Here is a 70,328-nt window from a genome sequence, read left to right on the forward strand (position 1 = left end):
AGTTTGAATATGTGTCTGTATCTGTGCAGAACCGCCTCCTTCAGTCAAATCCCCTGTGGATTTCACAGCAAAGTAACAATTTTCCTGCCTGTCAGAGGCTCACTTGATATCTGGAGCACAACAACTGAGGCCAGAGACAAGCGTGCTTTTAAATGTCTCATGGGAGAAACGTACTGCACCAATGAGGCACTGGCTTCACACAGCCCTTCACTAGTTACCTGTCAGGATATGAATAAAGAATGATGATTTTTTATTATCTCCTCCATAGCATGTGATCACTTCAGGAACGATCAGTAATAAATGATGAAATAATGAAATTTACTATATATGCCTCTTCTTATGCACTTCTTGTATTTCTTTACATTATATTTCTTTGACTGTATTATAAGACAAAATCTATTGTATAGTTTAGCCACTTTGGTCACAGTCACACCAATTCATAGTTGTTATGCTAATGTATATGTAAAAAGGATTAATTGAGGCAAAAATGTCACATATGGCATGTTAAGCGACACTAAACATTGCCATCTAAAAATATGGAACCCAACATAGAAACTACAGCATGACACAGCAGATTGTTCCTGATAATGTTCAACACTGACAAATACGCCACCCGGGATCCCCGTCTACACATAATGTTACTGTGATGATCCGGGGTATGGGTGTTCGTGAATAATAGAGAACGTGAGAATTAGAGAGAGACTCGTGTGTGTGTGAAATGAATGAGGGTGTTATTTTTAGACAAGTGTTCATCTGGGCCACTCTCGCTCTCTCTCTCTCTCTCTCACTCCCTCATAGCCTGTCCTCGTAGCTATACTCTTGTGCTCTCACCAGTGCGTGGTGTGGGATGTAGAACTGGGAAGTGAAAAGCAGATTTACTATGCAAGAATATGGACAAATAAGAAAAAGAAAACACACAATAGTGACATCATCACTGCAGAAAATGTCCATCTTAACAAGTCACTCAGGCTCATGCTGAGTCTTAAACAGTCATAGCTCCTGATGGGTAAACTACTGCAGAAAGTATTTGAACAAACAGTCAGGATGGTGATTCAGTCCAGTAAGAATGACATTGAACTTTCTCATCCAAAGTGATTAACACTATAAACAAAAAAAAATGTAAAATTTCCAACTATTACATATATTTACTATGTGGTGATTTAATATTTCCCAGAGATGAAGAAAGTTGAATTTTTCCTGGGACACTTTTTCAGTCAAACATCACCTTTTGTTTTACTTTAGACAAAGCAGAATCAGTCATTTTGTCAGGCACATGGGAGCCTCCATAATGCAGACATCTGTCACTTAAATGCAAGCCAATGATTGAATAGTCCTGGGGCAGAAAGAGAGAATAGGTGGGGGAAGTGATGAATGTGTGTGTGTGTGTGTGTGTGTGTGTGTGTGTGTGTGTGTGTGTGTGTGTGTGTGTGTCTGTCACAGTGAAAGGGAGTGCAAGATCCAGACATCTGTTATCCTATTCAGAGAAAATGGATCATCATTATTGCCCAAAGCAGGCTGTTTGGCCCTGCTACATCTTGTCTGGCAATTAAACTGTGATTACAATAGCCTTATTTCTGAACGGATCAAGACATAGTGTTGTAAGAGCCTGTTGTGACAGAAGCAAATGTATTGCACAGAGGTATGAGCCTAAGAGCTGTGGTTACTGAAGTCTAGAAGCCAAAATCCCTGCCATAAAACTTTTAGAGCAGAGCAAATCCACAGGACTTCCTGCAAACTTACTTGTTATTTTACTCACACAGGGATGATGCATACAACATCAGTCCACCTTCTTTGCGGGGTGTATCTTCTGAACCACTTCAGATACTCTGTGTGTGTGTGTGTGTGTGTGTGTGTGTGTGTGTGTGTGTGTGTGTGTGTGTGTGTGTGTGTGTGTGTGTGTGTGTGTGTGTTATGAGCTACTGGAGAAGGGCCAAAAATTTTAAACTCGAAATGACTGGTCAGATGGTTCTGGCCCTGTGCAATATAATGCAATCAAAGATGCCTTGACTTTATGAAGAGCCCAGTAGAATCGGGGCCAGTTTCCAAACAGAATAAATGATCCTCAGTAACTAGTTCCAATGGAAACACACGCACGCACACACACACACACACACACACACACACACACACATGAACCTGTTTTCACACCAAATCCTTTCTAATTTCACATTTCCATTTCCTGACAACAGACACAGATTCAAACAAATTCTGGGAGAAATTAGTTAGCAGGCAGAACTCCAAATGAAATGTATTTATCCCCTGACAACATTAAGCGCTGTGAGGCCTATTCTTCCCTCTCCAGACACTAAATTGTTTGACAAATGTTTTTGGGGCATTTGTGGGAGAATTTTGTGCTCCAGCTGCTTCAGTTTGGGGCTGTGTGTGCGAGGGAGAAAGATGGCGCTGGCCAAGCAACAATAATACTGGAGCTACCAACCTTTTCAATGTTTTGAAGCAGAGCCATGCAGCTTTCAAGCAAGAACCTCTGTGACCACACTGCATATTTCACTGAAATCCAAGCCACAAAAGGATGAGTCATTTCTGATGATTGAACCAAAGTCAAATAATTGTCCAAATATGAGCAAATAACATGCCACATTTCAGCCTTTTAATGTGTGCTTGATTTGAGTTTGTCAAATATCTGAATAGCCTCTTACGGTGTGTTAAAACAAAGACAAGCAGGAAGTCTAGCACAGGGCCATGCATTATTGTAAACTTTAGATGGGGACGAAAGCTACTGTAAGTAACTGTACTTCCTCTATGAGCTGAAAATCTCTTGACAAATATGCTGCACTTTCTCTGGTTCAACGACAGCTGTTGAATAATGGTCATTAGACATGGTCTCAGCCATATTGTCTTCCTGGCATGAAGTGCATGGGCATGCATGTGCCAATGGTAAGAACTGCTTATTATAAAGTATTGGAACAGTCCCATTCTCTGTAGTGTTCAATTCAAGTCCAAATACTCAAGGTCAGTTCAAATGGCTGAATACAAGGTGAGCTTAAAGTAGCAATGGCTACATCCAATCACTGTTGAGAGAGAGAGAGTTAGAGAGAGAGAGAGTTAGAGTTAGAGTTAGAGTTAGAGAGAGAGAGAGAGAGAGAGAGAGCGTTAGAGAAAGAGAGAGAGAGTTAGAGAGAGAGAGAGGACAGAGTGCATCCTGTCTTCTTCCAATGAGAGCAGCCTGCTGCGCGCAGCTTCGTTTCCGTGCAGCCCCGTCCCTCCCTCCCTGGCGATGATGTAATGTCATGAATATTGAAACAGGTTGCTTGGTGGTCGGGAGGCGCTAGAGTCAGCATCCCTTCTGCCTCCCCATCACCACCACCCTTCAGCATCCGACAAAAACAGCCAGCAAAGGTAAGAAATTCATTTGAAGCTTTCCAGGTGATAATCCATTTTTCCTTAGCACACAGGCGTTTGTTTTCAGTTAATGTGACAAGTGTAACCGGTGCGAAGGACAAACGAGAGACTGTGGTCCACATTCTGTTCTCTACTGTCAGGCCTACAAGGTGGGTTGATTTACTGTTGCTGCTTCTTGTTGTTTATATGTAGCCAGAAAACACTCCGGGCAGTAAAGGAGTCCACACTGAGCTGTTTCCTTGTTTAGTCTAATTTAAAATTCTCCATTGAATCAGCACAGAGTGAGAGAGTGTGGCTGTCGATTCTCCGCGATTCAAACCAAAGAGACAAAAGAGAGAATAAATAAACTGTGCCACCTGTGCAGTAGGTCAAAGAAATGTTTTGCCCGTCGCTTCGGACACTTTTATGGATGCAACCTGCCTCCATCCACAATGAGTCATCGGGCTTGTTGGAAATGAGGAGTTAGATGATGGCTGACAGGAAGCGGCTCTCTCACTACTCTTATAATCCTGGAAGTGGCTCATCTAGTATCAAGAGACTGGATCATCCTTTGTCTCTACTGGGCAGGTGGAAGATCAGATCAGAGGCCACTCAGAACCTGCTCACTGTCAACGGTACAAGCAGCGCGGTTTAATTGGCTGGCTGCTGCTTCAGGTTATACAGCCACCGACATTGGCTTCTCTCCCTCTCTCTCTCTCTCTCCCTCTCGCTCTCTCTCTCTCTCTCTCTCTCTCTCTAGTCCATTGCCCTCTGGGCAGCGCACATGACACTAATGTGGATTGTCTAATTGCCCGAGCTGCAGCTGATCTCAAACACATCTCATCAAACAGGTTCTGGATGGCCGACTGCATAATCACGTAGCCCTACCTGTCTGTGGGTGCTTTCCACTCCCACTAGCCTAATTACCCAAAAAGCTCCATGTAAAATGCGCGACGCCTCCTGGAGTCCATGTTTTATGGATAACCAGCCCATTCCCCATCTGTTTTCAGTAGGCTATATTCCAAGTGACAAACTTGGACTTTTTGGATGATAACCTTTTATTATTGTGAGATCATACCCATCTCTTATAGGCTTTAGGTTTGAAAAAGCAATTGTTTTCAAACTACAGGGACACTGGTGAAGGGTATGGATGTTGCTGAGGATGAGCTGATCCTTTGACACCATGATGAACCCATCCTCTGCCGACTCGTCTCGGCAGCCAGACAATAGCAGCCGAAAGCAGCAGCGGTCGTCGTCTCCGGCTGGGCTCAAAGACAGCGGATCTAAAGCTACACAGAAGGGCAGCAACTCGTCAAAGCTCATCACGTCAAAGCAGGGAGGAGGTGGTGGAGGAGGAGGGGGAGGGAGAAGCAGCCGAGGTCACTCTCCCGTTTCCACAGGCAGGGAGCGGCAGGCCGGAGGCGCTCCTGCCACCAAAGGCGCGGCTGCTGTCCAGGCTACTGGTGCTGAAAACCCAACCCAAAGCAGGCCCGCGGCGGCGGCGACACCAGAAGACACGCCCCGCCTTGCCGCCGATGCCCCCTCACCCTCCAGAGCAGATCCTAACCGCGTCGTCTCCGACCAGCCCTGCGCATCCAAATCCCCCAAACTGAGGAGCAAAAATCCGAGAGGAGGGGAGGCCGTTGCGGCGACGAGCGGCAACAAGAAGAGCTCCAAAGGCACAGTAGGCTGCGGGCCTGGTTTCTGGAAGGAGGGATGCTTGCAATCCGAGCTCATACAGTTTCACTTGAATAAGAGTTTGGGGAAGAAAGGGACAAAGATGCAGGCGAAATCAGCGTCTCCGCCCGCCTCAGAGCCGGAGCTGTCCCCCGAGCCCGACAGTCCACAGCCGGCTCCACAGCCAGACCAGAGACTGCAGGACGAGATAGAGAAGCTGGAGGATGAAAACGAGGATCTTAAGGTAAGCAGGTTACATATTACAAGTCTGACCAATTCAATTTCCTTATAGACTAATTAGAGCTTGCATATGTGAGCGTGCGCAATAGTCGCACCTGTTGTATTTGCATACATGCTGCACAATGACTGCTGCACATAGCTTCAGGTTTTGTTTCGAACAGGGTGTTTTTAAAAGGCTCTGACCAATTTCCCCACGGTGGGATTTAATTATTTTCATTATCCTCCGTGTTTTGTTAGACTGAAATCGAGGAGATGCGGGCAGAGATGGATGAGATGCGGGACACCTTCTATGAGGAGGACGCCTGCCAGCTGCAGGACATGCGCAGAGAGCTGGAGAGAGCCAACAAGAACTGCCGGATCCTCCAATACCGACTTAAGAAGGCCGAGAGGAAGAGGCTCCGGTTCACAGAAAGTGGCCAGGTGGATGGGGAGCTGCTCAGAAGTCTGGAGCAAGACCTGAAGGTAAGTCTGCGGAAGGCTGGGCATCATTCTGTTGTATTCTATATTCATGATAAATAACAACTTCTATCTCTCCTTCTGTCTGCGTCCCTCTCCCAGGTGGCCAAGGATGTGTCTGTGCGTCTGCACCATGAGCTGGAGAATGTGGAGGAGAAGAGGACAAAGACAGAGGAGGAGAATGAGAAGCTGAGGCAGCAGCTGATAGAAGTGGAGGTCACCAAGCAGGCCCTGCAGAACGAGCTGGAGAAAGCCAAAGAGGTGAGGGGTGGTGGTGTGCACTGGTTTGTGTCACCTCTCCGTGCCTGGGTGCTTGGATAGTGTAAATAGTTGTCTGAACCATTGCAAATGTTAGGTTTCTTTCTAAACTGTGTTTTTGAAAGCTACTGTGTTATTGTAGATGATTTTTTGTGTGAGTTAAAATTGAATACAGCATATATACAGTCCGGTTGGAAAATCGTATTAGTTTAAAAGAGAAAATATTTCCCAAAGCCATAAATAATGCTGGTTAATCAGTGTCCACTACACCAGCAGAGTCAGTGAAGCGGCTCCCACCGTCCCGCCGCACAGTAACATAACAGATTTATGACTTATGATTTGTGAGTTGCTCAGTCTTACACACAAACAATAATCTACAAATACTAGTTTTGTGGGTGTTTTTTTTACTCACACTCAGAGCACCATGATCTGAGTTTGAACATTTTACCAGAAATGTTCTTGAGGGTGACATCAAGCGGTCCTGTTTTTCCATTACTGAGCCTTGAGTGTTCCATAAATCTGGATGATATCACTGGCTTCAGTGAGAAAACAGTGAGCTGCTGCTGCTGCTGATGTAACCACTGTTTTCCTGCAGCTCTCACTGAAGAGAAAAGGAAGTAAGGATGGACAGAAAGCAGAGAGAAAGACTCCACAGACCCCAGTCGAGGTGAGTCAGCATTTACCTTATTAGATTATAAAACTATTAGCTACAACAGAGATGGTTAATAATAAAAGTTGTTCTCCAATGCACTTTCCAAATTAAAAACAACATGGAATATGCAGAATGAAACATCAAAGAGTCATAATTTGAAGTGAGTGAAGGTAATATTAAAGAAAAACATGACCATCAGGTCATTACAATATATGACGAGGCAATTAAACATTTCTCAGTAATGTCAATTTTTAAACTACATTGTTAGTGTTGTCCATGTTCTTTTCAGCAAATAAATAAACTCTCTTCACTGTTTATAGGAAGAAAATGATGATCTGAAATGCCAACTAGCCTTCATCAAGGAGGAAGCCATCTTGATGAGGAAGAAGATGGCAAAGATCGACAAGGAAAAGGACCGACTGGAGCAGGAGCTGCAGAAGTACCGCTCCTTCTACGGGGACGTGGACAGCCCTCTGCCTAAAGGTGAGGCTGGGGGGCCTCCAACCACTCGCGAATCAGAGCTGAAGCTCCGCTTGCGCCTGGTGGAGGAGGAGGCGAATATCCTGGGGAGGAAGATTGTGGAGCTGGAGGTGGAGAACAGGGGACTGAAGGCAGAGCTGGACGACATGAGGGAGGACAGGTACTGTGAATTCAATCATCAGATTCTTGATGGTTAAAACAGTTTTTGTTTGAAATGTAGTCACAGTTGTTTTGGAAAGGAAAAGCATTTGGGAGAATAAAATCTGTCATTTGTGACAAGGAAAAAAGAAAAGAGGGGGCAAAAAAACTAAACTTGACTGTCATCAATGCGTTTCACCCTCCTCGTCTAGTATGGCGGCAGCAGGAGTGGACGGCTCTGGCACTGGAGGTCAACAGTGCAGGGAGCAGGGCGAGGCCCTGTCAGAGCTGAGGCAGCAGCTTCAGCTGGTGGAAGATGAGGCAGAACTTCTTCGCAGGAATTTAGCAGATGTGGAAGAAGAGAACAAAAAGGTAGGTCGTTTAGTTGCACTCAAAAAAGGCCGGATTTCCTCAACAGGCCCATTGCATTGGTGTCAATATCCAAAGACAAAACAACTGCACATACATTAATTGCTTCATTAAATATGATTGTACAGGAATAGTTTACTTTAGTTTCTCCATCTGGGACTGCTATCTAGCTTTCTGGCTTTCTGATATTATTAGGCAGCACAATGCTGCTGTAATTTCAGTGACGTAAGATGTCATTTTTAGGTGTCTCCTCTTTTCTGTGAATCTTTTGCTATTGTTAGTATCATCAATGACTTTCAGGCCTTTTATGAAAACGAGCTGTTATCTAAGCCTCACACAAGTGTGTGAACTAAACATGCACACAATACCAAACAAAGATGGGAATAACATTCAGTTTTTTTCTTAAGGTGACAAATGAACTCAATAAACTGAAGTACAAGGCTGGATCCCATGAAGCTGGATCGAGACATGGAGGAGGTTGGTTTGTTTTTCATTTTCCACTGTCTTTCAATGTGCCATCGTTGCAGGAGATGGTACAACTGCACTGCAGAACAAGGAGTATCTTCTTCTCTTCTCTTTCAGCTTAATATATCAGTTTCATTAAGCCTCCAGGATCTGCACATTAAAGTCTCATTTACAGAAGTGTTCCACTTTTCATTGTTACCTTGTTTCAACCCCAGGAGGAGCTGACCCCGCTAAAGTGGAGGCCCTCCAGGAGGAGCTGAAAGCAGCGCGTCTGCAGATCAATGAACTGAGCGGCAAAGTCATGCAGCTCCAGTACGAGAACCGAGTGCTGCTCTCCAACATGCAGCGCTATGACCTGGCCTCCCACCTGGGCATCCGTGGCAGCCCGCGGGACAGTGACGCAGAGAGCGACGGAGGACGGGACGATGACACCCCCTCGGCCTCAGCTTCCTCCCCTCGCCTCCTCCCGCCCCACCGCAAGCGCGAGGGCCCTATTGGAGGGGAAAGTGACTCAGATGAGGTGAGGAACATCCGCTGCCTCACCCCGACACGCTCCCTTTACTCACCTGTGGACAGCCGTTTTTTAGCCAGAAGCCTGAAGGACCGACAGCAGATGATAGACATCCGCATAGAGGCGGAGAGGCTGGGTCGGACCATCGACAGGCTCATCGCTGACACCAGCACTATCATCGCTGAGGCCCGAGTATACGTCACCAACGGAGAGCTGTTTGCCAGGCTGGATGAGGATGAAGAAGGTGGCAGGTAATAAAGAAATCAAAAACAGCCCACCCTTCTTCGTAACTACAGTTATTTCAAGTGATCAGTTGTAGTGCAGTGGACTGTCACTGTTTTGAGAAAACAGTTTGCATGATTTTTGGAATTATTAAATCATTAATTCAGACCAAACATTCTCTATCTGTGCTCACCAGGATCAGAGAGCATGAGCTGCTGTATCGCATCAACGCCCAGATGAAAGCCTTCAGGAAGGAGCTGCAGACCTTCATAGACCGGCTGGATGTCCCCAAGCAGGAGGATAAACAGGCAGAGGAGCCGCTGTCTGTAAGCTGATGCAAAAATATACAAATGGATTCTCCACACTTCAATGACTGATGATTAGTGATTTTTGTCTTGTCTAATATACGCTTATCTAACTTATCAATCTGCCTCTCACTTCCTCTTACCCCCTTTTTCATTATGTCATCCATCAAGATGTTTCAGCCCATTATTTTGCTGATCCTCATTCTTGTTCTGTTTTCCTCACTCTCTTATGCCACCATCTTTAAATTGGTATTCCTTTTCACCCTGTTCTTTGTTCTGTGAAGCACACACCCAGTATCATATTATGTTTTTCGTTATTTTTTATTTTTCTTATTTTTTGACTTATTCATTAATTTCAGTACTGTTATGTTGAACACATCACATGTCACAAGGTCACTCAAGGTACAGGACATTATCATTTTCCACATATGACCCAAGCCACACATGTACTCAGATGCTTTCAGCGTTTACTGGAGAGGGAACACCGTGCAGCGACAGTGGAGTATTAGGTGAGTATGTCGTTAAATTGGATGTGAGTACTGAGCTCTTTGCAGACAATCTAAGTTCTAAATGCTACAGTCTCAAAGGCCCTACACACCCAGATAGGTGTTTTCACTTAGTGTGCTAAATTAGAGGCTTCTCAGGACTGTGTAGGTGTGTACCGACTGTGCTTGATTGACATCTGTCTCACTTTCCTGTTAGTTTATACTATTTTCACTCTTACTAGTGATTAGTTCAGTCCAGTTTCAATCTGCCCAATCTGATGTCTAATGAGCCACAATAACTGAAAACACCTGTGTGAGTGGGAAGGGCCTTTAAGTAGATTTAAAAATGTTACCATTGCAAGTGCTAAGAATCTGTAATATTGCTAACAGGTACAAATATCTAGTTAAAAAGCAGGTATTTGTGGCTTGTGCACCATATTCTTGTTTATTTATCAGGTGACGTTTTGAATGGCCAAAGGTCAAAATATTTACCCACTCAACCATTAACCTACTTTGTATTTATGAGGTTTTCACATGACAGCAGCAGTAAACAGGTCTGTGTGCATTGTAAATACTGTTTGTGTCATGACTGTTAGGGCAATGTACACACACTTAATAATAACACTGATACCCATACACACGGTCTGATATTGCAGGCATAGGGCCTATTTCTCTTGCAAGTTCTTCTTAGGCAATTAAACTGTCTGAGCCATGATAAGATGTCAGCATGTCAAATCATCCAGATGTCCATGGGAAATATGATAGGAGCAATGGCATTTTACCCACATTTGGATTTTGGTTGTGTGACATTCAGAAGTGTGTAACATTGCCCTTGGGTGGGTCTTAAACTCAAGCCACAAATGTGCTGATGTTGGATCAGTTCAATAACCCAACGGATCTGACCACCAGGATGGAGGCGGAACCGGTCCACTTCTTTCATCCCACCGGTGGGATGTTTTACGTCACATATTAGGGCCAGCTGTGGATAGTGAGAGAGTCAGAGAGAGAGAGAGAAAGAAAAAGAGGGGTTTTATTCCCGTTAATGAATGCATCATTTCAGCTGTAGGCTGTCGCTCTCCAGTTGTTTTTAACTAAGCCAATGCATTCCGATCCAGACTACATTTCAGCTACTTTGCTGGTGCAAATGTGGGCTCTTGTGGCTGTTTTTGAAGGAGGACATTGATTGCAACATTCAGGATCATAAGAAGAGGTAAGGGTCTGTTATTCAGCCCAGTGGCACGTGCTTGGTAGTTTTCTGCGCTCGAGCTGAACATTTTTACTCAAACTGACACTAGAAAACCGCGAACATAACAAGTTTAGTGTAGAAAGCGAACTCGTGCGTGACTGTTCCTTAGCCTATACTTACGAATTACTGATGTTAGACAGGCTACTGTACAGGCTGAGTGGCAACGTGTTATCATCTCAAATCAAGATGAATAAAATCCCACCCCTCTTCCTTTCCTCGTGACAGTCATTCCCATCCCGTGCTATGATCCATTGCTATGATAGCAGATGAGAAATGGCAGAAGGCTGGAAAAAGTCCTGCCACGGATGAGAAAAGATTAAATGTACACACACTCGCTTTTATTACTGGCAAGGTAAGACAACTACTGTTTATTTTTGCAAGACCATTACTGCGCCCAGGTCGTAATAAGTGGTTTGTTGTCTCTAAAATGAGTGACTGTTTGCACACAGCTGTTTTTGACTATAAGTTTACCACGGCGTGGATGTGCTAATTGATTTGTTGCCATGGATACAGCGCAAGGTGGTATCTTGCCACGTAATTAGGGCAACCCGGTGTTGATTAATGGATGTTGGTCCGCAGCCTTTCCGCTTCAGCTTTCTGGCTTTAGGAAAATAAACTCATGGTTACTAGGGGGGTAAAAATACTCCGCTGCTCTTACATCAGTGCGCTCCGTGATATTTTTGGGATCTTCTCCCATTCGCGTCGGAGTGGTTACTGGGTGTCTGTCTTCGCCAGCTCTGGATTGTCGCCTACGACGACTCTGTGCAGGGCAGGGACACGACACAGTGCGTCCTGGGGTTTGGATGCAAACATGTAAAAGGAAAGCAGCGCACGGGTGGAGCAGTGAGGAGGACAGCATGGGGGACTTTGGCACGAGGAACGACTTCTTGACCTTGTCTCTGTGAAGATATGGAAGGGACCAAAGCAGCGTCCTGTCCCGTCTCCTGTATGAGCACTGCGGTGACCGCCGTCCTGAGTGCTGCTGTGTGGCCGACAGGTGATTCGGCCGGGTTTGGATAATTGGCGCTTTCATTAGCCCATGCCACCGGCCACCAACTGAAAATCAGTTTGAACTAAAAGTATGCTGATCTGTGTCAAAAATTAATTCAGGTTATGCAGAAATGGATACATACAAAACAGCTTGGTCCACCATTTTCTAAAATTTTTAGCTGATAAAATTGTTTTTGTTATGATTTATTTTGATGCCCTCGAGAAATGTGGAGTGCGTTTATGAACGGCTCGGGGCTGCATGGTGGGGGCGGTGCTGGCGGGGGATACGTCCCGTCTCAGGGATGGGAGTTTGTGCCGTGCTCCAGGATGGATAGGGCAGATAGAGGTAGGGGCAAAACCCGCAGTCCGCTGAGAAGGATCTCCTCTCCGCCCACCGTCTTCAGTCAAATCTACGAGTCCCAGTTCGGTGCTTCACCGGGTGGAGGAGAAGGTGAACCAGGGACACAGCTTGAGATCCTAAGGGGACAAATGTGGCCGGGTCCCGAAGCCCAGCCGCAGCAGCAAACACATCACACACGGCTTAAAAAGAAATTTGAGGATTTGAAAAAGCGACACGTACAGGACAAGGAAGAGTGGATGCGTGAGAAGGAGTCATTGTTGAGAGAAGTGGCTGACATACAAGTAATTGGAACTATTTACCACCCCTGTGAAAGCTATATATATAGATTTGTGTGGGGCACGAGTTCGTCCATGGTTCTCAAAGCATGTAGCCTAATCTTTTTTTCTGTACTAATTATGTTGGTATATGGGAAACTGGAGTTTGTCAATCGCACTCAATAATAATAATAATAGCACGACATTAATCAGTGCTTTAAATGAAAAATTTGTTAATTTGATACTCAAGCACCAATTTTATTCCTTCTTAGTTCATCAGTGATTGTTTTAGTTACATAGTTGGAAGTGCAATGCTATAGCCTAACTTCTGTTTGGGAAAGCAGACACAATTCATCTGGCTTATTTGGCTGACAAGACTGCTGGCAACTGTGTTTCCATGCAGGGAGGGGAGAACAGGAGGATTCTGCTGGACCTGAAGACGGTTTTGGAGGAAGTGCAGGCAGAGGTGAAGAGAGAGGAGGAGAAGAGGAGTGAGCTCCAGCTGCAGTACACCAGAGACAGATGTGCCTGGGAACTGGAGAAGGCTGAGCTCAAATGCAGGATTGCACAGGTAGGTGAGGGATGACAACAAAGGATGTTTGGGGCTTTAGGTAGGGTTTGTTTGTGTGTGAGTTAGTAGAGCAATGTATGCATTACTTTATATATAGTTCTTCGTGTGTGCAGGTGCATGCTCAGTATGAGCTCAGTTATCCAACAACAAAGAGAAATCTAACTACTGTACTGCACATAAAGGATGTTTCATTTTAATAGTTTCTCTATAGCTTATATCACATTTGTATATTTTCTCATGTCTTTGTATATCTGGCTTACAGTTTGGTGTAAATTGGGCATACCACGTTTGCCACCCACATGGCAGGGTGATAAGTCAACCTGGCATCCATCCAACTCAAGCCTCAGCTTAGACAAAAGATTTGCACCGAGGAGACAAACTCAGTTATCCCCGCTCAGCCAGACATAGACACCCAGTTTGGCTTTTAACAGCTTTCTCTCAACAGATGAAACGTTAACCTATTTTTTACCATGGGCAGCTACTGTGAAGTGTTTCTTGAAATGGGGAGAAAATACAAGGTTAAGTGTGCATACCAGTGCCATGCTGTATCAGGCATTGCACAGATCACTTGAAGCACCGTGCATAGTTATTCTTCAAAGCAATGTGGCTTTTAGGGATTTAGCTTTTTTTTTTCTGGTTATATCAGAGGATGGATTTATTTGGTTGGCCTAGACTAGAAAAGTCTAATCAGACTTGTTCACTGTTGAGTTTAAAAAAAGAGAAAAGTTTTGATTCTGTGAACTTTGTTCAGAGTTGGCGTTGTCTGTGCGCTGACTCTAGTTTTTCTGTGATGTTGTGGTGACAGTATCTTTATTTGCCAGTTGAACCTCATATGATTCCTATCACAGACTTAAAACTGATTGGTCACGCATTCACTCATCGCACACAGCTCTCGCTTCTAGCTACTAAAAAAAATCAATGACTGAAGTGATGAAGCTCAAGAATTCCACAACATGGTGCTGGAAATGAACAAGGTGGTGCAATGATGCTGAAAAGCAGTTGGACAAGACTACTGATGACACAGAAATGCAACACAGTAACATGGCGTTACCAGATCACACACTTGTACAATACTGTAGACGACCATAATATAATTCCCTCTGTGTGAGTAGATGGCACAATGTTACTGTTCAGCTCTTCTCTTTTTGTCCTGCTGGCTCTGTGCCTTCTCACAGTGTGGTTGACGGAGAGTCTTATAAAAGCAGACGTTTACTGTTCTGCTTTGTGTTTTGAAAAGCCCAGTGAAGCAGTGGGAGACAAGGCTTGATGTACTGCAGGAGGTTATACCATGATGCCACATACACACACACACTGATGAATGCCAAGATGCTGATGTACATGTGAGACATCTGTGTTAGAGACAGTCGAGTTTGGAGAATCATGGAGATCAGGATGCTTTGTTTGGGACAGGAGAGGTGTCTCAATGTCTCTTTTTTTATATACATTGGGGTCCAAAAGTCTGATCCCATGTGTGTCCCATTCCCTTCCATGGGAAAGTGGTCTCAAACTCATGGAAGTCTATCTTTGTCTACGTGTGTGTGAATATTCAAAATGTACAGTAATTTTGAATGGAGCGCGTAGACAGTTTATATTAATTTAGCAAAATGACTTGGAGTAAAGCCACAGTGGGTGGGGTTAGCTCCATTGTAAAAGTTGTTTTGTCCTGATGCCACATCCTGCCATAGTTTATACTTCTGGGTACATGTTTACCAAGTGCTAATCTGAGGCTACTCATGAGGTTCAAAATACATCAAGTCAAGTTTTCTGAAATCATTTACAGCTCTGTAATCAAATGGCTAATTTATAGACTTCAACCTGCCCTCATGTTGCAGTTTAAAGTAAATGTGTCTATTTGTTCAAGAAAGTAGTATTACATGTAATTTGGGTGTCGATTTTAGACCAGATTGCTGAAGTCATACTTTTTACAATCCATGTAATTCACAATTTTTAAAGCTAGATTTTGACAGAACATTAAAACAGTAGCCTGATAAGCAGACTGAATTGTCATTTTGTTTCACCTCACTTTAATTATATATTAATTGCTGAACAAATCAGATGTTTGTGGTGATTCAGAGGTTTGGAAACAGCATAAAAAATAGACAAGAATGCATGCAATTCAGTGGAAGGCGGTCAGCAGAGCTGAGTGCGTGTAACTCCATATCATTTTGAAGTGACATGTGAACAATTTCAACATGGGTGAGAAACTCCTCTGTCATTTTCCACATGTTGGCTTCACTGTACCAGTGCAGAGGAGAGCTCATTTTTAGCTCAGGCAGAGTGAAAACAGGGGGTGCTGAAGAGGTAGAAGGTAACTGTAAGGGCAGTTTGAATGCTGACAAAGATGTCTATCCAGAATAGCTCTGAGCTGGAAAGTATTTGTAAAATTAGCAGGTATGCCTGAGAAGAGCCCTTTGATGCAATCAAGTGAATTTGCGATACAGTCTGAGAGCTACACTGAACTATTCTGGCAGTTTTCTGTAATAAACTTATTATTCCACTGCTATTGCTTTTGTTTGTTCATTAATGCACTTTGATGAGAGACTTTGAGCACAGTAGCACACAGTCAGAGTGAGGGACAGAATACTGCAGAGGATTATCCAAACAGCCAAGTGTATTCAAACCTGGAGTTGGTGAATCGGTGGTGGTAGTCAAAAGAAGTGGTGTGTACTTAAGGAAATGGGTCCACTGAGTTGGAATTTTGAAGTTGTTTTTTATGCGAAACTGTGAGTGAAATAGCATTTGCTTCTCTTCCTGATGAAGTCCTCATTATCCCTTTTTAACCAAGAGAGTCTGTTTAAATCCACAGACTGAACTGCTACATTTATAAATTGAATTTAATGTATAAAATGTCCATGCCTTACTTATTTTTCCATATTGTTTTAGCTGTGGTTAGCAGTTAGTTTACATCCATTTGTTGGTCATTTGATTCTTTGAGAAACTGGAGCTGTGTATCACAAACAGTATAGCCAAACAATTGCATCATTTTGACTTTGCCTTGGTTGGAACTGTATGTCATACATTTGCTATACCAGATACCAGATTATAGGCTCTAATTAAAGTGATTCTATAAAGCATCAGCATAGCTTGTCAACAGTTGCATGCTTGTTTTATTCTCGATTTCATTGACACCCCATTTTCCACAGTAGGCTGTGAATGTAACTACTGTAAGGTGTTTCCACATCCTCTTTGGTCACGTCTACCACCAAATACCAAGCAAGCATCCAAGGTCCCAGGCAGAGGTTTTAGTCTGGATATTTCCAGGCATATTTCTCTGCATGCCACTGATTTATGAAAGTTGCTGGCAGCTAGGAGACATCTCACTCTGCCTTAGCAGCCAACTTCCCCTCCTCCCTTTACCTCATCTCTCCACCTCCCCTAGGAATGTGACATTGTACAAGGCTGTGTGTCCGCTATTTATAGTGGGTCACCGTGGTGACACAGTCACCTTTATATACCCTGTGCCATACGGTGGCAGCCAGGGTAATCAAGAGTAGCTTGAGATGGCTCCCTGAGACTGATTTTAAGTCGTGTCTGTGTGCATGAGTGTGTATTCCCTGAGCTGGCTGTGATGCTGTGAACCTGTGTCCCTGTTTGCATGTTCAGTTCCTCCAGAACTCCCTTTAAACAGATGGCTTGGCTTTGCTGTTTTTAATCAATAAAAACGTCTTCAGCTCTTTTATTTTGACTCCAACCATCTTGTTTTTGCACTTTCACTATTTGTTTGCATTTGGATGTTTAAATAGACTGTGGACAGCACCCATCATCATCCATCTGTAATTGTGGAGAACTTTGAGAAGAGCCACAGGCAGACAGAAAGGGTTGACCTGTTTTCCTACACCATAATTTCTTGACCCCAGGCCACAGGCAGAAATAGCACCATGGCCGAGGCTTGTAAGAAGGCACACTCTGGCATGCTTGTGCTGCATTCTCTCCCTCTTTCTAACATACGCTCCATGCACACATGCATACTCACACACACATACACATGCACACACACGCACACACACTGAGACACAAGCATATATGCACATGCACAGGCGTTGTCTTGGGCTCTTTACAGTTCCAAAGCCACCCCCCCCCCCCCCCTGTTTTTATGAGAACAGAAATGTTCATATTTACCACTGAATGCACAGATCTATGTAAAACACACCCTTATTCTTAAGTACTTTGAAAGAGGATATTCTCTACATCAAAGAATTTCCTTTGTAGAGGACATATCAGATTATCTAGAGACTACCAAGACTTAAATCTTTGATGTTATCAAATTTGGTCAGTTTCTAAGCTTCTTTTTTTAACAGTGAACTCTGGAGTCTGACTTTGTAGTAGAATCATTTCTTTTCATTCTAAATAAACTGATATTGTGTTTTTGGCTCAAGGTTTTGGTGCTAAAACAGTGAAATTCCCAGGGGAAATGCCCAGGGTATTTCAGTGAAAAAGGTCTTTGAACTCATTAATATTGTCAGTAAAACAAAAATGTCCAGTTGAATATAATACAGCTGGCATTTTTATAATGTCCCTGTTGAAAGGAATAAGAGTTTTAGCCTAAATTATGTTATGAGAGCCTCTTTGTATTAATCGATGTTTCTCTAAAAACTGGTGCACCAGAGTATCATCTGCCTGAGACCAGATGAGACCACATGCATCCTCTGCAGACATATTTTGCTGTGCTTGAATCTGCCATATCCTGCACTGTATCCTGTTAGTTAGTGAAGTACCACAGAAAAGAGACCTGACCTCTGAACCTATGATCTCTGTGTGTGAGTTCTTACAGGATATTTTAATCTTTCACTCTTGTCTCCTCTCTCCCTCTTCCCTTCTCTGAACCCACTCACACTCGTCCCCATGGTGCATTATTCCCCCACTTCCTCCACCTTCTCTTCCTGCCACTCCTTCATTCTCTTAATTCCACTGTTAACTGTCTCTCACTCCTACCTTTCTTGCCGGCATCTGGCTCTCATCCTCTTTTTCTGCAACTGCAATCTATCCTTTATCAACACTGACTGTTTCCTCCACTGCCTTTCCCACTCTTTCCCTTCCCTGCTCCCTTTTTTCTCCTCCTCTGTGTTCTCTGCTTGCGCTGTCTGTTTCTTTCTCTCCAGTTGGAGGCTAGAGAGGGTTCTGGGTTGGTGAGTGGAGGGGTCCAGTCAGCAGCAGGTCCTGGCTCTGTGGCGTTACAGAGCACTCGAGACGAGCGCGGTGAGTCCCCATCCCTCCGCTGGGACAGGGAAGAGCAGCGAAGGCTCCTGGCAGACACACACTCAACAGCCATGGACCTGCGCTATCGCCTGGAGCACAATGAGAGGGACTGGTTAAAGGAGAAAGCCGAGCTGCTGGAGAGGTTTGACGTGGAGAGGAGGGAGTGGGAGAGCCAGTTGAAAGATATGCAGAGGAAAATAGAAGAGGTAAGTTGTGTGGTTGAATGAGAATATATCTGCATTTTGTCAAGGTTTGATGATTTGGTTTGTGTTTACGGTTCAATTTATGTTGGATTTGGTAAAAGTAAACCACACAAATTACTAAAGAAAACCTCCAAAAGTATGTAAAACACATTCCAGACTTTTCCATATTTTTAGGTCCTATGCATATTTAACTGTTCAATCAATCTTAGGACGTTTTCCTACCTTGTGTATGATATACGGTGTCCTGTGCACTAAGTGTGTTGCATTTCCCTCCTACACATCCTGTTCAACCATAAACACTGTCAAAACAATACCCCTGATCAGCACAGCTGCAGAGTACGAGGAAAAGAAGGAGTGGAAGGAAGAGGGCAAGAGTTCTGCTGCTATTATATGACCTCTGGTCAATGAGACAGATGCAGTGATTAATACAGTCTGTGTCTTAATCATCACTGGAGTGGACTTTCACTTTGGTGAACGGTTAGAATAGTAGTAATCATAGTACATAGAAACAATTGGTTTCTCAAGAGGTATCATTTACATTTACATGATAATCTACATGACTGTGAATCTTCTTGCCTTAGTTAACAGTAAATCATTTTGGGTTTTGAGTTGTTGTTGTTTGGACAAAACATTTTATAGACCAAACATTAAACCGATTCATTGACCAAGCATTTAGCAGATTTACTTATAATAAAAAATTAGTTTCAAGCCTAATGGGAACTTTTGCAGCTGGCTGGGTTAAAATGGGGGATAAACTGTAACAGGACACACAGGGAAGTAATTCAGAGCAGATTGATGAGCCTAAGGGAGGGACAAAGGTAAAGAAAGACAGTTTAGCATGGGTGGTGACAAAGCCCCAGTTTATCAGCAGATCAAAATCTGACACGCCCAGAAGAGCAGATAAATGTTTTTATTGAAGGAAGCCATACACAAGTAGTTGGACAGAGTGCGAAGGCACTGAAACAATTTGCTATGAAAAGAACATGTGGCTCTCATTTGCCCCTTAGAGACCAGAAAATGAGAGAGGAAAACAGCAGAGGAATAAAGCAGGCTACAAGGCAGAAGTCCCATCTAGACATTGCGTGATGGGAAGGGAGCCCAGTCAACATGAAATAGTTACTATTTTGAGAGTCTATGGTAGCAGGCCAGAGGTTATCCAATTTTATGTGAAAGAATTCTTGGATGTTTTTTTTAAATCCTCTTTGGTCTAAATATGCTCACAAGATTTGTTGCTAAGAAATCTTGCCTGACTTCTCATCATCCCATATTAGTTTTTGATTATGCAGGAGTAGTAGCTGCAGGATAGTGCCATTAGTATAATCAAATGATGCCATTTACATTCTTTATATTGTTTGAGCTTTTCATGCTTGACTCATATATATCCTCTCATTCTAAGCATCCAGTAAAAGTAAAAGTCATTACAGTCATCATGTAGGCTCTTGTCTCAAAATCTAAGCCTCTTTGAAAACATTACTTTGACTAAGATGTACCTTTGTGATCTCATAGATTAAAGAATAATATCACTGATAAATGTCACTATTTAAGTAAAAAGTTTTTTTGTTCATATTTGGCATATTTGACTGATACTTTATTTAATGTAATATTGATTTTGATCAATTAATCCAGAATCTAATCTCCAACTGCACCTTTAAAAGGAAACATTTTAAAAACAAAGGGCAGTGTTTGCTTCATTCATTGTAAGACTGTTGCTGTATAGCTGAAAAAAAAAGCTGACCTCTATTTTTTCTTCCCATTACCAGCTGTACTGTGAAGTGAGGGCCAAGCGAGAGGGGACCGGACCGGACAGTGGGAGGCAGGACGATGATGATGTTATGCATAGGCTCAGTATACGTTGCACCAGCACAGGCTCCAGTCTGCTCAGTGATAACTCCCGCTCTGAGCCGCTCAGCAGCAGCAGTCAGTCAGAACCAAGCAGACAACTACCATTTCCTGGCTTTGGTCGCAACAGAAACATCACTGGTGGTGGTTGTAGTGGTGGAGATAGTGACCAGCCTACGTGCTTCCCAGCTGACAGCCTCTGTGAATTTAATGTTGGTGGTCAGTTTACTCAGAATGACCATTCACAACCTGTGCTGGTGGATGAACTGAGATCCAGAGGCACTTGGCAGCAGGACTGTGTTGATGATAGCAGGGACGCTGTGGATACAACAGAGCTGGATGATATTTTTCTAGCAGCTCCACAGAAAAGTGCCTCTAAAGGGAATGAAAACAACTTCCATGTTAGGCCACAAGAAAGTCCTGTTTGGTCAGAGCTGAGTTATGGCAGTGACAAGAAGAACACCACTGCACTCAATGCCGTAAGACTTTTAAACAATTTTCATATTTGATAAAAGCACTACATTTACATGCAACACAGACACATGGTGTGGTTATCATCGCTTGCTTTGTCCTTACTTCTTTGCTCTGCTGTCTTATACTTGTTGTTTGATCATCAGTGTTCTTGTACTTGCCTTTGCATTCCTTAGTTTGTTTGAAGAGAGAATCCTCGTGACCCACCATTTCTTTTTTACAGTTCCTCAGCAATGTCCAGCATCCTATCCAGCACGTGTCTTTGTATCTCTGTCTCCCCTTCTCTGTGTCTCAGGCTCTGAAGGAGATAGCACGTGTAAGCGAGGAGCTTTGTAGCTACCAGGATGAGATCAGGAAGAAGAGCGGAGATAAGAGGTAAATAAATCCTCACTGCTATGTTAACTTCCTGGCACCAATATGGAACTATGATAATCACTACCTGCTGAGTCTTGATGGGCTTATGTACATAATCTCAATACCACGTTTTTATTTCAGTGCAATAGATCTTTTGTTAACATGTGTCTCTGGAAAAATTGCCTCAAATGAAATTAGTCATAAGATGTAAATATTACATAGATTGATTTTGAAAATCATATTTTAAGTGAATGGAGTAATTAAAGTGGACAACAATAACATTTTACTGTTTAATTCCTTTCAGGAATCGATCTGAATCCCAGTGCCTAACTGAGGAGGTGAATGAACCTCTCTGTGACCTCAGCCAGATCTACGATGACCTCCGGGCGTTGGAAAGGGAAAACTGGATCACCTTGTCACCAGATAACACCTGGCAGGCCAACAGAGCTCCAAGTGAATCCTGGAGAACAAGTGCTGTTGAGCCGGACAGCTACAGAGACACACAGACAAGCCCTGGAGTACTCTCTGAGATAGATGCAGCAGCTCCACCCATCCCTCCTCGCTCCTCCTCCTGGAATATGAACAGCCCTACCCATCCAGACACAGAACTCCACATCCCAGAATCCCCCATGACGACAGTGAGGAAATGCCATAGCCCCTGTGTTCTAGTGGACAAAAAGTGTAGCAGCCCCTCCATCGTCCGGAAGTTTGGGGCCATGCTACAAGAAAATGAAGGAAAAGTTTTAATAGACGGTGTGGTAGCATCATGCTCTGTACCTGCTAACTCTCACTGTAATATGGGCTGCTGCCACAGCCGCTGGTCCTGTGATGCAAGCAAGTTCAGTAACAGTAAGTTGTCTGCATATGGGACAGTACAGAAAAGCGTCTCTGAAGTCAACATACTGAGTGCTGGGAAAGACTTGCGCTCAGATAACTTAAATAACCCTGAGCTACAAATGCCTCCACTCGTCAAAGAATTATCTGTAGATTTGCTCTTGTCCTCTCTGGAAATACCACCTGCCAGCTCCAATCTCCAGGGCTCTAGGAGAAACATAATGCTGGAACAAAAAACAGCTGAGTTCAATAGAACTTTGTTTCAAGCTGAGATGGGCCGTGGTGTAGAGGAACAAGACAGCTTTACTGCAACAGATGCCTCCTCTCTGGGTTGCCAGCCAGTCCTTACAACACCAGAAGAGGTTTTACCTCCCAGGGAGACCAAATTTCAGCCACATTGTACTGATGTCGCCACTGGTGTTATGGGTGTGCATCCCGAAGTCACTCTCTCCACTTCGGATTCCACAATTCAGAACCTCGAGGTCCAACCAAGGCGAATGAGATGTGGTTTTGAAGGTCAAGAGGTCAGAATAAAGCAAGAAATCCCTTGTGACCTTTCACCTGAACAGTCACAGGTTGGACTCAGGGAAGCTACCACAATAACCTCTCTGAGTCCTGCATGCCGTTCTGAGGTCAAGCACAAAGTTCAAACAGCAGGCAGTCCTTCCAGGAAAACACAACACAAAGCAGCCACAGAGGCCCTTTTTTCTGAGCCTGTCTTGCCTGCAAATAGCCAGCCAGCTCAGAATGTGGAGGTTTCCAGCTCTAAGAATGAGAATCCACAAGGAGCAAAGCCTCAGCCAGCCAGAGTGGGTGTCTCACTCCAGCAACCGCCTGCAGAGAACAAACAAAGACAGATGACACAGCCAGGGCACCAGGCACAGCCAAGGCATGTGTCTGTACCTCCTTCCCAGTCTGACTCCTCCAGACATGGGCCTCGAATGATGAATGACCATCCCTGGAAGCCCCTCACTCTGGCTGCATACCCACGGCCTGAAGGGTCCAGGTCCAACTACGGGGCAGTGGAGAGGATTCTGAAGAATTATGAGAGTGCAGCTCGGGCTCAGCAAAGCCAGAGCCAGCAGAGCGAGACGACTTCAAGTCCTCACCTTAGTGTCAGGCAGGAGGAGAACATCACAGAACTGGACATGCTGGACATGGACCCTCTGCCCTTACCCCCTACTCTGAGACACACACAGACTTCACACACCTCAAGGACACACACCACACATGCACAGCTCAGCCACACTGCCATGGGCGTGAAAGAGATACAGCTTATAGTGCAGGTGGGTAGAGTCTCAGATGAACAGTCTGTTATTCACACTTTCACATATAAGCACCCTCCTTGCCATGCAGCAGGTGTGCTTTTCACTGTACTGATGATAACTTCAGAGGCACCCTGTTGGAAGGAAATGTGTCAGTTGTATTTTGTTTTGACGAAAATATAAATCAAACTATATTTCCAAGGCCAATTACACCAGTGGACCTGGACGAACTTGCACATTTCGTTCTGTTCCACTACGCTATGAAATACTAAGCAATTGCCCTTGACTGAGGACAGCTCCGGTGGGAATGTTGTTTATTTCTGGTATGTGCTAAGAGACAGAAGCAGGCCAAAGCCTCCATTATAATCTGGGCATCTGGGCCATTCCATTGCTTAAAGGCTCCGAACAAAAGGAACTGGCAGTGTGGTATATAAAGCATTTAAACTTGGCAGGAGGTGTATCACCCTCACCAACTTGTCTTTTATCTTTCAGTCCTTCCATGGGGCCTCGTAGTGGAAGTATTTTTCTGGCCTTTGTGTTGTAATTACAGAAGTATCTGTAAGAAGCCAGCTGACTAAATGCCCTTGTCGAACCGTGGAAATGAGAAAGCTGAAGTGATTACACTGCTTTAAAGTCATGCAAATGTTAAGGAAATTGTGGGAGCGATTATCAAGCCAATTTTATTTGACCTCATGAAAAGAATGTCATTACAAGCACCACATTAGTTTAGCCTCAATCGGGGAGCACTGTCCAAAATAAAATGTGATGATTGTGAGGTGCTGGTAAGTGGCAGCAGAACTGCAGCACGTGTAAGGTATTTCAGTTCAGATGCTTTCCTCTAGACCAAAAAGGAATGGGATCTACTTGTGTGATCTTTTCACATGAGTGTGCTGGATTCATTAATGTTCCTGTTTGAAATATGCCTGTTGTTTTCCCTAGGATCAAGAAGACTACAGATGGAGCACGTGACAAAATGTAAAGTATCTGTGTGTGTGAATTTGATTGTTGACAGGACGGTGTGATAATCCTAAATGTTAATTCATTTGTTTCTCCACAGGAAAACGAAGAGTCTTGTGTCTCCTCTTCCTCCGTCCAGAAGAACTTCTCGAGGCCTGCCCGTCCAGCCAACCGCCGCCTCCCCTCCCGATGGGCCAGCCGCTCCCCCACTTCTTCCTCCTCCACCTCTTCGTCTCCCTCTACCACCCCCGTCATGCCGCCGTCCTTCTCCCTCCAGAAACACACTTCCTCCTTTACCTTCTCACATGCCTTTCACATAGAGACTGTCATCATTTGATCTCCACCCCACCGTGTGTTTGAACCAACCAGAAGCCTTCAGTGATAACCTCTGAACTTTCTCTTTACATCAGTACTGTTGTATATATCAAACCCAGACTGCTTCTCCACACCCACAGACTCAGAAGTGTACTTTAGTCGTGAGTTCACGAACTCACCTTTAGAATGTATATGGCATCCAGAGGAGCCTAACTGACCAAGGAGAGCAAGTAAAGGACCTGAAGCAGCTTGAGTTATTCGGCAGTATGCTCTTGATTAACCTGCCAGGCATCAAGCACAGCCTCAGAGGACAGTCAGAACATCACTTTCCAAAGGAACAGTCACATCCAGTGTGTCATTCATTCATGCCAACCATCTGAATGGATATCCTTTGCTCAGGTCTAGATTCTAGCCTTGAATAGTGTAGCCTTGCAGATTTACCAACAACAGACCCATATTCAAATCATCAACAGACTGAAATACAGAACGATGTATTTAATATGTACTGTGTTTTGTATTTCATGTGCAACATGTTTTGTGTGCTTTTTGCACAAAATATGACGTGACGTATACAATATGCAGCATCGTGTTGGTTTCAGAGATAAAGGCAGCGGAGAAGATTTCCCCTGGCATCACTCTCAGTGTGCTGATAAAGCAGTGTTGGTTTTCTGCCTTCTTGAATATTACCTACAGTACATGCCTGGACTGTACCTTGCCTGTGACTAAAACATTTTCCTTTATTCTCATGACTGGCTTTATATGTTTCATGATTAAGCAAAAACAGCATTTACTTGATATCAACAGATAGATTAAAATGTGAGTTCCTTTTTTATAACTTTGTACCAAAGGCTGGTTTCTTTATATGCATTTTCCTGATTTGAAAAGTAAATGCATTGTTTGTAAAGACATTTGTGTTGGCTGTCCCATAGCTGATGTTTTCTGATCGAAATGTATGTTAAACGTCACTCATGAGAGCCTGCTTTTGTGCATAACATAAGTAATGCTTATAAAAAATACTGAAAAGCCTTTTTTCTACTTTTACTAATTCTGAATGGTCACTGATCAGGACACTCAGCCGAGTAGTATAGTTTTTTTTTTTTTTTGGGTCAAAGTGGTGAATCATATCATGATGAAAGTGATGCCTTTGCTGTTCTTTTTGTGTAATAAACATAAGAACTTGACCAGTCCTCTTCTTTTCACATCCCACACAAGTATCTACATTTGTATTAGACACAGTAATTGTGATTTGGTCTCACTGTGCAGCTTTAACTGATTTATTTGTCAAATAATTCTCTCACACTTTTAAAATGTTTTTATAGGCAGCTTAAACCCATTTGTGAAGTGTGACTGAAAGCCCTATTACAACATAACACGTTGTAAAGAGAATATTATTAAGTGGTATTTCAAAAGTTAAGAAGCCCTGTAGACAAACATCTTATTTCATCTGTATCTTGTATTTTTTTTTTTCCAATTAGCTCCAACAATTTAGTTCATGAGCTACAACCTAAGCCAACCACTGTGCAGTTTTCAAGCCCCACTGCAGGACTCTTTAGCCTGCAGAAGGAGCAATAATTTAATAAGTTCTGAACATCAGTTAAATGCTGCACATAAATATTTCTGTGACTGCTTGAAGAGGACTCCTAGGCGAACGTTCAACTCAGAGATGAAGCACCAGAACCGAATGACTGTCTGGCTCCTTCAATCTTGGTGGCTGACATCTCTGGTGACACTGATCTCTTCCTCTGAGTGATGACTGCAGAGCTGCGGGACAGCAGCAGAGGAACCATTCATCTCTGTGATAGTGTGAGTGTGTGTCTCTGTGCTTTTATGTTTGTGGACAGTATGTATGTATTCCTCCATAAATGTTTTATTCATTCTTCTATCTAAATGTTTGATTTTGTTTATGTCACATGGTGTAATGAGCAACATTTTACTATGTTTCTACAAAATGAAAATATCTGTATTATTTTGTAATTTTATGCCACTATCTGATAAATGAATCAGTTTTGCACTTCTACATGCCCATTCACTTATATAAACATACAAAGGGACACACGCAGCCATACACACCCTCGGACCTGAGAGGGACAGACACCTAACCCCTCACCCTGAAACCTGGCACCCTAGGCTGACTGAAATAACAGGTGCAACAATGTTATGGTGCCAGAAATCCTACCCCGGCGCTGATATAAATATTGTCATCCTTTCCTGATGCCCTGACTAGCGCTGTGTTGGCTGTCTCCCCCTGTTTTCCTGTGTCAAGGTTGGGCAGGAGTGTAGATTCCAAGCACTGGCCTGTGCTCAAGTGTGGAGGTTTCCAGATGCTGAAACCGTTATATAACCGGCACTAACTGTTTTGATTCCAGTGCTGCTTAAAACACAATAACATTGGAAAGAATTTATGGAACAATCTGTATTTTATCCTGCAAGCATATGCTGCTACAGTGACATAACAAATGATTGACATCAAGTGTAACACAGCAGCTACTTACAGCAGTTTGCCAATAGCTACTGGCAAAATAACACCTTTATTTGTGACATTAATAACAGTGATTTTAAGATGATGATATTTAAAAAAAAAAAAAATTTTTTTTACAACAATTTAATACTTTCTGTGTTCATATACTTGTAAGTAGTAATGGTACAGTAATAACAGTTTTCCTGTAAATCTGAACTTTTATTGATGCATGTGACTAATCAGACTCATCTGCAATAACAGTCCACATCCACACAGACACATAACACCCATTGCCTTGCACACAATTTGATCTGATCTGATCTGATCTGTTCCGTCTAGACCAAAGCAGGTCCTGTCTGTAGTCTCCCTCTTCTTACATCTTTGAGTAAACAACCTTGAGTGCAATTTTCTCTCTCTGTATTGCACAGGAATCCTAATTAGCAGTTGTGCCCTTTCGGTTGTTGACTGGTGTCAAGGCTATGTTTTGACTAGCGGCTTTCTGTGTGTCCACTGCCTTGTTTGTTTTTGCTACAAACATGGTGAAGCTAGATAGTATGCATGGTTAATTCTGACTGGCCTGCAAGGAAGCTGTTAGCCATGGTTAGCCTTCTATTCACTGCAGGGCATTGCCAAACATGGTTTTTCTTTGCAGAATATTTCTGTTTTATTCCAGTAAAGATTTGGTTCATTATAAGCTACATAGGAATTATTTTTGAAGTTTGGGAGATAACAATAAAGTTAAAGTAAATACTACTTTTGGCAGAGGGTTATGTTTTTCCTGTTTAAGGAAATACACAATAAACATTACAGTATGTGGCTGCATTGTCTTCTAGTGGTCTGTGAATTTTGAGTTGCTGCACTGATATCCTAGTTGCTGCTGCTGTGCAAAAATGTTCATTGGCCCTCCAGTGTCTCCTGGCTCTCCGTCCTCCAGCTCCACTCCTAACAGGAAACCTTCAGCCCCAGAAAGCTTCTGGCACCTGCTAACCTGCCATTCTTCCTGCCCTGAAATAGACTGGCTCTTATTTGATCTCTCTCACTGTGCGTGTGTGTGTGTGTGTGTGTGTGTGTGTGTGTGTGTGTGTGTGTGTGTGTGTGTGTGTGTGTGTGTGTGTGTGTGTGTGTGTGTGTGTGTGTGTGTGTGTGTGTGTGTGTGTGTGTGTTTGTGTGTGCGTGTGTGTTTTCTTATCTTGGGGAGCTGGTATATGGCCATGCTGACTGCAGTGAATTCCCTGACTTCCTGTGGAGCCCCAGACAGCTGCATATCGATCAGTACACTGATGCATCACTTTAGAAGCCACAAGCAGTACACACACAACCACACAATGATACAAACACAGACATACTGTACATGCAACAACATTTGTGCATATAGACAAATGTGTGTAAAATATGCATCTCTCTCTCTCTCTCTCTCTCTCTCTCTCTGCCATTAGCCAGGTTGTAATTTCAGACAGGCCTCCATTATCAGCAGGAGTCTGCGGCTGCAACACTGATATTTGAATGGATCATAAAACAGCAGGGCTGACTTCAATCAAAATGGCTGAAAAGGCTGGGCAGAGGATAAATGAATGTGGACAGGCACAGTCAGAAAATGTTTTCAGTTAAGTTAAAGTTTATGAATGAGGAGAAACAGTCTGGACAGGTTGCCAGTCCATCGCACACTTGACCTGGATAGACGATCACTCACACACACGTGGGTGATTTAGACTCCAGTATGCATGCAAATTCCATTAAGCCACCATGTCCTCCAGGTGCTGCACTTCAAAGAATGATATTTAGAGACAAGTTGCAGGCTAGCTGACCTAGCTGAATGTACTGTACAGTGCAGGAAGGAGAGTCAGTGTGTCTGGAATGCTTGCCTGGGAAGAGTCCCACCGACCTTTTTGAATTCCTTCCCCACTTTTAAATAGAACGGAGAGGTGTGGGCTGTAAAACAGAGCTGACTCTACTCCAATCTCGGATGCACTGTACTGTATCCTTGTTGATGACCTTTTATGTTTGTAGGACAGTCATGAAGGAGTTTGGTTCCACATAACCCATATAGGGAAAAACACACTTGATTGGTGTTAGTGATAGCACTATGGTGTCTTAAATAACAAATACAATAAATGATTGCACTTTCAATGGTGTGTGAAAAATATTTATTATGAGTGATTCTTTTGAACTGTAAGTGTGAAAAAAATATGCTTCCAAAATAGATTTAACAGAGATGTTAGATGGTTATTGGTATGAGTTTACGGTACTTCACTTTTGCAAATCATTCACTTCTGCACTATATGTGTTTTACACATTTGATTCAGCATGGCTCTGGCATTCTCAGTAACCCAAGTGAAACAAAAGTATTTTGGTTCCTCGGCTTGTTTTCACAGAGATGTTCAGTGCTGTGGGTAGTGGTAGAGGATGTGTGGATAGAAGCGAATGATTTATGCTCCCAGTAGCCATAGATCAGACCACAGGACAGGAAGTGTGTCAACCTCCCTCTGATTTTGGCACAATTTCCCTCCCTTCCCTGCATATCTCTTGGTCTTTATATCACCCTGTCATTCTTGTTTGTTTATGCATGTTTGTCTCAAACATTTATCTCACATCTGACCTTCCATTTTTCTCTTTTACGCACAGAGCACTTCACACTTGTTACTCCCACTCTTATGATATTACATGTTAAGGGTTCTGCAAACGAGCATCACTTCTACAGATGTGGCAATGGACCACCAGCATCTCAGACCAAAACAAACACTTCCGCCAAACCTCTGGCCACCCCCCAGCCTTCATGTCCTTGGTCAGCAAAATGTTAAGAAGCACATAGAAAGCGGCCACTTAACACACAAGAAGCACAACTGTACAAAGTTACCCTGTGTACACAAGAGCCAACAACAAACAATGTAGCCAAAACCATTAGTTCAGGCTAGCATTGCTTTGACATGCTCCATGGCATGCTAACATTAGCCAGCTAGCAAAAAAAAAAAAGTTAGCCAGCTAGCTATAGCAACATTTCCCCGCACACATTCATAGAGTCGGTAAGTTAGCTAACGTTATCATGCCTTTTGTAGCCGGTCACTAATGAAAACAGACAAGTGGCATTATGTAGCCGTCAAGTGACTTACACACTGAGGAGAAGACAAGCCGGTTCTGAGTCCAGCTGGAACCCTTTAGCAGCTCGTAGGGTTCTCCATCTAGGTAAAGCCAGACCAGTCTTGGCTCCATGGTCGAACTGGGAAAGAAATTCAGCGTCGGACTTATCCACTTGGACTGGGCACACAAATGATACTGGACGAGGCGGGAAAGATGCTAACGGAGCCGGTAAAAAACTTTAAAAACTTTATGGATGTTTTGACAGTCCACCAGCCTAACGTGATTTGAACCAGTAGTTCCTATAGCCTGTGCTCCGGTCGTATCTCTGTTTTGTCTGAGGCCTTTTTACATGAAAAACTTGTTTTTTTTTTTCAATGGAGGAAATTCTGGAAAGTTGTTTCCATCTGAACACTGTGTATTTGTGACTACTGCACCATCTGTGCCATCTCACCTGTGGGCGGTTCCTCACAAGAGGCCTTACTCCACTATATCTTTGCATAGAAAATAATTGTTTGTTTATTATTTAACAGAACCTCACAGGACCTATAATTGCAAATGTCCAAACTCAGAACACAACTATTATTGCCCATAAATCAATACTATTGGCTGTCCTATGTTTGACTATGTTTGCTCTGTTCCAGCACTGGAGAACATAGCCCGAATCTCAACCTCAGTTCTGCTATTACTCCTTGCCCCTTCTTTAATACCACTGAAAATACCTATCATATTTATAAAACATTTGAAGACACAGTTTTGGCTGCGTGGCTTGGCCAAACATAAAACCAAATCCAAGCGCAGGCTGTTGTTTGACAAGACGTAGACAGAGCGTTAGACTTGGACGTCTCTCGCTTGCAGCCACCTCACTGGTGTCAGGCAAAGTTGTTTTGAAATTAAGTTCAAACAAAATCTACTATTATAGCGTTTTACCTTCAAAAGCACAGTATACAATAATGAAAACCTGAGTTGTCAGTAAGCCATATTTATAAAACTGTCAATGGCCTGTGCCAATGCTGCAATATAACTTGTAGTTGTTATATAAAACCCTCTGTCAATACTACTGAATAAGGACATGTCTGTAGAGCCAGTTTCTCAGTGTGCTGTGTTTACAGAGCTGTGACAGACAAAGAGCAGATCTCTCTGTGCAGTATGTTGGCCTACGATGAATGATTACAGGTCACGTTGAACAATAAATTATTGATTGTAGAATGTTATGTAAAATATGGCAAAAAAAAAAAAGAGAGCCTCAATATCACAATTATTGGATTTTTCTGTCTCTTTGCAAGAGGTGAAATGAATTGCTGCATGGTAGTATTATTCCACCCCCCTGTGGAGACGTTGAGGAAATACATGTTTGTGTTACCCTGTCTTTTTCCAATGAGCTCTAGTTTCCAGAGGGACGGATTTCAGAGTAACACCGCACGACTCCCATTAAGGTTAGTGTTGGCATTTTGTTATGAAATGTTTTGTAGTTTTTATAGCGACAAGCTAAAGTTTGATTTTCGAAATATTACTTCTCTCTGCAGCTCGTTGAACACGTACACAGTGAAGTTACTAACCGACACTGAAACCTTGTGTGACAATCAGTGTCCAGATAACAAGACTCAGTGGTTTAATGTAAAATCATTCAAAACGTTGGTGCGTAAGGTGCAGTGCTTTCAACCAGAAACCTAAAAAGACATGATGGATGTTTTTCCATCCAAAATGAATGTATCACAGTATAGTAAGGTTGCTAAATATTACAGACCTGTTCTCACACCATGTTCATATCAGCCTATTGTAGTGCTATTGTTTGTTATGTTAAAGTAACTTTCTAAGGTCAATAAATAAAACTAGTCTCTAAAATCGCTTCAGTCTATCTGCTCCCTCGTGTATTTCTATCTGCACCACTTCACATTTTTTCGCCATGGCCTTTTTAAATGTCCCTCTTAGCTCAGAAACACTGCTCCTCTCGTTCGCCCAGCACACCCTCACAGGTGTTTTTAATAACTGTCGCTAATTACACCTCAGACTCTTCTCTGCTTTGATAAGTCAAAATATCTGCTGTGAAAAGGTCTGGCTTGAAAAGCAATAGCTGTGCTCCTTGTCCTCAAACTTTGTTTCCCTTGTCTGTGCCCACAGTCCTTCTTTTTTTCTTTTTTTTTTTTTAACATTAAGTGATATGTATGAGGTAATTTCTCCAAATCAAGGCCAAACTGAATATGTTCTCCCACATTCCTTCATCTCCATGCAGCAGCAGGATGGTTCTCTGTGCACTGAGGCCACAGCTTCTGAAAAGCAGCAGATGTGCTGGAGCCTGGGGCAGGTAAAGGAGTCCAGCCAGTTTATCACCAGACCGGTGGCAGTTAAATAAAGTCATGAGTAAAAGAACATCAAGCGTAGAGAGTTTAACCCACATTATTTGTTCACAAGTCAAACACACAGACAATTCTAACTGACAAAAAGCACCTATTTGAGTTGCTGACACTTGTAAAATGTTAATCGATAGAGTGAATAACTTCTGATTTATATATAAAAATGTGTCAGAATCAGGGGTGGGTCATTGTTGTGTGTTAGACGTTTGTGCAAAAGTCTCGCATCATACCTCCTTTAAGCTAATGTATAGAGACGTAAGGGAGTTCAAGCATTAACTTTGAGCAACACAAGTCTGATTTCCATTAGGCAGTTATGCATACTATTTCTTTATACTACAATTATGGATATCCACATTTACTTTGACTTGAATTGATAGGTCAGTGAACTATTAAGCACACATCTGATCATATAAATAACTACAACAGACAACATTCATATGCTGTATAAACGGTGTTCGTTCAAGGTTGCTGCAGAGACAGAGCAGTGGCAGTGTGTACTCCAACATCCATGGCTTAAACCAGGAGGAGATCAGAGAGAAGCTCCTGGCTTTTCCCGGAGGGTCCATTGATCTTCACAAACACGACTCTGGTATAGCTGTGCTTACCATCAACAACCCATCCCGCATGAATGCCTTCTCTGGTAAGGAGACTAATACTGGGCATCAGGTTTGCAAGCTTGGATTTGGCATTTTGAGAATGATGCATAACCACAGTCAAACAACATGGAATTCCAGTTTGCTGCTTTGCTTAAACAGAGCTCTGCCTCCCTCCCAGGCAGTATGATGGTGGATCTGGAGGAACAGGTGAGCCAGCTGGAGAACTGGACGGATGGCAAAGGCCTCATTGTCCAGGGAGCTGCTGAAACTTTCTGCTCTGGATCAGACCTCAATGCTGTCAGGGCGATATCTAACCCACAGGTAGGAAAGTAAAGAAATACTTCACATCTCTTCCTGTTTTTACCACGGTTAGTTAGTATATTTCTAGGTATGTTTCTTTTGCCTTGTAGGATGGGATGAAGATGTGTATGTTCATGCAGAATACTCTTACAAGGCTACTGAGGTAAAAGCTTTCATTTCACTGTATACTAGTTCACTAAATATCTATGCTGACTGCAGAAGCAGCTGCAACCAGTCTGAGCTTAAACAAGTTGGGGTTTAGCTGTTATGCAAGGTACACTACAGTATGCTGACAGAATAGTTTTCTCATTGCAGGCTGCCACTGATCTCTGTTGCTCTGGTGGAGGGAAGAGCGCTGGGAGGAGGTGCAGAACTCACCACTGCCTGTGATTTCAGGTAATGATTTTTATACAAGTGAATAAAAGAAAACATTAGAATCTTTTTTGCTCTAGCCTTCCAACCAAATATTGCTATTAATGTAATTTATGTGTGTTATCTCTCACTTGTAGATTAATGGCATCTGACAGCGTGATCCAGTTTGTCCATAAACACATGGGACTGGTCCCAGGCTGGGGCGGCGCTGCACGACTTGTCCACATTGTTGGAAGCCAGAATGCACTAAAGCTCCTTGGTGGCACTCTGAAAGTGGACCCCAAATTTGGCCTGCAGATTGGACTGGCTGATGGAGTCCTGGAGGGCCCCCAGGCAGAGGAGGGTGCAGGGACTCCCCTACAACAGGCTGAAAACTGGCTCAGTCGCTATATAAAAGGACCTGCCCCTGTGATTCAGGCTGTGAAGAAGGTGGTGTTGTCAGGGAGAGAGCTCCCTCTGTCTGAGGCTCTGAGGACTGAGAAGGATGTGTTTGGGACAGTGTGGGGCGGTCCAGCTAACCTGCAGGCTCTGGCCAGCAAGTCCAAACACAAATGAAGTGTCTCTCTTCAGTACCTTTAGAGCATCTCAGATCAGTAAAGATCAGTGATATTTGTAAGATGTCACACAGAGAAGTGCTACAGCACCTCTGGGGATAGACTGACTCCTGATTGACATTACTGAACTGACTGGTGGCACATTTACATCGTAATACATTGTGTAACTTTTAAGATCCTTTCATGTAATAAGTTGAATGATGTGTCTAAAATGTGGATTGACTTTGCTGTGGGGCTTTGCTATGATAAAGGTATTTTTCTTTGGTCCATAGAAAAAAGACAATAAACCTTTTTATTTCAGTAAATTGGATTCTGATGATATGGGATTGCTAATTATCACTTTCTGAAATTGCTTGGGTTGTGTTTTGTTTGGTATCTCTCAGTGTGATATTATGCCGACTCATTAGCCAACACAAGTGTATGAGCTGAGACACTAGTGCATAAACCGATGCTGAAAATGTGCTTTTATATAAACATAAACTTCATATATAAACAGTTCATCTCCTTTTCCTTTGAGGGTGTGTTTTACAAACTGGGTTCTGCTGTTACCTGTTCACAAAAAATGACAGACCACATGATGTGCAGTGTCAGCTGAACTAAAAATCTTGTTTCAGTGATACTGTATAGACTGATACTGCATAAGGACTTCTTTTGTTTAGATTTGCCCCCTCATTGAAAGTATATCTGTAATGCAAAACTGAATATGCTGTATCATTCTATGGGTTTTATAGTCTTTACATTAAACAAGGACCTACAGCAAAGGACAGCATTCCCCATCCTCTAAACCCCTTCTGTCCCCATCAGTCAAGCAAATCAACACTGTCTTACCTCCAGCTCCACTGAAAATGTGATTATGGTAATGATTAGATCATGGCAGGCAGAGCTTAACTGAAGCAGGCAGATAGCAGCAGCATACAGATAGATACTGATGAGGTATAACAAGCATGAAGAACCTACATCTGTCTACAGGATTGAATGTAATGCTGCTGCACTTCTTTCCTCTTTACCTCATTTTGTTGGTTAGTTTGACAATTTCTTCATATTCCTCTGTGCTTGTGCTGTGTCATGGTGGCCTTGATCATCCTCACTCTCCTTGTTTCTCTTCTATAGGGAGATTCTCAGCTGTAGGTTAGAGCATTATTTTAATGTTTTTCAGTACTTGGCACAGTGGCTCTCATCTGTTCATGAGGAACTTTAAAAGATACTGAAACACACGGCCAAATAAACACACGAACAGTGAATATTTTGTATGGTTAGGCACCAGTTTGTAGCTTATTTTTCATTACATGTTTAAAATTATTTCACTCAAACAGCAAATGAGCCACTGCAAGAGCACAAACATGTACAGCCTGAAATGACAAGAACAGGACACGTCCCTGGAGGATGCCAGGCCTTTATCTTCTGTTCCCCTTCCAGAGGTCATGTTTCCTGGCCAGACACCCAGTTGGAGTGCTAATGGCTGCCGTGGTCAGAATACTAAACATCTACAAGGTGAGTGGGGAAGGGGGGGGGGGGGGTCAAGAGTTGGCTTCATTATGATATATAGCACATAAACACTTGTTTTTATGGTCTTCAATGAGCAAAGGCTCCGTCATGCACACTGTAGATATTTTGGAGCAGTTGAAGGTATCTTTCTTTACACATATTTTCAGGTACTTAGGGAAACCACAATGACTTTTTACCCAATTCTACAAGCTGTTTTAGTCCATGTGTCACCTGCTTAATCTAAGTCTTACTTTGGATGCTTTGTTATGATATAACTTATACTTCTCCCCACCAGCCAGGGGGAAGAATGTGAGTTTTTTTCCCCTGAAATTTTTTTTTTTTTTTTTACACTTGGTCGTGTGGAGAAAAACGTGTGAAATATTACCACAATGGACCTATTGACTGTCCTGCTTATGTAACACTCAAGACAGATATATTTTAAAGTAAAACCAAACTGACACACAAGAAGCCAAAAAATACAGGAACATTCAGAGACGAGCACAAAAATATCCTTTTAGGATGATGAAATGACACGATTTATTCTTAAATTACAAACCATGTAACAAAAAAAGTTGCCAAGCAAAAACTGTTACACAAACTTTATTCCTCAGAATGAAAAGTCTAAAACTGAGCTGATGATGTAAACATGTAAGAAATATAAAAAATAACATAACTTGGATGGCCAATAGCAGTGGTATGTTTTTGTTTTCTTACTGCCTCAGACATCATACATAAGAGGATTTACAACCATAAGAAACGCAAAAACAAACACAAATTAAAAACATTTACTCAAACTGAAACCAAAAATATCAATTTTCAACATCCTGCCAACCAGTAGTGTTTAAATAACTCTCTCTTCAAACATGCACAAATCACAAAACTTTAGAAACACATCAATTGAGAATACTTTAGTGTGGGACGATAAGATTACTAATGAGGTCCAGAGGCCTCAACAGCTTTAAAAGCAAAACACTGATACTTCACATTTAAATGCCAATTATTCAAAGCTGGGAAAAATTAAATTACATTTGATGTGTACTTCTATCATACAGATTAAGTTAAAACAGGATTCTTGATCTCTACAGATTTTAGGATTTCACAAAGCAGCAGGTTAATTAAACTCAAATCAAAGACATACCCAAGGCAGGTAGCCAGATAATCCTGTGGGCTGCTGAGTTACATAACTATGTTGTAAAATATGAAGTGTGAAATTCAATGACCCACAAAGCTTAAGAGCATCAGTAAGTACTTCTGTTTCCTTTCTTCATCTGTAAACAACCTGCAAACCACTATCTGCTCTGAAATGACACACTTTGTTCACAGTTAAGTTTCAGAACTTCCAAGGAAAAGCATCATAATCATTTAAATCTGAAATAAGTTATTTAGGTAGGGTGGAGGTTGGGAACATTTTTATCATGGATTAAATTCTTTCCAATAGTAGTCAGATGACTTGAGCCCCAACAAGCCCATTTCTGCGTGCTATGTTAGCTGAGAGAGTTAAAATGTAGATGATTAGAATGCAGCCATTCATGATAATGAAAATGACAGAGTTCCATTTCCAGTTGTAACATTCCCGTTTATGCCTTCTTTCACTGCACATCACAAATCTGGATAGGACGCCCACAAGCCCTCTGGGTATTAGATCATCAATTTATACACAACAATATCGAGGTTTTGCAAACGCAGGTTGGCGAATCACTTTAACCTTTTAACCTCCACTTTTCTGGGATTTAAAAAGTACAGGCTCAATATGCCTACAACCAAATGGCTACAAGTGAGCAGACTGAACACTACAGTAAGTCTGTTACACCTACCTCCCATGATGTGCTAGATGGAGAATTATGAAACGAATTTATCTGTTTACCAAGCTGTAACTCACATCTCAGTACTAGAACGCTCAGTGCTTGAACATGAAATCCACCATAATTTCTACTGGCTGGGGATACACAGGATGAGACTTACAAACAAATCACGCAGATACATCCAGATCACTGTGAGCCAAAACCGGGCATAAAATTTGACTGCTAAAACTGAGCTGTTTACCTAAAAACTTGGTCATGTTTGTTATTGAGTGTGTAATTTCTCCTGTACCAAGCAATCCACCCACATTCGATCTGTGACTGAGTGAGGGAAAACACAAAGTCAAGAATAAATTAATGGAATGGAACTTAGCCATATGGTGATGTTGGTTTCAGTGATGAATTCACACTTCAGTCACTGTACACTGGCCATCAGGCATTCTGGACCTTCCACTGCTACTGGATGAAGGGGGAGAGGCAGACTCTGCGCCAGGAGGGGCTCTGTCCTCTGGATTCAGTCTTTGCCTCCGTGGCCTATCCTCCCAGGGCTCCACATGTTCTCCATCTCCCTCCTCCTCTTCTTCGTCCTCCTCTTCCTCATCATCGCTCCAGTCTCCAGAGCCCGACTCGTCCACAGAGGTGTGAGGATCAGAGGACCTGGAGGGTGAAGCCTCCTCCTCTTCATCTTCTTCCTCTCCTTCCCCAGCCTCAGACCGCTCATTAGAAGGTGTGGGCCTGGGACTGATTTGCAACTGGGAGAGGGCATCCTCCAGAGAAGGACTAGTGCTGGTGCCAGGCTGACCACCAAGGGAGGTGGGAGGTCTGGCTGTGGGTGGAGGGGCTGTAATAGTAGAAGAGATACCTGTAACCGGCTGTTGTACACCTGCTACTGTGGTATCAGCCCCATCAGCAGAGTTCTCTCGACTTGCTGCCCCAATGGCTCCAGTAACACCCTCAGTGTCCAAACGCAGTCCTGCCACTCCCTTCTTGGGGATATCCAAAACGTCCCTCTTCATCTTGCGTCTACGACCGTGCTCATTGCGCCTGTACTGCACCATGTTCTCCAAGTCAGCTACATACAAAAAACCAGCTATCAGCATTTCAGCTGTTTTCTTGCCCTTGGAGAAAGCGTCCTCCAGCTCACGGCTGGTTCGCTCATCATACTGCCACCAACCATTACGGCCCTCATAATACCAGGCGTGATCACTTGCTGCGCCACCCCGACCTCCTGCTGATGCTTTCAGCTCCTCTGGAGAGAGAAGTGTAGGCCTTTCCAGGAAGTCATCTGGTACTTCCTGTCTGCAGAGAGCACAGCGTTTGCTCTGCCAGGATGCTCCCTTCGCACACAGGAAACAGAAGACGTGATGGCATGGCAGTTGGACTGGGTGGACGCAGCTCTGCAGACAGATGGCACACTCCGGTACAGACAGGGCTGGGGATGAGTTGCTGGAGCCAGAGCATGATGATTCTGCACTGCTCCCACTTCCACCACCACTGTTGCTGCCTTTCTTGCTGGATGGAAGCGAGCTAACAGAGTGGTCTACCTCCCCACAACTAGCCATCCTTAGGAAGTACTGAGGAAAGTGGACAATTGTAAATAATAGTTATAATGAGCAGTTCTGAATTTTAATATTTTCCTTCAACAGCAGTTTTCAATTTGGAAAAAAAAAAAAAATCCAGCAACAACAAACAAAAAACGGTATTGAAGAGCATTGTTATTGTGGCTGTTGCTTTTAGCTCCAAGTGGTGAAAAATTCTAGTAAGATATATCATCTGTAATGAAATGTACATATTTATTTTACTGCTGGTGTCATGATCACAAATAACAATCCAAGTCACTAAATAGCAAACAGTCCCAAGGTGAACTCAAACTAAGAATTAAATATATTAATGTTATAATCAATATGTCACTTGAGACCTCAAACATGGCTGACAGATATGCAATTCAATACTTACTGGAAGTACCCTTAATGCTGATGTATCATTAGGAGAGCTGGTGGACCTTCAAACTCGCCACTGCCAAAAGAAAAGAGCACTCAGTAAAAATGCCTTTGTTTTCATACTGTCCTTAATATAAGAACAATACACGATATCTTACTATTCCTTATGTAAACATGATTTGACAACCAAACCATTAACGTTATATGACAAACAATCTGCACTTTAAGCCTGATGTTAAAACGGATTAGCTACAAGGTACTTACTGAAATGTAAGGGGTTACTTAAGTGTCAGCAACAAAGGGTTGCTCTGTTAACTGACTACGAGCTGCTGTGCCAGCTAACTGTTACAAGTTTGTGCTAACCCAGCTGGCCTTATGACAGGGCTAGTGATGGACACAGCTAACGTTACTGAAGTAACATCAACAGCTAACGATCTGATAATCACACTGACTGGTAACAGTCTATGAGCACACTTGTTTAGCTAACGTTAAATAAATAGCAGCTACTCAAAAGCAAGACGTTTGTTGATACCGTTACAAATACAAACACTAGTCAAATAGCACAGAGGGTTTCTCGACTGACAAGGCGACCATAACAATGAGACCTGTTGTAGCTAACGCTGGCTAGGCTGAGGGAAGCACTCTCACTCCAGCAAATAGACGGAGTTCATATGACGGCGCTAGCTCATTTTAGCAGGGCGACATAAACAGCAAGGAGACGCATTTTCTCCCCACACAGAAAATGTACACGTACCGTACCGTTAGATTTTGCTGTGCTGGTCTGGTATACAGTTACAATTCGTGTGACGGCACCAATTTCCAATGCTAATTTCCCGACTTCCAGTGTTAACTGGCTTTGTTTTCCTCTGAAAAAAAGCTGAGATAAAGACGACGACGTAACAGTACGCGTTGACGCAATTTGACGTAAAATCGCACGACCTTTATTTTCGACGCATGACAGTTTACGAGTCTTCCTGTTCGCTCGTGGCTAGAGGACGTTGGTGTCACAGAGAAGAGGGGCTCTTCAGGTAGTTTTATTTTCACTAAATTAACAAAAGAATTAACAGAAACAAAATGTTTTCCCGTGCCGTGAGACCTACCGTGAGCCTCGCCAGAAGCTTGTCCACCTCTTCTCAGAACAACGCTAAGGTGGCGGTGCTCGGAGCGTCGGGCGGCATAGGCCAGCCGCTATCTCTGCTACTCAAGAATAGCCCCCTGGTGAGTCACCTCTCCCTCTTTGATATTGCCCACACCCCCGGGGTGGCTGCAGACCTCAGCCACATTGAGACAAGGGCCCAGGTGACCGGCCACATGGGCCCCGACCAGCTGGATGCTGCCCTGCAGGGCTGCGACGTCGTGGTTATCCCCGCTGGTGTGCCCAGAAAACCCGGCATGACCCGTGATGACCTCTTCAACACCAATGCCACCATTGTAGCCACCTTGGCCGATGCCTGCGCCCGCAACTGCCCCGAGGCTATGATCTGCATTATCGCCAACCCAGTCAACTCCACCATCCCTATTACATCAGAGGTCATGAAGAAGCATGGAGTGTACAACCCAAACAGAGTGTTTGGTGTCACAACCCTGGACATTGTGAGAGCGAACGCCTTCGTGGCAGAGCTCAAAGGCCTTGACCCAGCTCGTGTCAATGTACCAGTCATTGGCGGTCATGCTGGGAAGACCATCATCCCCCTCATTTCCCAGTGCACACCCAAAGTCGAGTTCCCCGCTGACCAGCTGTCTGCCCTGACTGGCAGGATCCAGGAGGCTGGCACAGAGGTGGTGAAGGCCAAGGCTGGAGCTGGATCTGCTACCCTCTCCATGGCCTATGCTGGTGCCCGTTTCACCTTCTCCGTCCTGGATGCCATGAATGGAAAGGAGGGTGTGGTGGAATGCTCCTATGTCAGGTCTGAGGAGACAGAGTGCAAGTACTTCTCCACACCTCTCCTCTTGGGCAAGAATGGCATTGAGAAGAACCTTGGGCTGGGCAAGCTGTCTGCCTTTGAGGAGAAGCTGGTGGCTGACGCCATCGGTGAGCTGAAGGCTTCAATCAAAAAAGGCGAGGATTTTGTGGCTAAGATGAAGTGAACAGGGCGCATTAATTTAGTTGAAAAATAAACAGCTGTGATTGATAATTTGTTTTGTCTTAACTTAAAAGGCATCTGGGTAAATCTCAACATCTGTCACAGTGTTTCCTCTTTTTGGTTTTTGTTTTAGCAGTAGGATCATCTTGATTCAGAAATCCTGCTTTTGACCTTGGTCCCCATTCCTTTGTATTATTTCAAACATGGCTTTATATTGCACCTATGATTTGTGTACATACAGTACTGTGACTTATCTATATTTTGCAAATGTCAAATGTAAACAAAATTTCCTACATATTCATGTACAGTCTGTATTAGTGGGAATTTCTCTGCTGAATGAATGAGGAGGAAATACTGTCATCATGCCTGTTGATGCAAATAGATGTTACTGATGAGCAAAATACTCACTCCACCAATAAAACAGTCTAGCTTTAAAACATGGTCCTTTTTTATTTCTTGTTCTTTGTTACACAAAAAAAAATAATTTGGCTTGACAGCGTACAACTTAAACGGTGACCAAATGCTTCCACTGACCACTGATGCTTTTCATGAACCTAAACAGGTTAATCCAGATGTCTAGATTTTCAAATGTACAAAAATTACTATAAAAGAAGTAACTCAAATTAATTTTACATTTTAATTAATTCAGTTGAGAAATATATCTTGCTGTGAAGTTTGCTTGTGATTGTTTTTGCAGAAAAATGAAAGGGGTACCTGCAAAAACTAAAAAACAATTCTGGATTTGGCCTATAATAATAAGAACTACAGAATTCAATCTTAATTTTTAATGATCAAGATTAACAATGTGTGTTGAGAAAGAAGCTATTGTAAATGTGTTGAAATAGTTTTGGAAACAGTGATGGGGCTTCTTTACTGTCATGGACAAAACACCAATGTTATTTACTGTTAACTTTGTATATTTCTAAATTGCAAAATACTATATTGGTTGAGACTTTAGTGACACTAAGAGATAGATTATCGGTATTTATGACAGATGTTCACGTGTTACAGTATGCAACTTCCTACTGCTGTAGTACTTTGCACCCAAATGAGGCCATGGCAACCTTTGAATCAAGAGTAGCTGCTTACTGCACCTTCTGTTTCACTGTTTCACCTTTCATTTACTCTGAGAAGGTTTTAAGCACATTAAAGGGGACTGCACTAGAAAGCTGTCAGATAATAAAATGGATAACAGACACAGGTACAAACCCATTATAGTTTTATTTGACATACAGGTGCTTTTGGTTCCTAGTCAAGGAGCTTTACTGGGAGCACAGATTCCATTTACACAAAAAGAAAAACCAGTGGTAGATTAGATTTATCACTTATCTGGATAAAACTAGCTTTTGTCCAACACATACAGAACATATGTTAATGGTTTTAAGATTTTTTACCTTACTCCTTTGTTTCACAGCATGCAGGTTCTCCTACATCTGTCATTGGTAGTGATTATGAAGATTTCACAAGATGGCAAGAGCAAACTCACTTTTATTTTTTCTTTACAAATTCTGCACCAAATAAAATAAAGAGATCTAAAGAACAGGAACAACAATAATAAACAATTGTTCTACATAATGTTGCAAAATCTACATTCAAAAACCAAGATGCGCAATGTTGTACCAGGGCCCCATTAAATAACCATATCAACAAGCACATAGTGTAATGTCTTTGTCTCTCTGTTCGTCTGCCAGTCCTCCACACGCTCACTTTGTTCTTCAGTCCAAACAGCAGTCTCAGCAGTGTCTCCTGCACCTTTTAATAGAGACTCTCTAGTTGTGGAAGTGAAGGAGTAGAGGCTACAGGGTAGAAAAAAAGACTTTTTAAAGTCCAGAGTGGCCCAAGCCTTGTGGCTGAATGTGCCCCATCCCATTTGTGCACAAACAGTATTTTCAAATCATACAGGTAGCAGCAACACCCCTGCAGAGAGGGGGCGAGGGGGCGAACAGTGGGTGAGGGTGGGGGAAGTTTTGGAGGAGGAAACGTGGGAGGATAACAGGAGGAAGGTGAGGAGGCATCAGAGCACTACTGTATGAGGCCGTCTTCAGGGGAGACTGGCTCTGTGTCATGGCCTCTGCGGTGCCTGTGCTCTGTTTTGTTCCTATTATCAGAGTCTTCACGTTCACCTGGGTCTCTCTCCCTCTCTCGCTCCCTTTCCCTCTTCCTCTCCCGTCGCCCCTCTTGGTTCTCCTTATCTTTGCGATTGTTGCGATTCCTCCGTTCTCTCCGCTCATTCTTCCTTCTGGGACCTGCTCCTGCAAGTTGGCAAAACAAAATAATTAAGGTTTGTAAAAGAGGGCGGAAGATTGTAATGACCACTTCTGTTTTGCTCTTGTTTGCTCTCCATCATTGCCCTCCATCAATCTCATTTTGCAAAGGAGGTTAAAAACTTGCACCTTGCATAATTTTTTTGTATTTCCTCTCACTATACACAGTATTGTTAGTTAGTATTTTCAAAAAATTAAAAAAAAAAAAGAAGAAATATTTAATGCAATTAATGCAGCTGCAGAATACATGTGTACATGTCAAAAACCATTATAATCACATCACAGGCTGCAATAACCCCGGAAGTATGTTACTAGCTATTGCAATACCCTGGATTCGCCACTAGATGCCAGTCTTTAATCACAGATAGCAGCCACATTGTCAGACTATCAGCTGTTGCAGCCCCTCTCCTTGCGATGAGCAGACCTTTGTCCAAAATAGAAAACCTTTAAATAAACCCCCAATTTATCTGTTCTTGCAACACCATCTCATAAACAAAACCAAGAGTTTTGGAATGCTGAAGGTTTATCTCTACTCAAGCTACAGCTATTAATGATAATAACAAGATCCACCCCCAGGGAGGTTGGAGACAGGACCTGCAAGTGAATGCAGAGGAGGCCCTTTCCTGTTGTTGTACTGGTGCTGTTCATGTGTGAGTGGAACGGCGCAGCACGGCTTGCTTGGCTGCTTGGCTGGCCGGTCGGGGATTGTGAAACTGCTGAAGTAGGCAGTAGGCACAGACACAGGGAAAGAGAGAGAAAGAGATCTCTCTCTGTCTCTCTCCTGTCCGCTTCATGTTTGCCCCCCCTACGCTCACACTCTCCCTATCTGTCTGTTCATTAATCAAGACAGGGCTCTGGTTGGGCCCACACATTGTGGACTGGTGATACCAAACTCTACCTGCCCACTGTGTTTAATCTTTTTCTAGAAACAATGAAAGGACAAGCGGACAGGAAGTGGACATAAGTGCATGTGTGAACATGTGCACCGACACAGCGTTCACATGGTTTGATTGCAAGACGGTTAAAAGTGAGTAAAAGTAAATATCAAAATTCAAAGATAGTGAAGATAGCTGGGCGCATGGATGGATGAATGGATGGATGGAGTAATCTGGTGCACTGACTCATTCGGGGTCTGCCCCCCGTCCTCTATAAACACAGGAAGTCCCCTTCGCTCTCATTGTTTTCACTGTCCTGACACCATAACTATTTACAAGTTCAGTGGATTAGTCATACTGTAGCCCTCGAGCTTTTGTCGAGCCAGAGGAGAAACCTAATCCATGCCAGTGTTGAGATGATTAGGAGAGTGTTTATCAAACCAACCTGCAACCAGTTAGTTGGAACAGTTTCTGATGGGTTTTTTTGTAAACTGTGTGTTGAATAATGTCATCAAGAGTTTGAGACGGGCAGTGAATGAGTGTTTGGCTTTTGAGACAACATATGAAAATCTTCCAGTTATGTTGTGAATGGGAATTTGTACTCATGGTGAAAAATCGTCATTCAATGGTAAAAGCATCCACATCATTAAAAGTGGAACCACTACTATCATCACTTATCCCTGTTTTGGCTGACACTTGTACAGTAAGTGATGTGATGTGTAGGTGATCTTACAAAATAAGAGTTCCAGTTCGATTTTGTTACGAGTTTTGGTGGGGGGGAATCAATGTGTCTCAACTCAGTGGATCATTTTCACTGTTGTGATGTACTGGAATAATTTTATGTTTATGCGTTTTAGGACCTTACATTTGTTCATTTTATACAGTGTGGGATGTTGATGAAACAAAGTCAAACTGTATTACTCTAATTCAAAGGACATAGTAAAGTTATACCAAATACAATATCATTTTTCAAGGTAAATTATTGTTTGTGCTATTAAATTGATGTTGTCTATTGAATCATTATTCTAAAAGGGAAAGAATGTAACAACCTCTAAAGAAATATTTCGACATTTTAGTTAATAGCCTTCTTTGCACTCCCAATGAGTGTCAAGTATTAAACTAAACCCTGGAGGTAATTAGCATAGCCTAGCTTAGCATAATGACAGAGGGGAAACAGCTAACCTTAGTCAAATTATTTCTCCGCCGCCGACCATGGTTTCTGGCCAGACGCGGGTGGTGGTGATTGTCGCTTGATAAGAGCTCCAGCCGTTGTTGCGTTTACAAGAAGCAGCAGTAAATTGCTATCAGAAAGTGACGAGACGGACCAGGGCTAGCTAGTTAGCATGCTAATTTCAGTCGAAGAATAGACGTGATAGAGACAATAGTTATTATTGGCGTTGCTATCCACCCCTGGAGACAGCACTTGGCGAGTAAAGGAATGACGTTTGATGCTGAACTCACAACGTTTCTTCAAGACTGGTAAACCAACAGCTGCTAATGCCAACGCTAACTATGTAGCACTAGCAAAACTTACAAGTAGCTGCTTTAATGTAGTTTCAGTTGATGCAACCACCATATCTGTGAAGCAGCTGAAACATTTATTCAAAACCAAGCCCTTAAGCACTTTGTATTTTCGTGTCTAGCAATAGCTCATGCAAGTAAGTACAGAAATTTAACACATAGACAATATTAATGGTACAATGTAAGAGAACAGCTGTAAATCTCTGAGGTCACTTTTTAACTTGTCTCTCAGATTATGTGATGCACACCTTTTTTTTTGCCGTTGCAAACTGTACACTACATGCTCCACTTCAGATTTTGTAATTTTTTATTAAAACTGTATTAATTGTAAAATATTTATTATGACCAATACAGTACAAAATAAATTTGACATTTATGTCAAATTATAAGTCTGTGTCCAATCAAAACATTGACTGTAACTGCTCTCAAGTTCTATGAGCAATTAGTGCCACATTCAGTAATTAGAGTACATGATAAATATTTGTGATCACTACATGTTAAAAACATTTCCTGTAATCTCTAGATAATGAGCGGGAATGTATGAAGAAATGTGTTATCCTTTTCATCCTGTTATTCACCTTAAACCCCTGCCTGCACGCTGTAAACACAGCCACGAGTGCAGACCTGTTGAATTGTCTGTGGCTGTAATGTAACTTCTAGAAATCTTTTGCAGCACACTCACAAAGGGCAATACTCAGTATTGCCTTTTGTGAGTGCACACATAGAGGGGCTTTACTGAATGGGACACTACAGGCCGTGTGTGTGCTGGCATAGTGACTGAGTGAGCATGTTAGTGAAAGAGTTCGTGGAGAGACAAAGAGAGCCAAACGAACCAAAGTACAAAGTGTGAGTAGGAAACAGACAGAGATCAAATGAGAGAGCAAAGGGGCACTGAGGGTAAGGGAAGGAGTGTGTATCTGTGGTGTGTGTGGGCATGTATGTGGTTAGAGGCTCACTGTGTGTTTTATGGTGGCACATCCTCCGTGGCAGGCGTTCTGTCGTCCGGGGAGCTTTTGGCGGGAGCCAGGCCGGGATTAAAGGCTATGGGCTGTCCCACAAGTGGAATGCCTGCCGCACGGCCGCCAGGATGTCATGGGGGTGGTGGGGTGGGGGTGGGTTCTGGGTGTGTGTGTGTATGTGTGTGTAAGAATCCCCCCCTCGCTGACTGGTTGGTGGTAGCTTGCTTGACTGTATGTTTCTCTGTGTGGAATAGGTCTGTGCAAGTGTCTGTATGTGTGTGTGGGAGTTAAAGGGGGTTAAGGTTTGCAGAGGGCACATGGTCTATCCGGCCGCAGAGATAGAGAGGTCGATCGAAGGACAAATTAGCCAGCATTAACTTGAGAGAGATGGCGGCAGATGAGGATGTGCGTGTAAACATTCACAATCTCTAGCCATTGATAACAGAGGAACGGAGCCAAGTTTTTCTGACTCTAATCCTTAATATGTCAGCATGTTTCCTACAGTTTTACAACTCTTCTGACATGATATCTGTAATTTAAAATATTGTTTAGGGATTTAATCAGGACCCACTGGAAGTTGTGATTTATCAAATAGTCTGTAGAACTGCAGCCTGTAAGAGCTGGAGGCTTAAGTCTAGTCTTAAAAGAATAGTAGACATTTTGGGAAATATGCTTATTTGCATTCTTGCTGAGAGTGAGATGAGAAGATAAAACGCCACTCTCGTACCTGCAGATTAAATGTGTAGCTTGGGCCAGGAGAAGATTAGCTTAGTTTAGCATGAAGAGTGTAAACAAATGAAATATGTTAATAAGTGAGCTTTAGAGGTTATGGCAAGCAGTCTGTTAACTTTAGACCGGCTAGCAGTCTCCCCTTGCCTTTAGTCTCAGTGCTAAGGTAAGATGATCATCAGACTCTACCTTACTAGTTACTTACTTTAGCTAACTGTAGGTACAAACACAAGAGTGGTACTGGACCTCGCATCTAACTCTCAGCAAGAAATCAAAAGCCTAGGCCTATTTGGTTTGTGTCTGGGTTAGGACAGCCAAATCTGTTCATCTTTGAATGAAAATACTGCATTGCATAAGGAGGCATTTGATGTGGAAAAAATGATCATATTAGGGTACAAAGCCTACTATACAAAACACATTTTCATTTTGTTTAAATGCAAAAAGGAGAGAAGGAACATAAAATGTATTGCTAACAAGTGAGATGCATTTTGGTTGGATTTTGTGTAAGGATGAGGGAATGTAAAAAGTATGAAAAGAATGACAGAAGGACAAAACTACAGGGCAAAATGAGGAACGGGGTGAAATAGGATGAGATGAGCCAAGACTTGGTAGTACTTGTGGAGGAGTGAAGCGATTTAGCAAGGAGAAGGACGGGAAGAGGAGAGGCAGGACAGAGGGGGAGAAGAAGCCAAAGGGAGAAAGAGCAAAAGAGAAGGAAAGGAAGAGGAGGAGGAGGATGTATCAGTGTCTGAGGGCTGCTGGAGGATTACTGGGGGCTCTCTGAGGTCGGACCACTGACCTCTTAGCGTGTGCAGAACGTAAACATCGAGGAGAGGACGCACCGAGGCAGATAATTAGCTCTCATTCTCTGCGGATGCTGTTGGAGTGGGGGCAACTAGGTAATCACATGCGGGGGGGTGAAACTGATAAACGGGGTCTGTAGTGTGTAAGACTGTACACTTTCTTTCTTTCTTTCTTTCTTTCTTTCCCTGTAACACCCCCCTCTTCGCCAGGCTCTGGCTAGATCAACAGAGCCGTCGACTCCACACTAAAATCTCGGCCCCCGCCCCGACTGACTGGGAGCGCCAACAGGGAGCTTATATGGGGGTCTATGTTTTCTTTGGTGTAGTAGGGAGTGTGTGTGTGTGTGGCTGGGGGAATGGATCAGTAGAGAGATACAGATAGAAAGTGAGAGAGAAGGGGATAGCCAGGGTGCCAGAGGGCAAATTTCACAGTCTGCCTTACAAATCATGTCAACCCAGTTGACTCTCTTCACAAATTACCACTGGTACCAATGGCTGTGTAGTTATTTCAGTAGTAGTTTAGTCGAAGTTAGTGTGTGTGTGTGTCTGTGTGTGTGTGTGTGTGTGTGTGTTTGGTTTGGTGTGCTCAAGTGAGTGTGAAAGTGCAAAATTGTGCATTTGTCTGACTTGTCTAAAATGAAGAGAGTGTGTACATGTGTTGTTTTGCGTGTCTGTGTGTGTGTGTGTGTGTGTGTGTGTGTGTGTGTGTGTGTGTGTGTGTGTGTGTGTGTGTGTGTGTGTGTGTGTATTGGCAGCTGTGGGGATAAACCAATACTGATCCCCTGGTCGCCGCGTGCCTCCCGGGGGGGAGGATGTTGATGTTGAGCTGGCTGTTTCTGCTGCATCACACACACAGACACACACACATGCACAGAAACACGCACACGCACACACACATACACATGCACACAGTGTTTGTTCTGTAAGTGTGAGGCCCCAGGGGGCTGGATCTCAGCCTCCTACCCTGTCTGCGATCTGTCATTTAACACTACAGAACCCAGGCTAAAAAACAACCAGCCGTAGCCGCCAACCACCTCAGTAACCACACACATGCAGTACACACATAACACAAAGCGATCGTAAATGCTTCACAGCATTGGCTTTTATAAAGAGACGAGACCGTCTGAAAACAGTTTTCACTCTATTCATTAGAAATGATCACGCAATTCCCTGTTTACTAGAAGCAGAGAAAGTGGTTTTACTGTTTAAAAATCTAAAGAGGTCTCATGGGAAAACACACAACATACCCATTGCAACATCACACATGTGTCTTCCCCCCACTGTCCTCACTCTGACCACAATGACAATCCTCTGAGTAAACAGTCGTAGTCCTGAGCGGAAGAAAGTCTAGCTATGATTGTACAAGCCGAAGCAGCACCGTCTGGAATTCATAGAGAGTAGATTGTGCCATGTGTCATAAATACAGTGTTGGCAGTGAGTGTGATGGGAGCAGCAAGTACAACAGACAGTGTTTAGTATGTCTCATTTTGAATATTCTGTTTTTTGACATTTTTGGTTCAGATGCTGGATCAGAAGGATCCTAAATCAGGATCTGAAACACAGAAATATTGTAACTCAGTAAAGTAAAAAAAAACACAGTAAAGTTTTCTTTACCTGGACATTTCCTCCTCTTGACCAGGCACTCTTTGATCTCTGAGATCTCAGGGCAGGGTTTACCAAAGGGTGATGGGTACTGGAGGACCTGCCGTGTGCGCGTCTCCTGGCCCCGCTTGAAGCCACAGGTTCTACCGGACCGAGAACAAGGGCTCCACTCACTCCACTCACCCACTTCACAGTGCACTGACCAGGGAAAATGAAGGAAGAGAGGTGAGGTTGGGAAACATCGATTTCATCATCTTATATTAATATGTTTTGAAATGGGGTTGCTTTATTTTCTTCAAGCTTATTTGCCATCTGTAGCCACATCAAGGGCCAAAAACTTGGCATGGGCTCCTACCATCAGGACAGGAATCTTTGGCAGTTATTTTTTAATGACACATCCACAGACACCATATTGGACTGACCTTGTGGTGTGCACTCCATGAGTTTGTCATTGGGCTCGTAGTCCTCTGGACACACATGATGGCACCTCCCACTGAGCTGGTACAGGCCTGGCCGGCACTGTGTACATGTCTCACTGCTCACACATGACTCACACTCTGCAGGGCACCCTGCAAAGACAAAAGCGCAGTAATGTGTCTGTGTCTATACTGATCAAATTTAACACGAAAACATGTTATGAACAGTTATGCTTCATTCAAGTGAGAATTATTTGGTTAATTATACATGGGTAATGTGGGATACAGATAAGGTAACCAGAGTTAAAAGGCAACTCACTGGGAACACACTCCCTCTGCGTGTCACTGCGGACCAGCCCCTCGGGGCAGTTCTCCTGGCACTTGCCCAGGTGAAGGTAGAATCCTGCTCGGCAGCGCGTGCAGAAGTTCTTGTTGAAGCAGGAGTCGCACTCCAACCTGCACTCTGACAAAGAAACACAGACCCAATGCCAGAGTTTATTTAAACTGTACAAGTTATCGTGTGTGTTGTGCGTGTTAAATATACAGGGTGTCAGTGTGTGTGTGTGTTCATGTGTGCATGTCTGACTGGGAATATAGGCCACCGCAGGCAGACTGATGTCTTGCAGGGTGGCTGGTGATATATGATTTTTCATAAAGCAGCACTTGATTTGATTTAATGTCACCAAATAGAAACATACTTTACAGGATAACTACTATCAAGTTTTTCAGTTATTTGAAGATATACATATGTATACATAATGCCATATATCACAAGCAGGTCTTGGACCGTTGCATGTCAAGATGTGTATATGGAGAGGGGACAATTTGACAATGTCTTGACGCCAAGCTTATGCTTGTCATGTGTAAGTAAAACACACTGTTAAGATGCCACATTTAACTCAAGACAAGTTTGAGATCCTTTTCTCTGTGTGTTTGTTATGAGAGAGGATTATAATTAATCTAATGCCCGTCCATTCAGAGGACAGTTAATTACACAGAAGTCTGGCTGCTAATACCACCTGTTCATTTCAAATAGGCACATGCTAGTCCTTACTTGTGCAGGTGTTTCTTTCTGGGGAGCGTGTGCCATAAAAGCCTGGAGGACAGGAAGTCATGCACACCCCGATCTGCTTCATCCCAATCCTCTCCAAATGCATGAAGAAGCGCGGCTTGCAGGACAGGCAGCCATTGTAGTCAGAGCAGGTCAGACAGCCACCCTGCTGGCACCCTGAGCTCACACCAGAGATCTCTGTTGACAGGAACAGGCAGGCAGGTGCACTTATGAATTTTCACATGTGAGATTTATATGAAAACTGAATTGTGTTAATAGATAATGAGTAATATTGGAGAGATCACAATATTTGGTAAGCGGCAATGCCCCTGTTCGATGCTGACCAATTTAGGAGTGCTTGTAGATATCATGCTAGTAATACTAGCCTCTCTCTTACTAAAAGCTCCTAGCAGGAATTCATCTTTCTGTTGGTGCCAGGGATGGACTCAGTAACCTTCTGGCAGCCTTTCTCTAAAACAGTAATTCATTTAGCACTAAAACATGTAAGGAAATAAATATATATCCAATGTCCTGATATTATTTTCAGCCAGGAAGCCAAATGTAGTCCCAAGAAACCTATTTTCAATTCTACACAATGAGAAAAATTCATAACCTTATTGGGTTTAACTAAATCCAACTTTTTCTAGCTTTCCATCTCATTCATAACAGCCTTGTTTCCTTGTATCTAGGCTCTAAAGCTGTCATTTTACTGGAATAACATCCCATGTTCCTGCAGCCACTTGAAAAAATGGCTATGCACTTTCAAAATAAAGTTTGTAGTCTTTATAATATAGGCCCCATGCACAACCAGCAATCAAAACCCGACTGAAAAGCTTTGGCAGACACTGGACTCTAGAGAATGTGAGCCATGTGTTGTGCTGAGTACAGTGGCATATTATGTTTTTTAATGGTTTAATGATTTCTTTTTTTGCTATAGTGAATGGCGCTATGGTATGGTAAACAGGATCAGACTATCCTGTTGCACCACTGTGCACGCTTTATGCTTGGCTATATAATGCTAACATCAATACCTAAGTGATGGCACTTAAATCAGGTTGAACGGCTGGATTTTGAAAGAATACTTATTTGTTTCATGGTGCACCGACATTGTAATGTTATGATATTAGTGTATATTGCATCTCAGCTTTCAATCTTTCAGATGGTAAAATATTCTGTAGGTTTATGTTGCACAATCAGTGTCAGTAAATAAATCAGCAACAATAAGACTTTGCTGAAAAAAAACCCATTGCTTCAAAAACAAAGAAAAATTTAACACAAATAGCATCTCGAAAGATTCCCACAATGCTTTTTAAATGAGGAAATGATCCAAAACTGCATGTTTATCTTAAAATTTTATGAAAATTTTTGTTTATTATTTAAATTATGTGTTTTAGAATAATAAAGTTATGATTTTACTTGCATAAGTGTTTTATTACAGTATATGACTAATCACCTACTGTCTCAGCGTAGAGACTGATACTAGCACAGTGCTAATGACAGTAATTTATACGATGTTTACAACTCTGTTTATGTACATAAGTACTACAGTGTTTAGATTATGGTGATCTATTTTACAGTAGGTTTTTCATCCCCCCACTCTTCACTCATTGTGGGATGATTCACCAGACTTTGACTTCCAAGGGAGAAGGCCTGGGTTATAGCTTTGAATCATTTTAATTGTATGTTGACAGCCTTGGCACAGAAATTCTTAATGTCTCCTAAGTAACGGCAAGTGTATTTCAACATGATAGTCTGTGTTTAGGCATCATGATTGAAAACGTATAGATATATGGAGTGCTATTAACATATTGTAGACATATCAAAAAATCCAAAGGTTATAGAACTCAGGACTGAAAGTCATAAAGACCCAACTGCATCAAAGAGGAAGAAATAAATTCAGTGTAATCGCATGCATGTCACTTTCCTGGAAAAGCTTGTGTATCATATCCTTTTTAGTATCTGATTCCACTCAGTGGAAAAAAAACATTAACAAAGTGGGTTTGGGTGGTTAGATGTATATATGTTCTGAAAACCACCAGATACACATGACATGCTGTTGTGTAGTTCAGATGATGTTTTTAGCTCCTGGTCCTGATGTTACAGTTCACTGTCTTTATGAGGGACTGGGCTTAACTAACTCATCTGGTAGAAATGCTGTAGTTAAATCCAGACAGTGTCTATTGACATTGAGGAAATCACTCATCCTGTTAAAGTCTACTTATTTACCCGCACCAGGAATGACGCCAGTTGCATAGAGTCAATTTGCAATAATCATGAGCCATGTTTAACATTCTTGTGCTGTAGTCGGTACTCCATTCCCAAACGCATTGATTGGAAAGTGTTGCAGTAGCTACATATGGTAGGCAAATCAAAAGCAACCCCATAAGCACCTAAGGAATTGATTTTCCTCTCCAGCCTTGGCATCTCATGCCAATGGCTTAAGCTGGCCCTCTTTCTTCTTCTCTGTGTTCGGAGTTTAGCTGTCAGTTTACCATAGATCATGGATACATTGTATAAAATATCTCAACAATCTTTGCAACTGCTGTCCGTTTGCCCACATGTGTTCCTGCCAAGCTGCCCTGATTCACAGAAGTCTTAAGACGCAGGAATTTGGCCTTGCCCTCACACTCGCACCGACAAAACCTCAGTTGGACAGTGGTATCTTGCATAACATACCAACAAAGTTACATGTGAATAAACACAGTCACATGCCGGCACACACACAAACACAGATGGTTCATGGAGAAAATAGAATTGGGCAACAAAACCAAAACAAAGAAATAAAAAAAAACATTTTGCCAAAAGTGTTAAATGCCTGCCTCTTAAGGAATCCGTGACACATTTGATTTTCCTGCCTTCACAATATTCTGCGTTTAGCCTTAAATCAACAGCTAAATCCATCCAGCCTCATCTTCATGAAGATGGCCTGTCTTCTTTAACTTTATAGAATATGTATGTAATTTCCACTGTTAGCATCCAGGCCTTAATTTTTGGATTCATCTTCACAGACAGGAAGCCCGGCGCTCGGGTTCTGTCTCTGCGTGGTAATTTTGGCCTGTTAACTGAATGGTCATTGACTCCCAACTCACTCTTACCCCCTGCTTTCCCTCTGTAGTCTGTACTCATTTACCCCTTCACCAACTAATCCCTCCATCCTCCCTGACATCTCAGGAAGTGTTAGATATCTGCCTCCTTGGAGGAAGTTTGGGTTCTTATAAGCACTTTACCACTAAGCCAATTAATTGGCACTGAGTCAGTTGACAAGGCAGATTACTCATCTCTGTAGAACGTGAACTAAACCTTCAACTTCCTTAAACAACAATAAATTAAGCTGTAGTGTGGCCTTCTCATCTGCGGAACTGAATCACACCATGGTTCAGTGTATGTGTTTATGCTTTAGTGGAAATATGTTTTATCTTTTTTAATTTCAAATTCCAGTTTAAATTCAACAAAAAAAATCTACAGTTTCACAAAAAGCCCAACAGGACATAATTTAAGACAGCAAGTGTGAGAGGACTCCCAGAAGACCCGTGTGCTCCCCCTCTCTCACACTGTGTTGACAGGCTTGTTTGAGGGGAAATAAACATTGAAAAGGGAGAATCTGTGTGCCATGATGCAGCGTAGAATATACAGCAGATCCTACGCCATATATTAATACAAAGTGCAGCACAAACACACATTGAAATGATAATCAACTTATAACTCTTTTATTATCAGAACTATTGCCTTATGTGTTTATATGTCAGTTTATTGTAGCCAAACTAATGTTTCACCCTGCTGAACAGCAAAAACACCCAGCCTTGTCTCTTCAGATCTGACCTAAACAACACTGAGCAGTGCTGCCAAGAGCAAAGGTAACCTCAGACCCCTTTTAAAACTACATAAAATACACAGTTAACCCCTGATGCTGCAGCTCACTGCTTTTAAAAAAAAATGTCCACTGTGGTGGTCATGAGGGAGAAAGAGACAACAAACTCGTCCTCTTTCATGGTCCAGACTACAGAGCTGAGCTCTGCAATGAGATGTAAAGAGCAAGACACATAAAGAGGAGCTTCAGCCCCAGGTGGCAGGGATAAAAACATCACTCCAGAGGTTTATCATTGTATATCACAGACAGTTCTCCAGCCACGCTGGCAAGTAATACATGGAATATTCTAGCTATTCCTTCTCTAATAGACTTAGTCACAGCGCACATCTGGAGACCCTCAGTGATAAAGTGTGCGTAGGAAGAATAGAAAAATATGCTTTATTGATACTTATTTCATAGTGTCATGGAAAGAAACTGGTCATAGTTCAAGAGATGAGACATAATGTTGGAGCACAGAGAGATATATGGGAGATGAAATACATCCAGACTTAGTGTTTTCAGTATGGAACATCTCTGATGTTTTGATTGAGCCTATTGTCAAATTTACATTTACTCAGACTGTGCACAGTAATGAGAACAAGATGGGACATGATTTCAAATTATGATTCAAATTCTGACAGGCATACATGTGAACCCGGCACTATGTGATTTAACAGCAGAAGAAAGTTTTTCCCCATAAATTACAAGATGTTGCAGTATGGCAGCTACATCACCAAATATGGAAACTGAAGCTGTGAATATCCATTTGAACAGAGACCGGCCCTGATGCCCGCACACCAGACGCCTCCTGAAGTCTGCTGCTGTGGCCGCTAGAGAGCGACGGGAACCAGGAGACGGAGCGCCAAGAGCAGCGGCCGCAGGCTTCAGGTGACGGGCAGAACAATCAATTAAACCAATTACTCTTCAAAGGAAACATGGTCGGACTAATAATGTTGGAACTAATTACACTTACTGAAGGCATCATGAAGATGCCATAGTTATTAAGCTGGAGCATGGAGCGTTGGATTTGGCCGAAATCAATCAATCAATCAATTTAAGAATAACTCCCAATTTTTTCACTGAAATTAATTAATTAGTGCATAATCATCATAATATCTTTGTTGAAAATTAGAGTCGGGAGTGTGGAAGTTGGTTAGTTTAATATCTGTATTATATTTAATAGTATTTTTTCAGTCTGCGGTGACTGTTTAAGGTGCTTTAGGTTTGCTCTTGTTTTAAATTATGTAACAGAAAGAAAAACACATCAAACGTCACCTGTAATTTATTTCGTTTTATGTACACAGACTCACATTAGTGGAACCCGGTGTTCCCAATGTTCCCGGTCGTGCGCGTTTGGTGACCTACAAATCTACCAGTTTGCTACAAATAATAATAATTTTCCTGTCATTTATTTGATGTAGAAATGACTGAATATTAGAAGATGAAGAATGTGGACTGGAGACCTTTGTGACTTTGTGACTGGACGCATGTCTGAGTAAAACAGTCGAATAAATGCTGCTACGTATAAAAATAAAAGGAAAAAAAGAAGAAAGACGGTGGTGAATGTGTTCAAACACCTGGCAGCATCGTGCCGTACTTCACTTTACTCACGTTTATGTTGCCGGTGCCTGGAGCTGCTGTGCTGCTGACAACCAGTGTAATCCATGCAGTGCAAGATGATCAAAACAAAGGAGATCAGTTGTAATTGCATAGTAGCCCAGAGATGAGACTCGTAAAGCCAATGTCAATGTTCACTAACACTTATGGATAAGATTCCGTTTTCTTCCCCCAGACGGAGGCAGGAGGTGGAGGGTAGATAATTCCTAGACACAGCAGGACCCCCAGCTATGTGGTGATATGTGGTGATGGTAGTGTACGGTGGCCCAATGATGCCTGGGCCGCTGAGACTGTAACATCTTGGAGAAGCTCTTCATATGTGCCAAGAAAGCCAGACTGAGTCAGGGATCCGTTATCCGTGCTGTGATAAAGAGCATTCCCCCCGAAAACCAAAAAAACAACAAACACACCAAAAAGCTCGATTTTCATCCGTTGCGCGCAGGAGGAGAGCAGAGTCAAGCATTAGTGTTGGTCAAAAAGATGAATCGAGTTATTGATTACTGACATGACTCTCAAAAAGTTTGAGTTATATATATCCATCTGTAGAACTCCAAACGGACCCCTCTCCCCCTCTGTCCGAGTTACTGAGTGGAGATGCGCCGTGCGTCCCGGTGTGTGGATACCTTAATGCGCAAGGCGCGCAGAGGGTACGGGCTTCATCTCAGCATCAGCTGAAGCGCAAGAAGAAAAAGCCACCACAGAGCAAACACGATTAACTACAAAACCAAACTCTAAGTGAAATATTTCACAGTTCTTTTGGCTGTCAAACGCACACCTCCTCTCTCGCTCGCAGTCGGCGGCAGGCAACTGAACCAAAGTAAACCTCCGCAGTTTCAGCGCTTTTCTGCTTTGCGTGCGGGACCCATTCACTCCCCTCCTGCCGGCCCGCTGATGACTTCAGCCCTCTGCTGTGTCTCTGTCTCTCTCTCTCCCCCTATGAGCTCCAAAGTTTATTTAGAGGGCAAGCCCCCCGCGTCAGAGTCAGAGAGAGAGAGAGAGAGAGGAGAGAGAGAGAGAGAGAGGGAGAGAGAGGGAGAGAAAGAGAGAGACATACTGAAGTTATTTCAGTGAGTAGTGTACTGTTGCCTCCATGTGCTGCTAAACCGGATCTGAATGTAGCAGCTATTGATGTGACTGACCCGAAAAAATTCACCTGTGACCAGTGAGACCACCTCTCACCAGTAAACTATTTTTTTTTTTTCAGGTTCAAACTTACATCAAGTGTCATGTCATTTGAATCATTGTACCCAGTTAACAGAAAAACAATAATCATTTTCAAAAACATTTGATTTAGTTAAACACATTCCAGAAGCCAGATTACATCAATGCTGATGGCAGATGCCAGTCAAGATGTCATTTTGTCCCATTAGATCAATTTTCTTCTGACTCCTTCTCCCCAAAGGTTTGTGTGAGTGAGAGAGAGGTGTTTGTTTTCAAAGTCAGCGCTTATTCTGACTGAGATGATATTTTATTCATACAGAAATTCACTCAGATATTTTTGATTTTAAAGTGACTCTACTGTACTGTGGATTTTTCAGGATATATCTTAACACGTCTCTCTAAATTTACATCAATAAAAATAATTATTTCAGTAAAGGATTAGGTAGTTTTAATAATGTTAGCCTGCTGTAAGTCTGCATATTGATTTTCAGTTAGGACATCTGAGATTGATCTGCAAAAATGCACCTAAAGCTTTACAGATGTTTACAGATGTAATATATGAGCAGCAGCAGACATCTGCATTTTGTAAAATGAATTTCTTGACTGGAGGTGACTGTTTGGTGTGGAGAGAGAAAATATTCAAGTTGACATCAGCTGAACCAGCAGCATCTCATCTTATTACCTCTAGAGGGAGTTAGTTCCATAAAAGCTTGAGGCACATTGTCACGACAGAGGCATCGATATCAGTCACTTATGGTAAACTTTGGGACTTTTCCTATCGAGTCCAAATGTGATCTTGTTTGTGTAGTTTCATTCTAGAGGAAAGATCAAGAGAAACATAGCCTTTAAAACTTTAAAACAATGACACCCGGGGAGCATTCAGGACTTGTTTTCCCTTTCAAGCATTACATTGAGCAAATAATAATACATTGTCCATCATCAATCATTGCTCCATCCGTCAGCAAAGCCTCAGCCTGCAGATTTAAAATTTTTGGTGATAAATATACTCTTAAATGTAGAGACTTCATTCCTCCGGGTTTAGTCAATTGCGGCCTCTGGGGATCAGAGCAGAGCTGTGTAAAGCAATGCCGAAGCCTCATTTGTCTAACTAGTATGTTGATGTTTAGGGGGAACAGTATGCACGAGTCCAGTGCTTCTCCTCACTGTGGCTTCTGGTCTTCCATCAGTCATTGTGCTGGCGAAAGCAATGCAAACACAGTGTGGGCTCTTTCTTCATGGGAATACTTCCCTGTTTGTCCTGTGCTAACTCAGGACCAAGCCACTGACACATAACAGAGACTGATGCATTGTTTTAAACCCTTTCACCTTCACTGAGACGGACTGCTGAATCCAAACGTTACGCTGGATATTAAGTGACACATCCTAGTTAAGCAAGTGGCTCTAATATGCAAATTTAAAATGCATTTTTTTTGCCGAATTTTTTAGAAATAGATCTATAATGGAACAGAAATATATGTAAAATATTACAGTGAAATGTTATGAGAAATAATTAAATTTCCCTCCTCCCTTTCCTCTGTCCCAGCAGTTTAGCTTAAGGGATGTAGAAGAATAATACTCGTCTTTGTGTCCCAGTCTGAACTAGCCCCACCATCCCCTGGGGGTAGGAGCATGTGTGTGTGTGTGTGTCTGGGGGTGTGTGTGTGTGTGTGTGTGTGTCTGGGTTTGTATGTGTGTGTGTGTGTGTGTGTGTGTGTGTGTGTGTGTGTTTTCTGGGTGTGTATGTGTGTGTGAATGTGTGTGTGTGTGTGTGGCACTGGGGTGCGGAAGGTTAAGGTCACTTGGTCAGTCCCTGTGACCGTCCAGTGAGAGAATCAGTCGACACCTGTAAATGAAGTCGGGCAGGTGCATAAACCCTCCCGACCAAGGGTGGATGCACACTACACGTTTTTTTTCCCTTATACCACATCAAGGCCTATTTTACCCTTAATCTAATTTCGGCCTTGTTTTCAGGGGGCATGAGAGTGTATCCCATCATTCTTGCTGGTGCATAATTTGGAACAAATTAAAGTTAACACAAATATTCTAGTCTTATGCAACAAATTCTTAATGTTTTGTTATGTGTTTTGGACACACATCTGAAGAGAAAACATTATCATTAATATTGGCTAAAAACATAAAAATCCACCGCACGGCAGACTCAGTGAAGATACTACATCAGATACAAGAAAAGAATGAGACCTTTATGATTGATTTAAGTTTTTAATCCAGCGCAAATATTGAACTTCCTCAGCCCAATGTTCTTACAGGTTTTTAATGACGTTCTTTTTGGACAAGTTAACTGCAAAAACTAGCTTAAACAACCTTGCAATCAGTGCGTTCATTACAGCTAAACAGTGAAACTTCACCCAAAAATACCAAATATTCCATGGTGAAATGCAGGGTGATAGAGATATATACTTTTCCATGATGCAGCCATAAAAATGGTTAATATTTTACTCAATATAAACATGACTCAGTTGCATCTAAACACCGGGTCAAGCAGATACAGACGATCAACCCTGTGTTATCATATACTATTAAACTGTCTTACCAATTACATTGTGGTGTCAATATAAACACTGGCAGGATTCTGTTAAGAGGCAACTTTCTTTTTCTAAATGAATGAAATGCGACATTAACTGCATCAGAGTTGCCAGGAGGTGGTTGTGGAAGATGGTGGTTGGACAAAGTGCAGGATTGTCACACTAGTTTTCCCATCCACAGTCCTGTCTGTGGTAAGGTTTAAGCAACAAAAGTACTTTGGTTAAGGTTAGGGAAAGATGGTGGTTTTGGTTAAATTTAAATAAACATGCTATGTCTGGAGTCATTGTGAACTTTTTCTGTATTAAACAAGACCATGATCTTTCCTTAACCTTAAGCAGTGGTGTGCAGATGGATTATCAGAGCTTTTTAGCTGCTGCCTCCAAATGATGCTGATAAGAGTGATGTAGTAAAGCAGAAGAGGAAAGGTGCAGGTGCTAGAATAAAGGAAATAGAGCTAAAAGAGGTGAAGGTGCTCCACAGAAATGAGGGGAACAACAGAGCTGGTTTATAGTTCTCTGAAGGTTTTTCACTAAAGGCGACACAAGAGTCATTTTTTCCATTGTTAACATAAAAATATTGATTAGAGCGAACTTTAACATGAGTGTCAGAGTTGAAAAGACAGCAATTCAAAGGGTATCAGAAGCTAATTACGCTTATCGTTCCCCAGCATAGGCTAGGAATATCATTCAGTTAAGTAGATGCCCAGCTATTATACTGATATGACATTGAACAAATCCTTTTACCTCGACCTCATCATGAAAATCATGCTCTTAATCCTCAACTGCATCAGAGTAGCAAACATACTACTTCACCACAAAGCTCATACCTATGAACTCCAAACTATTCATTCCCTGGCCTATGACTCATAAAATTCCCAGATGACAGTGACAATGTTGATCCACTGTCTTGTCATCAGCTTATGAATTAGGCCGGGCTCAGTGTGGTCAGCAATTGATAGCGCGTGCCTCACTGGGGTCTGTGAAAACATAGTGGCTCAGTCTGTGGCCTTATACCTTATACGCAGGTTTTTCTGATGTTGCATCGACTAAAGCTGCAAATACCCCAGTGGCAATCCTGCACATTCTCTCAGTATGAAGCAGGCAAAGAGAGACCATGACACGGGGCAGCAGAGGTTGGATAATGTTATGAAAATAGACAAGCATGAGCACACACACATAGATAAATACAGGATGGAAAAGTTCTAATAAATAATTATTGATTCCTGAAATTCTATTATAAAGGATTAGATTAATATAAACACAGCTAAGACAGGTGCATGTGTTGTGGGGCGGAAGGTGGTGCAACCTTCTCTTAAGTGTGTGTGTGTGTGTGTGTGTGTGTGTGTGTGTGTGTGTGTGTTTGTGCGTGTGCGCGCTGCGGTGATTGAGGGGATCATTTTATAGTAAGAGGGATTGAGAAGATAGTCAAGGACAGATAATCACTCCGAGCAAAAGCTGGCTGTCAGCTGTACACACACAGGGAAAGCAGGTCAGAGTTTTGTATAGAGAAGGTCAAAAGAGAACGGTTTGCGTGTGTGTGCGTGTGTGTGTTTGAGGTGAAAGTAGGCAAATTACCACTGGCTCCCATCTTGACCTGCATTTCCCGCAGATAAGGAAACATAACAAACCAAATAAAAAAAAAAAAACACCTCAGTCTGTTTCCACTTGTTTCCATTTGTCTTTATGCTAAGCTAAGATGACATGCTGCTGACAGTAGAGTCAAACTGCCCGAACTGGAGAGTTTTTGTGAATGCTGCTAACGCTAACCCCACAGTGCATCAGGGTCTTCTCAAACATGTTAGCATAGCATTTTCTGGATGTGTTGTATGTGTTTGTTCATAGATGATCAGTGTGAATGTGAATGCATGTGTTGTGCGTGTTTCATGTGGATGTAAATGTACTGAAGTACTGTGTATTTTACCATGGAAGTGACCCCAGGAGGAATCCCCTCAGCAGGCCTGACTAATTTGGCCATGAGCGTGGCATTAACTACACATTCCTTTCCCGAAGTGGTGTCTCCACTACCCTCTCCCCCTCGACAGCAACACTTTAAATAAACTGAGCGCAGGACTGTTAGGAAGGGCCACCACTTTCTGTGTCTGACCCTCGGTCCGACCTCAATTGATGTATTTCCGCTTCTTTTTAGCTTCCTTTTGAAAAACGTGACTGCCCAGTGAATTGTCAAAGTGACTAGTATGACAAGAAGGGGAAAAAGTAAAGAAAGTCCTGAGTTCACTTGAGTCGGATGGGAGGGGGTGGTGTGGTGTGGGGTGGGGTTCTTTATCCTCGAAAAATTAGAGGAAAAGTCAGTGAGCAAAGCCAGCCACCTCTTGACAAGAGTGAGAAAGTTTATATATTTCCTTCCCTCTCTCGCTACTTTCTTATGAAGCCGTGGAGAGACAATGACAGCATACTGGGGATCAAACACTGCTACCTAGGAAATTTTAATCATCGGAGAAACACCACCTTTTTTCCCATCAATTGTTGCCAGGCAACCGCAGAGGCAGACCCCAGGTATTCCCTGTGTGTGTGTTTGTGTGTGTGTATGTGTGTGTGGTATTTCTGGTGGGGAAATGGGAGGGGGTGCAGATCAGGGTGTGTATAGAAGAACCTCAGGGTTATTTTATTAATCTGCATGGGGAGTCTTTTCTTTTTCTCCCTGATAAAACCCTTTCTGCCCTTTCTTTATAGCAGGCGGCCCGTCTGCCCTCGACTTTTGTCCTGTGATCATTCAGCTCTGCAGGGACCTGTGTCAGGCATCCCCCTCAAAGAGAGCCTGTGTGAGAGTATGTGTGGGTATGTGTGAGAGATACAGAACGCTGTAATCACTATGGAAAGTTTGCAATTCTGCATCAGGAAAATGTACTTTATCATGCAAATACTGTAAATCATTTTTGTTGACTTTTTACTGAACACATGGTCCAGGAACAGCCCTCGAGAAACTTCAAGATTACTTGCTATAGAAAGTTGAAAGAAGGCAGATGGCCTGAGCTTTATTTTTCTAGTGAACAATTTCCTCTCAATCTAAGGGGTCCTAATGGAAAGACCCTGAATTAAAACATGTGTGAAAGTACAATTCACCCCTTCGTTTCTCACCCAGGCAGAATAACCCCGGCGAACCGCACTGAAAAGAGAATTTGTCTTTTGATGAAGCAAATTAATCTAGACATTTTTCCATCCAGTGAAAAAATTAGGACTCTTTCCCTCCTCCAGTGAAGCTCATTGTTGGCCACATCTGTTCTGCTGGAGTTACCAGTGGCTAATGTTGGGTTGTTGATTTCAGGAACTGTTGAGACAGTGCGGTTTTAGCAGTCAACAAATAGCTTCTCAGATGTTCCAAACATTAAGACATTGGAGTGATGCCTCACTTTTCTCAAATGCACCACATACTATCACACTGGAGCACTTGGACCTCTTCTGACAGATAAGTCCTGTGTGTTGCTCAGTGTTTTGAGTTGATTTAAAGATCTTATTGCAAAGGATGTATAATTTACTGTATGGTCTGTATGTATAATTGGATACACAGAAACTAAACTAACTAACTGTTCCATGTTGAGCCAAGAACAGTTATCCAGACAGCTTCAGAATAACACAAACAAAATTCAGACGTCTAAACAGGAGTAAGAGTCTAATAGTATGCTACCGCCTTTGTGAGGCTGTACTGACTCACAATGACATTGCTAACATGCTGATGTACCGCAGGTATACTGTTTACCAACATCTTAGCTTAGTGAGTTAGTATGCTAACATTCGGTAATTAACACTAAACACAAAGCACAGCTGAGGCTGATGGGAATGTCATTCGTTTTGCTGGTATTTGGTGAAATTGGACAAATTAAACTTGACCTGGCGCCAGAGGAAAAGTGAGGGGTTCACCAAAGTGATGACAGCTAATCCTGAGGGGATCATCAAGTTTAGTCCAAATCTCATGGCAATCCATCCAGTAGTTGTCAAAATATTTCACTAAACAAAGAAAATGTCAACCTCGTGGTCGTGCTAGAGGAACGGGATCATCTTCTAGGAACCATGAATCTCGGTACAAAAATTTTGTGGCATTTCATCCAACTGTGTTTTGAGATATTTCATGAGTAACCACCATTGTCATCCCTCGAGCTCAGCAGTAGCATGGCTTGCAGATGTATGAGTGCTTGCCATCTTTCCTCAGAAGTGACGTTTCCTGTTAGACATTACAGAATACATTTGTAAAAATCAGAAACCCAAACACACGGCTGTGATGTTTATGATAAAAGTAACCAATTATCTGTCATAGCTCTGATTCTGCTTAATGTTGGTCACACATTATTATAATAACCAACAAAAGAGAAAGAATCTCTCCTCCAAAAGGCCGGGGGCTCTAAAAATTAACAAGTGTTGATTAATCTCACACAAGCAATCCATTTCATGTTTGAAAACCAGTCATATAAAAATACCCACGACCCATAAAACAGCGGGATTCAAGAGCTGGTGTTTTTATAATTAAAGCCAACACTCATTCCTGCTAATGACCAGAATGGAAGTGTTTAGCAGGGATAGTACATGTGTGCTGCACACAGAGTAATTCCAAATGGTCTGCAGTGGCTGTCGAAAATAAAATAAAGTATGATAGAATAATAAAAACAACAACAATGGGGGGGGCTTCGATTCATTGTCTCTGAATGTCTAAGTTGTTGGGCCAAGCCTGTAAGTGCAAGCAGGATTTGTAAGTCCTGGAGTAAACAAAGTTTCCAAGCAAATTTATAAAGAACATAGTGTTGTTATACAGTACATTATGATAATTTATTGTATAACAATACATTATTCAGTTCCAGTGTTATAGTATGTTACAATACACTGTATAATATATGTATATATATAATACAAGAAATGTTTATATATTAATGCATGTTAATGTGCATGTTACATACTGTATTGTCATCTGTAAATATTCATATTAGCATCAGTCACTTTTGAGAAACAAAAATTACCTTGATGTAAAAACATCAACCTGTAATAATATAAGAACCACAACAATTATGGTGAAGTAAAAGTTGTTGTCTGTGATGTTTCCCATAATTTAATTGTTTCAAACAAAAATTAGCGCCCAATTAGTGAGAAGATGACACTGCTTCACCCCTGAAGTCAATGTAAAATATACTATAGGGTTTACCCACACAGCACGTGAGAGTTGCTGGACAGAACACATGTTCGACGTATGTGAAGCACATGAGGCCAGTAAAACATTGACTGATCCTGCATCTGACCAAAGAGTCGGGGGACTGACTACAGTGGCTGTTTATAGCCAGTGATAATGGCCTCCATATAAAAGCAACAGTTGGCTAATTATTCAAGTGAGTTTGTAACATTGGGAGGTTATTTTGTAAAATGGTGCATGATGTTAAGTGCAGCTGAGAGCACCATTTTTTTCACACTACAGTAAGTTCATTACACGATGTGCAAAAAAGTTTTGATGCATTTAGCTTTTCTTTCTCTTGACCATCAACTCATGGCAACTTAAGCACAACTGCAGTTTGTTTACGTTAAAGCAACTAAAACCACATGTTTAATGTAGGGGAAGATTGTCATCAAGGTTAAATATTGCAGTTTTGCTGTGCGCTATTTTGCATCCCCATTATCCTCAGTATATGTGAGTAGTGGAGGGCAACAGCAGTATTGTCAATGGAAATGCTCCAAATCTCCTTTGAAATCTCTTTGTCTTTGTGGTGGAGCAAAAAAAAAAAAGGAAACTGACTCCAAATGACTGCTGTGAAATCAAGTGGAAGAATTGCTCCTTGTTCTCTCCTTGCAAACACTGTGCTTTGATTTGTGCCCTTGTAAAATCAATTATTACTAATATCTGAATCCCTGACCTATTATAGGAACATTATGTGTGTTATTGTGAATGACCTGGCAGTTGGTCATAATGTAAAAAATCTGTGTCATTCTTAGCCAGTTGAACTCTGTCCACATGCAAGATGAACCTCACCACTAGAAAAATAGACTCATCTTCCTTAGATTCAATTGTTTTCCTTTCTATAATCACACGACAGAGGACAGAGCAGAGTCACGCTATGAGGTTCCCATCACAGTCTGGTCCAAATGGCACTGAGAGAGGCTTTTATTTTGTTGGACTATGATATTCTCCCAAAGGTGAATCATTACCTTACTGATTGCTATTACAATCATCAGTGGGGGTTCAGCAGTCCTACACTATGATCAGGTTGTTTTGAATGGATGTACAACAGTGTCCTAAACTTTGGGCCAGCGTCTGAAATGATTCCTGCGCAGTCCCCAAATGACACCAGTCCTATTGTGTTTTACTGAGCCTGAGATCCAGGATGAGGCTGAAGTTACTTTGATTGGACCCTGAGTTAAGTGTTCAAGAATCCTTGGCATACACCATGCTTTCAATCAGTGGACATCCTCAGAAGAACTCTCTTTGAGGTCAAAGAGCAAACTTCTCTGGACATAGACAGACATGTGACGTAGGATTGGCTGTTGGGAAGGGCTAATGCAGCACAGATTTGAGGGCACTGAGGGACTGTGGTTGGACGCAAGTGATACGGGCAGGTTTGTTGTACTTGGATGATTTGTTTGGCAGTGGTTACTCCCATCCTTGATCATGACTGAAATTAGTTGGCTCTTCTGGTTCAAACCAGGAAATACCACTTAACTTACATTTAGTACATTGTGCTGTATGTGTGTTACTGTCATTCATCTGCCTAAACACACACACTGCTGTTTACCTTGGGAAATGTAACCTAACTGAATAGAAGAGCTGTGGTGAGGTACTCAGCCAGCCACACACACACACACACACACACACACACACACACACACACACACACACACACACACACACACACACGTCTACCACTGTTCATAATAGATGACTCATTGTCATTTCAAAGTGGAACTTACTGGAATTTTCAAATCATCAACAGGTGGCAAACACCTCCAGAACCAAATATGAAGTGTGGTTTAGGAAACATAGCCACACTCACATGGTTAAGACTCACAAGGTATAGCATGAATATTACAATGTAATATATTATATTATATGCCTCATGTAATACATATAAACATACAAAATACAAAAAAAAACAAAGCAAAAAACCCCACACCAAATAGACTAACAATGGACAGATGACTGACACTATTCTTTTATAGTGTAGTAGTTGTGGTGAACAACAGCTTCTTCAGTCTCAGGGGGATGATAGTCACTGCAGTTTAAACCAAACAGAACATCTTATGTGCTCTGTTGCATGACTCACTGCTCCTCTTTTCTACTGCCTTCTCCATTTGCCCTTTACACCATCCCATCACTTTCCTTTTTACGGAATAGTAGTCCATCGCATTTTTTGTGGCGAAACAATCTATCATTTAACAAAAACAAATTGCTGAACAAATAGCTGCCAGCAGCTGTGGCTGAGACCAAATCAGTTGATTCATGTATTTGTTATAAAGTGTTAAATCAAAGTTATTAGGCTATAATCATTTTTTACAAGACGAGACCAAGACTCAATTCCCTGCTGCTGTTGTATTTTGTATGTTTGGTTCTGAGAGATAAAAACTTTTTCTCCATCTGTGCTCCCCACCAGCTGGGATTTACGGTCTCTATAGTCCTCTGCCTTCACTGTGGCTTCACAACAGCTTTTAAGCAATGTGTGTGCAATTATTTACAGTACATGACAAGCCACTATTTGACACCAGAGACAGAAAAGAAAAAAGGTGGAATATTCTAAAATTGCTGGATGCAATATGTTATTTCAATTGTGAAATACTTGCACACTGGGCTGTTGGATGTTTTAAACAATAAACCATTGGGAATATTTATATGTCATAAAAAATAGTTTCCCTGAATTAATATCCATGCTGTTTACATTACTGCACAAATTGTGAATCATTTTGAATCCCACAACCACAACTTAACAATGTTTAATCAAAGACACAAGCAGAGGGAGAGAGAAAGTGAGGGAGACGGAGAAGAGAGCTGAGAAAGAGAAGAAGAATGCAAGGAGAGACAGAGCGGGTGGAGGAAAGATGAAACGGCATGTGTTTGTGAATAAATCAAACACCCACAACAGCCCTGTGTGCCAAAGTGTGTGATGACAACAGCATAAGTCACACAGCAACTGACTTAAGTCCACTTATTACGGAATAGACATATCTGAGAGATGTGCAAGTGAAGACCAGATCCCACAGAGCCCGACCCCACTGGATAAAAATCTGAGAGGACACTGGCTATAAAGACAGATACTCTCTCTCTGTCTGCAGTGAAAGGAGTTGTCTTTCTTTAATTAGAGATGTTTTTTTTTTTATTGCTGGTAGTTAAGTAGTCAAGATTTATGAGTGTATAGATGAGGTGTTGCATGAGAGTGGAAAAACATAGCCTTGCTGAACCCAACATACAGCTGGGCAGTGCTGGTGAGACTGGCGGGTTTTGGGTCAAGCTTCACTTTTATCAGAATCTCATTCTCTCTATCAAGCTGCTTCCTCCATCCTGTATACCTGCGTCTATTTATCATCTGTTGTGTCAGTTGCAGCTGAATCATAACGACTCTGAACAGGAATATCAGCCCATAAATATGATTGAATGAATTTGAACACCTTACGGAGAGCGCACACACACTCACACTTGGAGGAATACCTGCTGCGGTAAATATGTCTGGAGTTGTAACGCAGCAACACATCCCAGTGGTGTTTTCATCAGCAACTGAGTAAACTGCTGGTTGTGAACTAGTATAGTGTGTGTGTGCATGCAAGCACACACTTTAAATGGTACTTGTCGATCAATCAGTGTTAACAAGTTTTATTTTTCAAGTTTTACAGCCAAAGGCTTGAAGACACAGCAGTCAAGTGGATACATTAATCTTCATCACTGGAATAAATACTTTCTTACAAAGGCTTATGAATTTCTCATAAGTTGTTTCTCTTTTTTTTGTAATTAAAAAAAGCTGAATCCACACATTGTAATTTTTAAGAAGGGATTCTTGTGCACATTTCAACATTTTTGTTGCTTTGTTGTGTTCAATCTCAGCATGTAGCTTGTTATGCATAGCCTCCCACTTGACTTCAGTAACTCCACATAAATTTTGCCAATTGAATTCCAACTCAATTAAACAAGGGCGGTTGAGGCACATCCTAAGATTTATGATGATGGTTATTATTTTGTTATATTGAATCACAATTTGGGTCATGGTAAAGAAATTAGCAGTGCGGTTGACAACATTATCAATATGCTAGTACTCTCAGTAAAGAAGAACATTACTTTAACTATGGCAATCACTGCACACGGATACAGTCAGCAAGCTCTGGTTAATATTACAGACTGGTTGGAACATCTCAAAAAATCATTACAGGGCTGTTAAGATAACCCACAGCTGGCACGGGGAACTCTTAGAATATGAAACATAACCTCTGGGGAGACAGAGGCGTACAGACTGGATACAAATTGGCTTTAATATGATCTTTATGACATCAATATATTTTGAATG

The 70,328-nt window shown here is 42.3% G+C and overlaps 5 protein-coding genes across 14 annotated transcripts; 3 read left to right on the plus strand and 2 right to left on the minus strand.

Moving 5' to 3' along the window:
* The first annotated feature begins 2,240 nt into the window (after positions 1–2,240).
* LOC130172161 (protein SOGA3-like) lies at positions 2,241–25,634 on the plus strand. 7 transcript variants are annotated; one of them, XM_056380636.1, is made up of 13 exons: positions 2,242–3,357; positions 4,469–5,260; positions 5,494–5,718; positions 5,815–5,973; positions 6,566–6,637; positions 6,943–7,262; positions 7,453–7,612; positions 8,017–8,086; positions 8,290–8,836; positions 9,004–9,133; positions 9,567–9,621; positions 12,852–13,019; positions 18,119–18,255. In XM_056380636.1, exons 2-12 carry the CDS (start codon positions 4,523–4,525, stop codon positions 12,941–12,943), a joined length of 2,568 nt encoding a protein of 855 aa, XP_056236611.1. In that variant the 5' UTR covers positions 2,242–3,357; positions 4,469–4,522; the 3' UTR covers positions 12,944–13,019; positions 18,119–18,255. The 7 variants fall into 7 exon arrangements, with proteins under 7 accessions (XP_056236612.1, XP_056236611.1, XP_056236613.1 ...); XM_056380637.1 differs by lacking the exon at positions 18,119–18,255 and having other exon boundaries at positions 2,241–3,357; positions 9,505–9,621; positions 12,852–12,987; XM_056380638.1 differs by lacking the exon at positions 18,119–18,255 and having other exon boundaries at positions 2,245–3,357; positions 9,284–9,621; positions 12,852–12,883.
* Positions 25,635–29,937: 4,303 nt separating this feature from the next.
* echdc1 (enoyl CoA hydratase domain containing 1) lies at positions 29,938–34,657 on the plus strand. Of its 3 annotated transcripts, none has more exons than XM_056379733.1 (8): positions 29,938–30,214; positions 31,366–31,419; positions 32,217–32,288; positions 32,802–32,977; positions 33,112–33,254; positions 33,344–33,396; positions 33,549–33,629; positions 33,743–34,657. In XM_056379733.1, the coding sequence occupies exons 3-8, from the start codon at positions 32,224–32,226 to the stop codon at positions 34,158–34,160; spliced, it is 936 nt and encodes a 311-aa protein (XP_056235708.1). In that variant the 5' UTR covers positions 29,938–30,214; positions 31,366–31,419; positions 32,217–32,223; the 3' UTR covers positions 34,161–34,657. The 3 variants fall into 3 exon arrangements, with proteins under 3 accessions (XP_056235708.1, XP_056235709.1, XP_056235710.1); XM_056379734.1 differs by having other exon boundaries at positions 31,372–31,419; XM_056379735.1 differs by lacking the exons at positions 29,938–30,214; positions 31,366–31,419; positions 32,217–32,288 and having other exon boundaries at positions 32,829–32,977; positions 33,093–33,254.
* Positions 34,658–36,153: 1,496 nt separating this feature from the next.
* Positions 36,154–40,288, minus strand: LOC130172080 (E3 ubiquitin-protein ligase rnf146-like). Of its 2 annotated transcripts, none has more exons than XM_056380497.1 (3): positions 40,143–40,288; positions 39,400–39,459; positions 36,154–39,017 (listed from the first exon to the last, which is right to left on the minus strand). In XM_056380497.1, the coding sequence occupies exon 3, from the start codon at positions 39,003–39,005 to the stop codon at positions 37,848–37,850; it is 1,158 nt and encodes a 385-aa protein (XP_056236472.1). In that variant the 5' UTR covers positions 39,006–39,017; positions 39,400–39,459; positions 40,143–40,288; the 3' UTR covers positions 36,154–37,847. The 2 variants fall into 2 exon arrangements, with proteins under 2 accessions (XP_056236472.1, XP_056236473.1); XM_056380498.1 differs by having other exon boundaries at positions 40,138–40,276.
* Positions 40,289–40,339: 51 nt separating this feature from the next.
* On the plus strand, positions 40,340–41,908 carry mdh2 (malate dehydrogenase 2, NAD (mitochondrial)). The gene has a single exon (XM_056380499.1). The coding sequence runs from the start codon at positions 40,458–40,460 to the stop codon at positions 41,469–41,471; it is 1,014 nt and encodes a 337-aa protein (XP_056236474.1). The 5' UTR covers positions 40,340–40,457; the 3' UTR covers positions 41,472–41,908.
* A 761-nt stretch (positions 41,909–42,669) lies between these two features.
* rspo3 (R-spondin 3) lies at positions 42,670–58,064 on the minus strand. Its single transcript, XM_056380500.1, has 6 exons — positions 57,146–58,064; positions 51,691–51,885; positions 50,956–51,099; positions 50,643–50,789; positions 50,233–50,418; positions 42,670–43,719 (listed from the first exon to the last, which is right to left on the minus strand). Exons 1-6 carry the CDS (start codon positions 57,243–57,245, stop codon positions 43,490–43,492), a joined length of 1,002 nt encoding a protein of 333 aa, XP_056236475.1. The 5' UTR covers positions 57,246–58,064; the 3' UTR covers positions 42,670–43,489.
* Between the last annotated feature and the right edge of the window lie 12,264 nt (positions 58,065–70,328).

The sequence above is a fragment of the Seriola aureovittata genome, chromosome 7 (genome assembly GCF_021018895.1).
Source record: "Seriola aureovittata isolate HTS-2021-v1 ecotype China chromosome 7, ASM2101889v1, whole genome shotgun sequence".
Lineage (NCBI taxonomy): Eukaryota > Metazoa > Chordata > Actinopteri > Carangiformes > Carangidae > Seriola > Seriola aureovittata.

Excerpts from the sequence above, each read along its gene's own strand:
- LOC130172161 (XM_056380630.1), top strand. The coding sequence starts at position 12,059 with ATGTGGAGTGCGTTTATGAACGGCTCGGGGCTGCATGGTGGGGGCGGT. Across the intron at positions 13,020-18,118 it reads TCAAATGCAGGATTGCACAG|TTGGAGGCTAGAGAGGGTTC; the intron begins GTAGGTGAGGGA and ends CTTTCTCTCCAG. Across the intron at positions 20,737-20,951 it reads ACACCACTGCACTCAATGCC|TTCCTCAGCAATGTCCAGCA; the intron begins GTAAGACTTTTA and ends TCTTTTTTACAG.
- echdc1 (XM_056379733.1), top strand. The coding sequence starts at position 32,224 with ATGGTTCTCTGTGCACTGAGGCCACAGCTTCTGAAAAGCAGCAGATGT. Across the intron at positions 32,289-32,801 it reads TGTGCTGGAGCCTGGGGCAG|GTTGCTGCAGAGACAGAGCA; the intron begins GTAAAGGAGTCC and ends TGTTCGTTCAAG. Across the intron at positions 33,397-33,548 it reads ACTCTTACAAGGCTACTGAG|GCTGCCACTGATCTCTGTTG; the intron begins GTAAAAGCTTTC and ends TTCTCATTGCAG.
- LOC130172080 (XM_056380497.1), bottom strand. The coding sequence starts at position 39,005 with ATGGCTAGTTGTGGGGAGGTAGACCACTCTGTTAGCTCGCTTCCATCC.
- mdh2 (XM_056380499.1), top strand. The coding sequence starts at position 40,458 with ATGTTTTCCCGTGCCGTGAGACCTACCGTGAGCCTCGCCAGAAGCTTG.
- rspo3 (XM_056380500.1), bottom strand. The coding sequence starts at position 57,245 with ATGCAATTACAACTGATCTCCTTTGTTTTGATCATCTTGCACTGCATG. Across the intron at positions 51,100-51,690 it reads AGAAAGAAACACCTGCACAA|AGTGCAGGTTGGAGTGCGAC; the intron begins GTAAGGACTAGC and ends TTTCTTTGTCAG. Across the intron at positions 50,419-50,642 it reads CATGGAGTGCACACCACAAG|TGCACTGTGAAGTGGGTGAG; the intron begins GTCAGTCCAATA and ends TTCCCTGGTCAG.